The sequence below is a fragment of the Castanea sativa genome, chromosome 1 (genome assembly GCF_040712315.1).
Source record: "Castanea sativa cultivar Marrone di Chiusa Pesio chromosome 1, ASM4071231v1".
In the NCBI taxonomy this organism is placed as follows: domain Eukaryota; kingdom Viridiplantae; phylum Streptophyta; class Magnoliopsida; order Fagales; family Fagaceae; genus Castanea; species Castanea sativa.
Genome location: NC_134013.1, coordinates 90,630,788 through 90,702,876, shown reverse-complemented (window position 1 = coordinate 90,702,876; position 72,089 = coordinate 90,630,788). Strand labels below are relative to the sequence as shown.

The 72,089-nt window shown below is 36.1% G+C and overlaps 3 protein-coding genes across 18 annotated transcripts in view; all 3 read right to left on the bottom strand.

Moving 5' to 3' along the window:
* Positions 1–17,161, bottom strand: part of LOC142620332 (mitotic spindle checkpoint protein MAD1) — a 19,660-nt gene extending 2,499 nt beyond the window's left edge. The window contains exons 1-13 of the mRNA XM_075793719.1: positions 16,833–17,161; positions 16,648–16,747; positions 14,204–14,364; positions 12,692–12,889; positions 12,511–12,603; positions 11,793–11,909; positions 9,708–9,955; positions 8,474–8,645; positions 4,894–5,004; positions 4,573–4,776; positions 3,660–3,822; positions 2,001–2,091; positions 1,829–1,898 (exon numbers count right to left, since the gene is read on the bottom strand). Coding sequence (XP_075649834.1) covers positions 1,829–1,898; positions 2,001–2,091; positions 3,660–3,822; positions 4,573–4,776; positions 4,894–5,004; positions 8,474–8,645; positions 9,708–9,955; positions 11,793–11,909; positions 12,511–12,603; positions 12,692–12,889; positions 14,204–14,364; positions 16,648–16,747; positions 16,833–17,021 — 1,917 coding nt within the window. The 5' untranslated portion in view covers positions 17,022–17,161. The remainder of the gene's footprint in view (positions 1–1,828; positions 1,899–2,000; positions 2,092–3,659; positions 3,823–4,572; positions 4,777–4,893; positions 5,005–8,473; positions 8,646–9,707; positions 9,956–11,792; positions 11,910–12,510; positions 12,604–12,691; positions 12,890–14,203; positions 14,365–16,647; positions 16,748–16,832) is intronic.
* Positions 17,162–32,492: 15,331 nt separating this feature from the next.
* LOC142622047 (uncharacterized) lies at positions 32,493–33,853 on the bottom strand. Its single transcript, XM_075795459.1, has one exon. It carries the CDS (start codon positions 33,632–33,634, stop codon positions 32,549–32,551), a length of 1,086 nt encoding a protein of 361 aa, XP_075651574.1. The 5' UTR covers positions 33,635–33,853; the 3' UTR covers positions 32,493–32,548.
* Positions 33,854–36,800: 2,947 nt separating this feature from the next.
* On the bottom strand, positions 36,801–71,269 carry LOC142620248 (mitotic spindle checkpoint protein MAD1). 16 transcript variants are annotated; one of them, XM_075793694.1, is made up of 12 exons: positions 70,891–71,269; positions 70,707–70,806; positions 68,265–68,425; positions 66,825–67,022; positions 62,344–62,478; positions 61,974–62,126; positions 61,150–61,289; positions 41,688–42,237; positions 40,709–40,879; positions 40,515–40,578; positions 39,412–39,497; positions 38,219–38,912 (listed from the first exon to the last, which is right to left on the bottom strand). In XM_075793694.1, exons 1-8 carry the CDS (start codon positions 71,077–71,079, stop codon positions 42,216–42,218), a joined length of 1,098 nt encoding a protein of 365 aa, XP_075649809.1. In that variant the 5' UTR covers positions 71,080–71,269; the 3' UTR covers positions 38,219–38,912; positions 39,412–39,497; positions 40,515–40,578; positions 40,709–40,879; positions 41,688–42,215. The 16 variants fall into 16 exon arrangements, with proteins under 16 accessions (XP_075649765.1, XP_075649794.1, XP_075649790.1 ...); XM_075793690.1 differs by lacking the exons at positions 38,219–38,912; positions 39,412–39,497; positions 40,515–40,578; positions 40,709–40,879; positions 41,688–42,237 and adding exons at positions 52,844–54,228; positions 54,885–55,519; positions 56,541–56,604; positions 56,735–57,952; positions 58,175–58,243; XM_075793658.1 differs by lacking the exons at positions 38,219–38,912; positions 39,412–39,497; positions 40,515–40,578; positions 40,709–40,879; positions 41,688–42,237 and adding exons at positions 52,844–54,228; positions 54,885–54,926; positions 55,434–55,519; positions 56,541–56,604; positions 56,735–57,952.
* Positions 71,270–72,089: the final 820 nt, after the last annotated feature.

Here is a 72,089-nt window from a genome sequence, read left to right as displayed (position 1 = left end):
CCAAGGTTTTAGAAAGAAAAAAAAATACATAGTGCCCATTTCTTTGCACTTTCCTCTGGCAAAAAGCACTTTTTGAAACCAAAAAAATAATATAAGCGTTCGGTGAAGTTTCAAACGCAGCTTTTGAAATGTGAAGGGGAATGCGTGTACTCAAAAAGCAGCTCTTCAGAGTCTTTTCCAAAAGCCCACGCGCGTTCATAAATATTACCGTCGGACTCTGTGTTCAGTTACCAAATTGCCCTTCACATTTTATTGAAAACCCAATTTTACCCTTTGATAAATCAAGGCAGATCGTCATTTGCAGCCCCAAAACCCTTTGATAAATTAATTGCTACAAAGACCACAAAAAAATAGCGTCTAGCCCAGGTTCAATTCAATAACAAATTTCCAAATCCAAACACACAAAAAATCTATAACAAATTCCCAAATTAGCTAAGGAAAAAAAAAAATCAATCCCTTGCAATAATAGTTTGAACTCCGTCTCTATTGGCGATTATACGAACCAAAGTAGCGACAATGAAGTCGAAGCTAGCGGAAGAGAGATTGTGAGACAAGAGTAGAGGCACGTCATCATTGAACTCTGTCTCTACGCCGCAGATGCGGGATTCCTTGTCCCCTGACCTTTCACCTAGCGGCATTTTCTTTGGGTTTGCCGAGATCTCTTTATTTTTCATTTTGATCTTTCTCAGTTCTCACTCTCTCCCCTTTGATTAAGTAATATTTTAGAGGATGTGAAACAGAGTTAGAGAGAGAGAGGTGTTGAAACTTGAAAGAAGACAAAATGTGAAGAAGTGTGTGGAGGAAAATAGAGATAAGGGAGAAATAAAGAAGACAAAAGGTGAAGAAGATGTGGCTGAGAAAAAAAGGAAAAAAAAAAAAGGTTTTGTGTTGGTCATATGCGTGGTGAGGGGCACGGGCTTGAACAAATTTTTTTTTTTTTTTTTTTAAGTAAGCTTATGAAAAAAAAATTATATTAGAGAAATGCTATCTTTAAAATATTTGTACAACAAATTTTAGTTAACAATAAATTATTATTATTATTATTATTATTATTATTATTAAGTAATTTTTTTAAAGTATTATTAAGTAGTTGTTTTAAGTATGAAATAAACTCCATTATATATACATTGTCCTTTTTGGTAATTTACAACTCAAACTGCCACTTTTATAAATGCTAGTCAAACACTCAGCTTTTAAAAAAAAGTCCAGTTTCATACCGCACTTTTTGAAACCCCCACTTTTTCAAAAAGCCCAGTTTCAAAAAGCTAAACCAAACTCACCCTTACTATGAAGCTTTGAAAAAGGGAGGTGACAAGAACTTACAATGGATAGCTCCCACCTCATGTGGCTTTCTTTGCTTCAACAGAAGAAGGATTTATACACACACACATATATATATATATTAGGTAACGAATGGCAAAATTTTCAAAATATCAAAGAGCTTGAACAAAGAGGAGACCTCCAAAAGGAAGAAAACCTTGTCAAACAAAGGTGGAGGGGCATGGCAGACAGGGCAGAAATTATTCACAAGTCCTCTCAGTTTCGAAATGTAATTAATAGAATGTGGGGAGGACAAGAAAAGTTAAGAAAATTAAATATGAAGAGGAAATAAAATCTTAACCATGATATGATCTCATTCCATTTCAAGTGAAATGGAGAGGATCTTGTTCCCCATCCCAAAGATAATCCAGTTGGTTTCATTTTTAGGCTAACCAATCCCAAGTCACAACTTACACTCATGGTAACAGCCTATTACAACATGCAATTGAAGGCAATGTCATAACTGTCATAAGAAAATACAAAGCAGAAGGAGAAATATACAATATACCTTGAAACCAAAAAGTTCACAACATGCTCTCCTAAACACTGAAATTCTGTCCGCAAAAACAGTCTTGTATCTGTTCCATTGGCAAGTTCAAATGCTTCAATTTAAAAAAGTTACATAATTAAATATTAATCACACTGCAACAAGTACCAAAATATTTCCATCAAGGACTTACCTCTCTTCACGTTTTTCAAGTGTCGCAATTTGTTCTTTTAACTGCGTTATCTTCCCAGATATGTAGGAATCCACCAGTGTCCCAGCATCACCTGAATAATTAAAGGATGTAACAAATAAAAGAAATGAACTCATTGTGTAATGGTGTAAGGAAAAAGGTTGAGACTTGTCAATAATTGTGACATTATTAAAGTAGCCAATCATGTCAAGCCCTAACTCATCATTTGTATGGTATTGTCCGCTTTGGGTTGCCTCTCATGGTTTTAAAAGACATTATACCAATTAGAGTCCAAGGCCTCCATATAAGGTGCAGGGCCTCCCCTACCAAGGCAATGTGAGATTTAGTCAAGACTTGATTCTCCTATGCCTCACCCCACTTAAAAGGTCTTTTGGACTTTCAGGTCTCCACAATCCACCCCCCTTAAGGGCCACACATCCTAAGGGCATTATTATTGGTGAAGGCAAATTGCTAAAATGCTAAATTTACCAACCAAATATAACAAAACACTCCTGCATCAATGGAGGGAAAGCCAAATTTTTTTGCTGTTGAGCTACAGTGCACAGCTATCTTTGTGTGTGCACTATAGCTCAGATGCTAAAAAAAAAACAATATTTTATTAAAAGATATATTATGTTATTATGTTGGTGGTGGTGGCAGTAGTTGTTGATTGTAGTGGATATATTATTTTATTGTATTGTTTATATTATTTTAATGTACTGAATGCTAAAATAAAACCACTGATGTTGGGTGTTTTACAAAGTGAGGTGATAAACTAGATATAGTAGCTTTTTGTGATGCCAAATTGCTAAATTTTTGGCACCACTCAGCTCTAATGTGGGACCTATCCAACATCCCATTAGGTCCTATCTAATACCATTTGTCACGCCCTAACACACTATTGGCATGATATTGTCCCCTTTGGATTGCCCCTCATGGTTTTAAAAGGTCTCATACCAATTAGAGTACAAGGCCTCCATATAATGCGCAGGGACCTTCCCCTACGCCTAGGGACTTAGTCAAGACTTGGTTCTCCTTCACCTCACCCCAAGAGGTCTTTTGGACTTTTGGGTCCCACAAACTATTACTTATTAAACATCCAAGATTCCTACATCATTCAAGTTGTGTTTCTACAAAGATTAGAAGCAACAAGATAACGTATAGCAGCAAGCTCCACCTCTTGTGCCAAATGGCAAATGCATTTTCAAGATCTCAAAGTGCTTGAACAATCTCAGTAAATGAATTTCATACTCTTTTGGGTCGGAAATTGGGATAGATACTATGTGGCTAAGGATAGAGGAGATTTATTATTACTCTTTTTTTTTGGGGGGGGGGGGGGGGGGGGGAGAGAACAAGTTTTCATTGTTAGACCACAGACAACATGATATGAGAACTAATTTCACCAACTTGGTGGCTTTCTGTTCTCATCCATACCTAAATTCAGTAAAAATCCACAAATGTGGATGTTTTACACCATTAGACTAATCATACAAATATAATTTCCAATGTTAGAAATATTAACCAAAAATTAAAATGAGACAACAATAACAAACAAAAGTTACCTTGCAAAGAAAATTCATAGCAACAAGGGCCTATAAAGGGAAGAAAGTACAAACAGAAGTGGCAAACCAATAGTTAATTCAAGGAACAATGCCTTTATACCTGACTGACTCTTCAATTCTTCAACAGCTTGTAACTTCTCCTTTGTCTTCTGTAACTCAGTCCGCAATGCCTCTATAGTTTGTTTTGCATCATTATCAACCGCAAGGGTATTCACCATTCGCAGAACTTTTGTATTTGCAGCAGAATAATCACCATGGCCCAACTGTGGATGAAAAAGCAATTAAAAAAGTTGACTACTGAGCTAGAATCCAGAGTCATCTTATGAAAGATAAGCAGGAAATGATATTTTCCAGCTCCTAAAGGTGTATATGCAAACTACTCCATTAAGCAAAATTAAAAACAGACTTGCAGTGGAGCCCCTACTTAATGTTGCCATCATTAGGGAGGCAACTAATAAGCTGAACAGATTAAAGGTAAGAAGCTGAGCCAAAACCTTCAATCACGTACAAGGCCAGGCATGACCAATCTCTGTTGAATTGCAATACTTTTTAACATATTTTTAGCAAAAATCTCCCTTGAATTGCCAATAAAAAAAAAAACATAATGTTTACTCCGCAACTCACTTGTTATTTACCAACCATGCATTGCATGAACAAAGAATTGATAGGAAAGCTTATATCGTAGGTCTTTTAAGGAATATTTTTTTTTGGATAGGTAATAGAAATTTATATTGAATAAAAGTACACCATGTTCACGATGGTGAACAAACTGTACTTGAAACAATTACAAACAAATCAAAGAGAAGAAATAAAAGATTGTAGGAAATCAAAAATGGAAATACATTGCGTGAAACCCCAAATTCGAGATCACTCAAACAAAGTCCTAACTAGCAAGGTCTTTTAAGGAATGATTCAAGCCTTAAATCTAGTTCTTCACTGCAGATGTATTAACAACAGAGAAACTGATGAATAACTACAATGTCAGAAATACTCAGAATATCCTTGGCACCTACCTTTGACTCCAATAGAGCAATCTCTGAACGAAGCCGATCACCCTCCCTCTCCAATGACTTTATTTTCCTTGCCTCATTATTCAACTTCTCGTTGAGCAACTTTATCTCCTCATATTGACGAGTATTGACTTCCTTTTGTACATGTAAACTACTCTCCATTTCTTTAATACAGAATTCTTTCTTGGCAAGAGATGATTCAAGCTCCTGGAAACACAAGTCACAGACAAAAATCATTATGAGAGATCGTGTGAATAAAATATAAAAAAATAAAAATAAATAAATAAAAAGAGAGAAGAGATACATGAGTAAAAATATTAAAACCTGAACAAGAGTCCCACTGACTACTTCATCCCCTGCTTCATCATTCTTCATCCTCTTGAATTCATTGAGAAGATTTCTTAATTTATCTCTTTCTTCGGTAACCATAGAAAGCTAAAACACAATCAATATTTTAGTATTCAAATTATTGAAATAAATGAACAGATGAGACATTATGGCTACAGCAACCCAAGATTACATATAGATACATCCATTCACAGCAATGCTCATAAAGCAGAATTCACAACATGAGTGCAATTCCCAGTCAATATTCATCTCAAAGAAATAAGCATGTCACGTACAGTGCCATACAGGAACAGGAAAATCACAGCTGTAATTATCCTGGTAGAATAACCAGTATTTCCAAGAACAATATTAGGCAACAGAACAGAAGAGGCGTCCATTAGATTGATATTTTTACATGCCAAAAGCATCTCCTTTACCTTTGGGGCGCAACACAAGTACACACGAGTTTACAATGGCCATCATAGAAAAAAGAAAGACAAAGTCAAAACTTTTAAGCAAAGACAAAAATAATATCTACAACAAATAGAACCAGCCATTCCCATATATAAATAGCACACAAAAGCAGCTGCAAGGTTGATAGGATACTGATGGGGAACATAAGTGGCAGCCCACTTTGAAGACCTATAAGAGGCGAAAACTGGTTCTAATGCTAAAGCCTTAATTTGGGATGTTTCGGATGATGGGACGCTCTCGTGGGACCTTGCTTAGTCTTATTTTATTGTTTAGTTGCTGCTGGATCAGTTTTAATTAAGTTCTATTAGAAGAAGAGCAATTTGGTAATTTCTAGAAATCTGGAAAGAGCTCTCCTTGGCCATACAAAAGACCCAGGAGTCTTATTTTATGTTTACGTATTATTAAGTCTTTTATTTAATTATTATTAGTATTTCTATTCATTCTAGGAATAGGTTATTTAGAATCCAAGTCCTACTAGGAAAATGATAACTATAGCCTCTATATAAAGGCTCTTTTGTAGTCATGTTATTTCAAAATATTTTGATTAAAAAAATTCAGCAGCTTATTTTACGCTTTGTTTGTGTGATGCAAACTTTTCCGAGGTGTGATGCCAAGAAACCCTAGGTGTGATGCTTAGGAAGACCTAGGAGTGATTGCTTAGTGTTTTATTTATGTCATTTTCTGTTTATCCCCTGTTTCAGCCCCAAACAGCCATCAACATTCATTCTCTTCTTCTTTTTATAGGTTATAACAGCTTTATTAATAATAAAAGCACAATGAATTTACGATAGTAAACTCATTGCATTGAAAAGAATACAAACCAATCAAAAAGAAAGACTAACAGAATTAAGAAAGTCAAACAAAGAATGACAATGCTTAAACCCCCAAATCTGGAACCACTCAAACAAAGTCCTAAGTAGCAAAGACTTTACACAGTCTACAAGTCTCTTAGTTTTCTCAAAAGTACGGGCATTGCGCTCCTTCCAAATTAACCACATAAGACATGCTAGAACCATATTCCACACTTTTGAAGTGTGACTCCCCAACCAATTCCACCATGCTATAAGAAGAGAAATAACATTCTTCGGCATCACCCACTGAACCCCAAACAAATGAAAGACTTCACCCCACAAGGTATAAGCATACTTACAATGGATCAATAAATGATCCACAGATTACTCTTCACATCGACAAAGGCAGAACCAATTCACGAGAGGTAACTTCTTAACAAGGTTGTCTATAGTAAGAAGCCCACCCCTTACAGTTGTCCATAAGAAGAAAGCCACCATTTTAGGTACCTTAACACACCAAATGCTCTTCCAAGGAAAAGACACCAACGGGGCTGCTAGCAATGAAGTATAGAAAGAGAACACATCAAAAACACCATTATGATTCAATTGACATATCATGGTATCATCACCCCCCCCCCCTAGGTAACTTGGAGGAGATATACGCAAAGAAATCATAAAAGATCTCAGTCTCCCAGTCTTGAAATGCACGACGGAAATGCACAACGGAAACATAAGTTCCAGCTTCTACCACCCCCATCCGGAGCATAATCAACCATTTCAAAAATCATAGCTTCCTTGTTCACAGCAATAGCAAACAGTGCCGGATATAAATCTTTCAAGGCAGTAAGGCTACTCCAAGGGTCATGCCCGAATCTGATACGAAAACCCTCACACACCGCATACAACACATGACCAAAGAAACTCTCAGCCCCCTTCCTAATGTTCTTCCACATACCACATTCATGTGTCCCTCTAACAACTCTAGTACACCATCCCCCACCGGCCTTCCCATATTTGGAAGCTATAACCTGCCTCCATAAACGTGTGACCTCATTCCCAAATCGCCAGTGCCACTTGCCAAGCAAAGCTTGGTTAAACAGCCCAATTTTCCGGATCCCCAAGCCACCAGACTCCACTAGCCACACAACTTTCTCCCAAGCAACAAGTGAGAATTTAAAGACATCATTAGATCTCCCCCAAAGGAAATTCCTCTGAATTTTCTCTAATTTGTCCGCCACATGTTGTGGAATAGTGAACAAAGATAAATAATAAGTAGGGAGACTTGATAAAGTACTCTTCAATAAAGTAAGTCTACCTCCTTTTGACAAATATAACTGCTTCCAACCTGCAAGCTTTTTCTAACCTAAATTCTTAAACATCACTCCTTATTCAAGAATTCATCAAGAAACCTAGTATAGTGCTGAACTTTCTTAATGGTACTGCATCAGATACTCTGTTCCTTCAACTGCTGGATGTTCAAAAAAAAACCCGAAGGTGCAGGCCTCCAAACTTGCTGAGTAGTCTTACTGCAAATCTACAACGCCAGGTAGAAGCACCAATAGAACCGACCATGGCAAAACCCATGTCACTCCAAACAGGGATTACACAAACCACCCAATGTCCAAAGGTATTGACCAAGGCAGCAACAAAAAAGTTACCCACTCACCATCTTATTCTCAAATGCAACACCAATTAACCAAAACACGCTTTCTAGCCAATAGTTCAATGAAGAATGGCTGTCCATGTGCAAAAAGTTACTTCTGGAGCTTGCCAGGTTGACAGCTTTAAAAGCAGTTAAAGGGTTAAGATGATGCCACTTTGTGTCTGCACATGCATGTCAGAGTGTTTGGTGTGTTTGCAAGTGTAGCAAGTAGAAGCAGTCAACTTCAGGCTGAGTGTATTGCAAGGTCAACCATAACTATGAAGGTTGAAAACTAAACCGTAAATCTTGTAATGAAGAAATATGTATTGCCAATCTCTTTGGCCAAAAAACAGTTCAGAAGTTCAAGAGCCTTGGACATTCTACCTTTATTATCACCATCTCCTTATCTACAACTTTAACCAGTTTATATACACTTGTTCTATTATTTTTTATTACTATGATATTTACCATCCTTTTTCTTGTTTATAGTTGACTCTTGAGTCTTGAATGAATACACATATGCCTTCTAGCACCTGAACGCAACTCAAATGAGTACTGTAAGAATCAGGCAGGAGGATTGGTACAAAACACCATTTCCCCTAGTTTTTAACCTTGCATCCTCTTTATGGTCCTATGATATAAGCATAAAATTACCTAATCAAACACTTACCATCAATTCAATCCGCTTAACCTCTGATTTTGATACTGCTGCCTTCTCTTTGACCAATGCAGCCTCAGTTTCCACATTTTGTTTTTCACTTAGAGCAGCATCAAGAGCTACCTCCAATTGTTTCAAGCGGGCACTTGCATCTCCTACCTTCATAGTGCTATCAATCACCTCTCTGCATCAAATTGAATATCTCAACAACAAAAAACAAGAATACATGCTTTCTCAAAATTAGTAGAGATCAAAAATATGTACTAGCTTCATTAAGGGAAAAAAAACCAGCACTGTGCTCACACACACACACATGCGAGAAGTGAGGACACTAAAAGGATAAATTCACATTCTCTGTCTTCAATCATCTACATGACTGTATTTACTGTACCAGAAAGTATAATAACAAAAATCAGTGCAGCATTACTGCCACAGGGTGTATAGGCAACTCGGAAAATTAAAATAAAAAAGACAACAAAGGAACCACTTTATTCAAAATAAAAACTTTAATAAACTCTAAGAGCTAGATTGGATACCTGTATGGACAGGAGCTAAATTAGACATCAGTAAAATGAAAATCCTTGGTAATAACTTAGGCACAACTAGAACCAAAAGCAAAAGCAACAGAAGAGCAAAGCACTCAAGGCCCCAAACCCAAAAAATAGTTAACCATAAAATAAGGGTCCAAATCCAGTTTCTAATCCTGATTTTCAGTTTGTAAAATAATCACATGCCAGTGGTGAACTACTTGTAAGCCATGTATAATGCACATGTGCATACAAAAATTAGTTTTACAAATATTTAAAGAAAGAAATTTCAATTTAAAACATTAAAAAAAAAAAATTTGATAGGTGTCTATATATATATAAGTGGCTTTCTTTTAATTCAGAAAAAAAAAAAAAAAAAAAAAAGGTGCAGCTGCTAAGGCTTGAAACTTGATAGGTTTACAACATGAATACAAAACATTCAATGTTTTTGTCTCAATTGATTCAAATCCTAGCCGAAGAGTAATTACACAATGGACTATGCAAAGAGCCAATGAACTTTGATATTGTAGCAACTGTTCATTTTCAATTGCCAAAAGTTGTTTTAATAGCACAAAGGCTATAGGAGTTAACCCCATCCCAATACCCCAAACTTAGAAAATAAAATAATGTTTGTGTTTTTGCTTCTATTTCCTCTGACCGTGAAGAAGTGATCTCATAGTTATAAAGCCAAAAGTAGTGATATAAATGTACTCACTTACTTTTGTAAAGCTGCAAATTTAACAGGTATATCCTCAGAACATGACACCCCAGGAATTTCACTAATCATCAACTTCCAAGATGACAATTCATCCTCCAGCTTCTTCATACTCATCTGGAATTCTTGCAATTTAGGTAACTCTGCCTCTGCCCTCTCTCTGCGACCCTTTTCCTCCAATAATTTTTCCTTCAATAACTCAATATTTTCATGAGATGACCTCAACTTTCTCGCTTCTCTCACTTCAGCCTCCTAATAAAAAGACAACACAAATAAACCAATACCTATAAGAAAAAAGAGCTGATAAAATAGTAAAAGGCGTTTTATATAAGTAAAAAATAATGCATGTAATAGCCCATGAGGAAAATCACAATCTCAATTTTAGCTAGCTAAGTAACAATAAGAAGGGCATCGAACATAACTCATCAAATGTGTGTGTGTGTGTGTGTGTAAATATGAATTAAGTGAGCTACGTTAAAAGCATGTATTTGTTTCAATATCAAAGCAACTGAACCCCCATATTACCTATGGCTAACAGACCATCAATATTTAATATTACAAGCAATATACTAGTGTAATAACAAGTGGAGTTATAACTAGTGTGAGAACATATGGAACACCATATATGAATATCCTATCACTATAGGTTATCAACAGTAAGTCCATATCTCTTTACACTAGTAATGGTTGAACTCACTAAATCAATGAGCGATTCAAGAGTAAGTCTCTTGGTGTATGCTTTTTGCAAATGATATAGTTTTATGGATGAGACTAGTCGTCAAGTTAGAAATTTGGCAAGATGCTTTAGAATCAATAGGTTTTCGTTTAAGTAGGACTAAAACAAAGTCCATGGAATGTAAGTTGAGTGCAAGTAGAAACAAAGATGGAGGGGGTATAAGACTTGATGGTCAAGAGATACCAAGAGAGATTGAAGAGGATGTGAATCGTAACATAAAAGCATGATTGCTAAAATGAGGAAGTGCATAAGAAGTATTGTGTGCACATAGAATACTTAAGTTAAAGGAAAATTTTATAAGATTGCTATACGATCTATTATGCTCTATTCTATTGAATATTCGTTTGGAAAGAAGCAACATATCTATTAAACAAGTGTGGCTAAAATGAGAATGTTAAAGATGGGGGGAGCCCCCTATTCATGAAAAGATGAGTGAGGGTCACTTAAAAAGTTTGGTCACGTTTACATGAGAGTGATTAATGCACCCGTGAGGAACAAGAAGTTGATTAGTGTTGAGGGAACGAAAAAAGGTAGAGGAATACCAAAAATAACATTAATAAAAGTGGTGAAAAATGATATGTTGATTAAGGAAGTGACAAAGAAAATGACTTCAAATATAATAGAACGGAAGAAAAGAATACATGTAAATATGTTGATTAAGGAAGTAATAGAGAGTATGACTTCAAAAATTAGAACGAAAGAAAAGAATATATGTAACTAACCCTGACTAATCTATTTAGGATACATAGCCAACCCCAAAAATTTAGGACTAAGACTTGGTTGTAGAAGAATACTATGACAATTGGATTATGACTTGAAATACTATGCAGAACTTCATACATGGTTTTTATTTCTTGGTTATCACTTGATACCAAGAATGCTTGCAACGTCACCTTGTGATGTATTTAAGATGTGTATAGTCCAAGTAACAGCATAACTTTATATGGATGATTAGGCCTTCTTGAATATTTTCCAACAGCAAAAAAGTATATAATCACTATCGACAACAATTTTGACACTGACACCAAGATATTGTAAGAACAATACTTAAAACACTAGTTACAAGAGACCAACTCAACAGTCAACTGCTGGCCAAATGCACGAAAAGTACCCTTCACAAACTACATTACAGATAATGCCCTTCTTACATCAATGAAATCATGTCAAATTTAAATAGTAGATAACAACAAGAGACTTATTTTTTATATGACTGTATATACAAGTACTTGAATGAGGCAAATCATCACAAGGACCAATTTTTTTATGGCTGGTGACCCTACAAGGAATACTCATTATAAAATGAAAGACCAAGAGGGTTAGATATAAACAGCAAGCATGAGCAACCAAACTTACATAGTTTCTTAGCTCTTCTTGAAGATGTTTAACCAAAATATTACTATCTGTAGAAGAGTCTTCTTGAAGTGTGAAACTTGATAATTTCTGCTCCACTTCATTCTTCTGGTGCAAGCACTGGAAAAATAAATGTGATAAGGCAGTTAAAAAAAATTGATCTAGTCATGGTATCAATAATCAATAAGTCTAGAGAGTTTTTTTTACCAAGTAAGATGAATATTTTTTGAAAGAAAGGATTGCTTGCATTCTTAAAGAGTCTACTAACAAACACTCATGTGATCCAAAAAAATCAACAATGGAGTTACATGACACCCCACCCCCAATCAAAGTACAAAATTCAAAAAAAAAATCTCAAAAACTATTCTTAATCTCTTGCATAGAATGCTCTACATTCTAAAAAGTCCGAAAATTCCTCTCTCTCCATTTAGAAATAATAAGTCTAAACACTTGTAATGCAGATGTCTTTATATTAATTGTGAGTCCGATACAAGCACCCATTCAATATAAGCACCAAGCAGAACAGTTATGTGACTTTAACCAGAAGGCATCGAAAGGGCAAAGGCAATCCACAACACAAAGGTAATCAGAACGAAAGACTAAGATTTTTGAGTTTTGACATCATTAGGGGATATGACGTAGTCAGCACAAGAAATATATAGTTGGACATACAATTTGTATGTAAAATCCAAGAACAAACAAATGAATAAGAGCTACAAACCTCAGTAAGTTGCTTCTTAAGATTGTCCAGCTGCTCTTTCAGTAGGTCAGATTCTTTCTCAGCATTTTTAGCTCTGCATTCCATTCTTTCCAGCTTCAAACAAGAGAATTAGGCAAGTTAAACAATAATAGATATTCATACACAGTCCCTGAAAATTGGATGAAAACTTATTTCTACTCACATCCGCACTTATTCTAGATACAGAAAGCTTTGATTCTCTTTTCAGCTGTTCAATCTCATTATGGAGACGCTTTTTCTCCCTCTCAATGCTTTCAGAAATATGGTTTAGTTTTCGCTCTAAAACACTTGTTTTCTCTTCAGCTGAAGCTACTGAAGACTCGGCTTTCATGCGAAGATTCATTTCATTGTGGAGCTTTACCTAAGATCCAAAATTGAGGGAAGACCTTATCATTTCACATACCAGATATAAATAAATCACTTCATCAAATATTTCAACAACTAAAGATCACAAAATCAAAAAAATTCACAGAGATGCAACACATGATAAAAATCAACCACCAATTACTAAAGAGGGAGAGGGGGGAGGGCAAAGAGAGAGAGATCTTAAGTTAACACTTGTACAATAAATAAAAAATTTCCTTCAATCCATGAAGGGTTTGTTACACTGGAAATAAATAAATTCTCTTTGATAAATGCCCCATAAAGGGTTTTTCTTAGGGCTAGTTTGGTATGACTGCTTAAACTGTGAAAATAGGGATTCTGGAAGAGCAATACAAGCACCATGCTGCTAGGCGAAGCAATGGGTGCTGCAGAGCACAACTTCTCAGAATATGAGTTCTTTTTTATATATAATTATTAAAGCTTTTGGAAGCAACAATTAAATTGCTTCTGCCTTAAATTCCCCAGCTGCTATACAAAAGCAGAGAAAAGCCCATTATTACATGTGTTGCAAGGTTTCTGCTTAAAAAGCTGCTAAAAGCCCTAACAACTTGGGCCTTTCTTGGTTTTGCCTCCGGTTTAAGAAGGGACTCTAAGCCTCTAACAACCAAATCATTGATAAACATAAAAGCAGTTCAACAAACAAAAGGCTCTTTTCTGGGACATTGTATTCAAAAAACTAAAAGTTAGTGCATCACCAATAAGGGGACATTGTCATAACTTCAATTTGGCCCTGAACTTATCAACACAGTCTTGTTTTTTTCATATCGTAATATAGAAAAGAGTTAATTCACACATGGCAAACAGGAGAGAAGCCTTGTATGATTAAATGACAGGTGGTACTCATATTATGCATCACAAAAGCATAATGAAATTGGATATCTTCCAAACGTTATTCCTTCAAGTATAATGAATCTTCCCCCACAATATTGTTGGTTTTCATGCTAAGGAGTTTCCTCATGAAGGTAGATCACACCAAAATATAAACAGAGTTGCAGAGATAGCACCACCAATAAGAACATTAAAGAACACATGAGAGAATGGAATCATTCAAAGGAATATTTGGGGCATGGAATTAATGAAACAAACAATTGACGTGGTTAAATTTTCATTGGGTGGACCAGAACTTTCATTCTTTTTACTCTCTCTCTTCCCTTTGTATTTTTATCTCTGCCTTATGTTTTTCTGCATAAGTTAGTGTTCCTAAATATATATATATTTATTACCTATAAAAAAAAAGTAGATTCATCAATCCATCCCACAGAAATTACATTAAGAAAAGTGATAAGCATACCTCAAGATCGCTTTGTGATTGTATTTGTTTTCTAAATCGCTCCTGATAATCATTCACCTCTTTCAAAAGCTGCTCTTGTAGTGCCTGTTCACGCCCTTTTGCAGCAGCAAGTTCTTGTTCTGCATATAAGAATTGATCTAGAAATTTCTTCCTCTCAGCTTCTGTAAGGATCAAAAACTGAATTAGGGGATATAAACTTAAAGCAATTCTTTCCTCTTCTTTTTCTTTTCTAAAGTGTACACCACCTCACAGATTTTCAAAATTGGATATCTTTAAAATAAAAATCTCTCTAGAGAAACACGAGGCCATACCATTCACTTATATATATATATATATATAGATAATGTTTGATGATGTTTGTCAAGTTTACCAACATACTTTTTATCATTGTTTACCATCAACACATACGTGGTGAACAGATTAGTTAGAGTAGTTGCAGCAAGATATCCCATGGGGTGGAATAGGAGATGAAATCAAGTGCTCATCTCATGGATTGGAATACAGTGTGTTCTCCAATCAAGAATGGGGATTGGGAGTGAGAAAGCTAGGTACTCTTGATTAGGATTTATTAGGTAAGTGGCTGTGGAGGCTTAGGAATGAAAGAAACCATGTTAGGGGGACAGTTATTGGCATAATGTATGGGGAGGTTTGGGGACAGTGGACAACAAATGCTGCAAGAAATGCCTATGGTTGCAGCTTATAGTGCACAAGTATTTAGAGTTGACAAATGGTGAAGACTCAAGTGCATTGGAATCCTATATTTCTATAAGGACTGGAAAATTGAGTCTTTTACAATTTTCTTCAAAGTTTTCTATTCCCACAGATTAATATGGAAATGGAGGACAAGGTGTTTTGGAGGTTAAGGCTAAGCGGAAACAAACAGGTGTTTCAGTGTCACCTTGTTTTATGAGGCATTAAGAGGGAGTGTTGGTTTAACCATTTCATGGCAGGCAATATAGTGGATAAATGCTTCAGGTTTGTTTTTTTTTGCTGCTTGGCATGACTTGCTTGATCAATGTACTTTTAGTGTTTAATTTTGCGTGCATGTTGTACACATCCTATGTACTTGGGTGGCGCCTTCTAAGCTTCTTTAATGAAATTTTATTACATTGTGGAAAGGCTTCTCGACTGTGGAGTTTGGTTTTTAGATCTTTTGGGTTTTCTTGGGTCTTGCCTAGATCGATTGCGGATACTCTATTCAGTTGGTGGAATTGGCCTGGAAAGCATTCGTCTAGCATTTGGAATTTAGCTCCTTTATGCTTGATGTGGTGTCTCTGGAAGGAACGCAATAGGAGGACGTTCGAGGACATGGAAAGCTCAAATGACCAGCTTTTGGCCTCTCTTAGTGGCACTTTGTTTGATTGGTCTAGGGCTTGGGGACTCACCTCTAGTGATTCTCTCCCTATGTTTCTTAGTTCTCTCCTGTGTACTTAGTTTATTTTCCTCTTTTCTCTTTTTTCTCTTTCTCTTCCATGTGTACTTATCTCTCTGCCTTATGTCTTTTGCATAAGGTAGTGTTCTTGAATGCATATATTTTTACCTATCAAAAAAAAAAAAAAGGGCTCCTTTTAAGGTGGCTCACTTCATGCGGATGGCTTCTTTAGGGTACTTTTTGTATTTTGTTAAAGCCATTTTTAAACTTAAAAACTGAAATCCAAGTCTTTCTTTTCCAATACTTCCACCCAAATGAACACAAAGGAGTTTTGTACAAAACCACCATCAATGATCTCCTCTAATTCGTTTTTTTGATTTCTTTCAAGGGTGCTTTTTGAGATCACTTGTCTCTTGAGCATTACATGATTACTAACTATAATTGAAATAAATAAGGAGTTTCAATCACAAGGAACTCTACAAAACTACATAAATAAATATCGAACGCATAATCATGTATTTAATTTGGAATGCAACCCTATTTGCTTAAACCGGAGTATATGGAGGGAGAGGAATAATCGCATCATCAACAATTGGAGCTTTCGGGAGAAAGAGATCCCCCGTTTAAATCCTAAAAGTTCCTCTAATTTTAATTGAGATGTACAACACGCAGCATTTAAAAAATTCAACAGTCTTAAAAAACCCATGCAAACCACACAAAATCGAATAAATGCCAATTGAAGGGAATTGAAGGATTTAAATGGGAGGAGATCTTATCCCGAGCTATCACTTATACAGTTGAAATTTGAGAGTATTCGATATCGTTGTTTCAGTGGTCCCTAACCCTAGGCACAAACAGTTGTAGATTTTATTGATTCCCTTTCCTTTTATAAGTAAATTTGTGTAAATGAGCTTAGCTATCTCCTCCATTCTAACAAAAATCCATCACAGTTCCAATAATCTTGAACTGTGAAAGCATATACAGCAAAATCTTAATCCATTGAAATGCAAATTCAAAATCAATAATGTAAAAAAGCAAACACAAGTGGAAACCAATTTTCTTCTTAACTCACCAACTTTGCTGAAATTCTCATTCATTGTCTCGAATCTGGATTGGTAATCACAGACTTGCTTCTCTGCACTGCTTAAAGCATCTAGAAACTCCGATTTAACCTAAAAACAAACATAGCAAAAAAAAACGCTTCAAAAAATTCGGTCCAAATTTCAGCGAAGAAAAAGCAAAATGTGGAACCCGTACCATTTGGCGGCATTGGTAGGTGCAGAGGAGATGATCGGAGTGCTGCTGTTGCGGCGACTCGTGGAGCGGCGCCGCCAAAGGAGAGTCCTCGTAGATGACCATACGACGGTCCGACCCGGCCGCCGATGGGCTCTCTGGAGGCATCGTTTCTGATCGCGGCCTCTTCGGTGGCGGAGTCCGAACTATCATCGTCGTCTTCGCTCTCTCTCTCTCTCTCTCTCACAATCGCAGATTCCAAGGGATTTTAGGCTCTGTGTGCGTGTGTGTGTTTTGAAAAGAGGGGTTTTGAAATGAAAGTGAAGAGCGCCACTTTTCAAAAGGGTGCCTGTGAAGCAACAATGGCCGACAATGCCACCTCTATAGTGTGTAAAGTGTGCTAGTGCACTGCTCGCTTCACTTAATTTTTTTTTTTTTCCTTTTTAGTTTGAAATAGACAAATTGTTAAAAATTTTAAAATTAATTTTAGTATTATTGAAAAGTGTTTTATTAGAATTATAGAAATTTTAGAACAATAAAAAAAAAATAGTTAGGGAGTGTTTGGTACATGCACCTAAAAACATGTGTTTTGTTATTTGAAAACATATGTAAAAATATGTGTGGGTGAAAAAGTGTGTAGAAATATGTGTAATAGGTGAAAAAGTGTATAGAAATACGTGTAATGTTATTTAAAAACTGAAAATTGTTGTTTGAAATTGTGTACCAAACACCCCTTTAAATTCTGGTTCAAATACAAGTTTAAAAACTTTTCATAACATTAATAATGCAGTTTTAATCATAACAAATTATACATTATATGATAAATATTTTGACAATTCGATGCAAAAAATCTTCATATTAAGTTAGTTTTGACTTTTTTTTTTCCTCATGCCTTAAGGTAGTACCCATTTTTTTAACTTTTATGAACAATTTTTTAAAACCCCACCTTTTTTTTTTCTTACATTTTGTCGCTTCTTTCTTAAATTTGGGGGTAATAACCCAATTTTGGTCTATCCATTTAGATTCTTGGTCTTTTGTAAATGTTTGGATGGCCAACATCTAGCTACCATGTAATATGCACATGTTTAATGTGCATCAATAGTTATGGACCTTGGATGGACACCAATCTAGTACTCCCACTAGGACCTAGGAGATGTCAAGTGGTATTTGACTACTTTCTTGGAGCTTCTCTTAAGGTTTTGCATGGATACAAAGAGCTACAGAGACACCCAGAAAAAAAAAGTGCATCAAGTTGGCTAAACACACATACTTCCTCTCGGCATTTACACGTGTTTAGTTTGTGTAACAACCAATTTGTGTATTAGCAAATTTTAATGAGAGACTTATGGCAGGAATGTAACACATGGTCTTTTCAAATATAACCTATTATAATGCATTATCTCAATAACAAGCAGGAGGGGAAGGAGAGTTTTATGGCTATAAAATTGGACATGAGCAAAGCTTTTGATCGTGTTGAGTGGGGTTTCATTGAAGCGGTAATGGAAAAGCTTGGGTTTCATGAGCGGTGGATCAGCCTAATCATGCACTGTATTACCACGGTCTCGTACTCTGTTCTCATTAATGGCAAGGCTTACGGCTGCATCAGCCCCACAAAAGGCCTAAGGCAGGGGGACCCTATTTCCCCTTACCTGTTTATTCTCTGTGCCGAAGGCCTCTCCTCTCTCATTAATCGGGTTGTTCGAAATAGGGAGCTAAATGGCATTTCCATCAGCCGGGGGTGTCCTCAAGTGAGCCATTTGTTTTTCTCCGACGATAGCCTGCTTTTTTGCCGTGCAACTAGCCAAGAATGCCACAAGCTCACTGATATCCTTGTTATTTACGAAGTTGCATCAGGCCAAAAATTAACACAGACAAGTCTTCCATGTTTTTCAGCCTTAATGCAACCCAGGAAACTAAGGATATAGTTTTTGACATTCTCGGCCCAATGCAAGATTCTAGGCACTCCAAGTACCTTGGTCTCCCATCCATCATTGGAAAGTCTAAAAATGAGGTTTTTGCGGAAACAAAGGAGAAAGTGGGCAGGAAATTATTCAGATGAAAGGAATCAATGCTTTCAATGGGTGGTAAAGAAATTCTTATCAAGGCCGTTGCACAAGCTGTGCCCACATACACTATGAGTTATTTTCTCCTTCCAAAAGGACTATGTGACGACCTTGAAAGCATGACGCGTAATTTTTGGTGGGGACAACGGCACCAAGAGAAAAAAATTGCTTGGGTTGCGTGGAAAAAAATGTGCAAGTCCAAAAGCCATGGGGGTATGGGCTTCCGAAACCTCCATGCTTTCAACTTGGCCATGCTAGCTAAGTAAGCATGGAGACTCCTCACTAGGCCAGATTCGTTGATCTCAAGAATATACAAGGCAAGATATTTTCCATCCTTAGACGTTTTTAGTGCTAATTTGGGCTGCAATCCTTCGTATGCTTGGCGGAGTATCCATAGTAGCCTTGAAGTAATTAGGAAGGGCACAAGATGGCGAGTTGGAAATGGTAAAACTATCCACATTTGGGAGGACAAATGGCTACCGACTCCCACTACTTACAAGGCAATCAGCCCACCCCGTTGCATTGACGATTTCCCCATGGTCTCCGCTCTTATTGATCATGATACAAAGCGTTGGAAAGTAGGCCTGGTCAAGGACACCTTCCTCCCTTTTGAAGCTGACACTATTCTTAACATTCCCCTTAGTTATTCTCTCCCGGATGGCAAGCTTATATGGTTGGGGAACAAGAGAGGGGAATTCACAGTTAGGAGTGCTTATTATGTAGCCCTCCACTAGTTGAGACAAACAATGAAGGGGAATGTTCAGCTAGGGACCCTCGGACTCTATTATGGAAGAAGGTGTGGCATCTCCAACTTCTTGAAAAAATTAGAATCTTTGCTTGGCGGGCTTGCTTGAATGCTCTTCCTACAATGCAGAACCTTAAGGTTACGGGGGTCAATACTGAAGGTAGGTGTCCGTTATGCGACCATTGTTCTGAAAACATCATGCATGCCCTCTTTACTTGCGACATTCCTAAGCTGGTATGGAGTTCTTGGATTGGCAAACCTGTTATCTTGGATGGTCAGGCATTGGATATTATTGAGGTGGCCTTTGAAGTAATCAGAAATGGTTCTCAAAAAAACTTTGAATGGCTCTTTGTCATTGCTTGGTATATTTGGTATAATCGAAATCAGGTTGTGCATGAATCTTTTTCCCTTCCCCATAGTCAGATATGGGACTCAACCATGAGGCTTGTTAAGGACTACAAGGGCGCTCTATCTCCTATTAGCATCCAGCCAGGCTGCCATGCCTCTCATTGGTCTTCTCCCCCACCTAGGTTCCACAAGGTTAATGTTGATGGTGCTGCCAGTCCCGATGGTGCTAATTCATGTATTGGAGCAATTATCCGCGACTCAAGCGGACAGGTTACAGCAGCAATAAGTAAACCTCTGCCTGGCCACTACTCCCCTGAAGCTGTTGAAGCTCTTGCCTTGGAATGTGGTGTTATGTTGGCTCATGAGATGAACATTGCCCGAGCCATCTTTGAATCGAACTCCCTTACAACGGTGCAATCTATGAATGCATATGTCTCTGGTGGTCCACTCAGCTATATTCTCTGCGGAATTCGTAGCTCCCTGCTCCTCTTCTGCACCTGGAATCTCCAACACCTGAAACAGGAACACAACAGAGCAGCTCATGAGCTTGCCCAGCTAGCAAAATCAGTTGTCATTGCTCAAGTCTGGAAAGGAACTACTCCCCCATTGCCTCACTCTCTTCTCTTCCCAGAGCCCCCTTAGTCTCTGTAACTTTGAGCCTTGTTGCTCTTCTCTGTTGTTCTTGCTTTTCTGGTTTCTGATTGAATGAAAGTTACAATCTATTTTCAAAAAAAAAAAACTATTATAATGCTTGCATGCTAAAAACAATTCAGCGACTTCAACTTTTACTTGCTTTCCTTAAGAACTCAAAACCTCCCATAATTCCTTTATGCAACCAGGCTACTCTATTAAGCTTGGGACTAAGATCTGTGTAGTTTAAAATTATCGGATGCTTTGATCACTGTCTATCATTGTAGATGGTAGAATTTTATTTTTGAGGATATTGAAGAAAGTTAAATAATAGAGGCAATCATTCAGTACCATTAATTATCAAATGGAAAAGCTTTTCAATATGGGCATTTTGTGGTGGCTTGGCTGGTTTTATAGCTTTCACATATAAATGCTCTTTGACATTGATGGTCCTCTTCCTTCTTTGTGGGAGTTCCCCCATCGGTGAGTGGTCTCATACAGGGACGTTGCTAGCTTTGGACTAGGGGGGCAATGCCCCCCCCCATTTAAAAAAAAAATTATTATATATATATGTGTGTATATTAATTTTAGCAATTTTATTCTATAAAATTACTTTTTTTTTTCCCTTAAACAATATTATTGATTCTTTTAAGAGTAATATTATACTCACAAACTTTTTTACAACATTTTTATAAACAGTTTTGGTAGCAAACTTTTACTAGTTCGCATATGGACCCACCACTCTCATCATTTTTTCACTTGCTAGTAACCACTTATTACATCAAATAATTTATAAAAAAAAATTTAGCACTAGTATTTTCCTCATTTTAGTGACTATAAAAAAAAAATTATAGATCTAAAATCTAAAACAAAATATACAAGCCCCAAAAAATAGCTCAACAACAAAAATTACCAATAGTAAAACTTTAAAAAAAAATTAAGCTCAATTAACCAATTCTATTTAAAATAAACAACCTTGTCATTTAAAAAATTCTAAACAAAAATAATTTTGTTCTTACCAAAAAAAAAAAAAAAACTCAGCAACAAAGGTGTAGCAGAGTCAAAGGTTGAAACCACTGCACACAGCCAACAATAAAACCGTCCCCCTTAACTCAAAACTCTGGCTCCGTCCCTGGTCTCATATTCCATTGCCTTGTGGAGCAGCACTGCTGCCTTTACCTCTTGGGACTGGCCATGAGACATACATCTCTATTACTATGATTTTGTTTTACTTATATAAAAAAAAAAAAATGTTGCACTATAATTTTTAGATATCCAAATATCCAAGCTGCTCTATTAAGCTTTTCAACCAAGAGTTATCTTAGCAGTAACACTTGTAATCTCAGTATCTCTTGTTCTTGTGAGTTGCAACTTAAAAGCTGTGCATTTTAAATTTCTGGATTATTTTATTTCTAGACTTCCTCTTGCCCTTGACTCTACCTTTGTCAAGGGTTTAATTTTGTTGTTTAAAATTATAAGTGATAAATTATAATCATACCAACTTTTCTTGGTTTGGGTTTTAGGCGGACCCTTAAACTATCTGGTTGCAATGGTCTAAATTCAACTTTCTAGGTTCATGTTTCTAAAAAATGATGGTATACATATCTCTCACCTTCTTTTTGATGATGATACTATTTTGTTTTGTGATACTTCTAGGGAACAGTTATTATACTTGCAGATGGTGCTGATCTTCTTTGAAGCTATTACAGGCTTGAAAGCTAATGTAGGCAAGAGTGAGATTGTTCCTGTTGGTGATGTTGGAAATTTGAATGGTTTGGCTTGTATCCTTTGCTGCAAGGTGGGCACACTGCCTATGAGATATTTGGGCATGCCCCTTGGGGCACATTATAAGGATTCATCAATTTGGAATCCTATTATAGAAAAGATGGAGAAACGGCTGGCTGGATGGAAAAGACTCTATTTGTCAAAAGGTGGTAGACTTACTTTGTTAAAGAGTACCCTATTGAGTCTTCCCACCTACTTTTTATCGTTGTTTACTATCCCTCAAGCTGTGGCAGCAAGAATAGAAAGGATTCAAAGGAATTTCCTTTGAGGGGCCTCAAAGGATGTGTTTAAGTATCCTTTAGTTGCTTAAGACAAGGTATGCTTGCCAATTGAATGTGGTGGTTTGGGAATCCGAAGGGTTGGGCTATTTAACAAGGCTTTGCTTGGGAAGTGGGTTGGGAAAGAAAAACATAGACTATGGCGTTAGGTTATATAGTAGATAAATATGGGGAGGCAAGAGGAGGTTGGTGTACTAGAGGGGTAAGTGGTGCCCACGGGTGTGGGATGTGGAGGAGTATTAAATTAAGAACAGAGAAGTTCTTTAGCCAAATTCTGTATAATGTGGGGGAGGGTAGTTGTGTTAGTTTTTGGCATAACCCATGGTATGGGCCTACTCCTTTGAAGGAACTATTTCCTTCTATGTATGATTGCTCTATCTCTAAAGAAGCATGGGTCTCTGACTTGGTTGTATCAAATTCAAAAGGAGAGAGGAGCTAGAATTTATTGTTCCGTCATGGTCCTCAAGATTGGCAAGCAACTACTGTCTATTCATTCTTTGAGTTTATTTATTCCTCTATGCCGAGGGGTGAGGGGGATGAACAACTGGTCTGGAGATTGACTACATCAGGTGTTTTTGATGTGCGCTCTTTTTATAAGCTATTATCTAGTCCTACCACTGATGCCTTTTTCCTTGGGAGTGTAAATGGCATATTAAGGTGCCTAAATGAGTGTCTTTCTTCTTATGGACACCAGCTAATGATGAGATACTCACCATTGACAACCTTATTAGGAAAGGTCAGATTTTGGGTAATAGGTGTTGCTTATGTTGCTGCGATGGGGAATCAGTGAATCACCTTATTCTTCATTGTAAGTTCTCTCATGCCTAATGGTGTGAAGCTTTTACAATGTTTGGGATTCAATGGGTAATGCCAAGGTCAGTGAACTCTTTTTTCTTTATTTGGAGAAACTGGTTTGGAAAGCATCGTTCAACCATTTGGAATATGGTCCCAGCATGTGTAATGTGGTTAGTCTGGCAAGAACGTAATGCTCGGATTTTTGAAGATAAGGCGAGAACTTTGGAACATCTAAAAAGTCTACTTTTTCGTACTTTGTTTCTTTGGGCTTATGTTTGGGGGTGTACGAACTATACTGCTTTATCTGATTTTTTTAGTTTCTATTTCCTTTAGTTCTTGATTTTCTTGTATTTGGTTCATTGTTCAAAGTGTTCACTATCATGACCATGATGTTCAATTCTTTTCAATAAAAGTCTTATTACTTATCAAAAAAAATAGTTGGAGTTTAATTTCTCTTAAGGTGAACTTTGTGATGCAGATCTGATGAATTTGCCCATTGCTACTTTTAATGTGGCATTTTTTCTTCATGAAGTCTTTTATGTGTGCACACCTAGAAACCATTGACTAGCTTATTTGTTTTCTATTGTTGTGACCCCACTTATGCTTGCTTTTAGCAGAGGGGAAAAAAATCCTCTCCCACTTAAGTCCTCAAATCCTCTCTAATTTTAAGTTAGATGTGAGACGCGGTATTTAAAAAATTCAATGGTCTTGGAAAACCCATGTAAACCACTAAATGACCACTAGATTTTTAAATGCCATGCGTATCACATCAAGCTAAAAATTGGAGAGAATTGGAGAATCTAAATGGGAGGGGAGTTTCTCCCCAGTGGGATATCGACTTGTTGACTAGTGATTTATTTTTGGGGTGTCTTTTAGTTTTGGTTTAATTGAGTGGTTCTTCTTATCTTCATATTTGCTGTAATTTATCTCACTGTGAATGGTATTGTATTTCAGGTTCAGTGGGTTGAGCATTCACCAATTGTGCGTCCAGATAAAGTTTCACCATGGGAATTGGAGCCACTTGTGGCAAACTCTCCACCAAGCTAACAACCCACACCACGGAACAAAATGGCACGGCCTGCTGTTTTAACTTCACAAACACCAAATTTTCCTGTACTTGGTTCGAAAGTTTTCTAGTGGGAAATTATTTATGCCAATTATGCTTGTTGGTTTGTGATTAACACTTTCTTGCTTTTGTGTATTAGGTGTGTGAAAATCCCTAGTTGAGCCCTCTGCTTTCTCATATTGTGAGCCACAACGTGGGCGAGACTTATATCCATTGCCTAAGTTCAGCACTGCTGCAAAAGGAAACTCTTTCAGCTTTAGTGGTAACAACTCTTTGCCTGCTATTTCCAACAACTCAACATATTGGTCTAATAGAGGGGAAGCTGTAACAGTCTTTTTCATCGGTTGTTAACAAAGAATGGTGAAAAGAGACAGGGAACTGGGAATGGCTGCAGGCTCTTTGGGATTCAGCTACTGGACAATTCCAATGTAAAGGAAACTTCTCAGGTGGTTATGTCCAGAGCAGTCGGGGATGAACTGCCAGTTCCATATTTAGATGCAGATTCTGTCCAGCATTCTGAACCAAATCGTTCTAATGTTCCTTCTATTAGTTGTGGTGCTGAGAAATTGTGTTTGAGATCTCCTCAGGAGTCACAAAGCAGGCAAATTCGGAGTTGCACAAAGGTATTTTGGCTCCTGTGCTTTTTCTACTTCTCCTCTAGTTAAGAGGTTTTGTCAGTTCTTTGATCAATAACTGGTGCAGTTATGGTTTTATAGATTATTGGGCTGATGATCTGTCTCAAAAATTTGGTTCTAGATCTCTTTCATGCCTTTTGCTGCCTGAATCAAGCCCAAGGCAGGCTGATGTTAGATTTTTAAATGCTCACGTTGTGAATGGAATGTTTAAAACAATTTTTATAGAATGCTTTGTGGTTTGGATACTTTCTCTAGGCAATTAGAGCTTTTACATTAATTTCTGCTTGGGGTTTCATGTCTTGTTTGAAGTTTATGTAAATTTTTAAGTTCAGATTAACTCTTCTCTTTATCTCTGTTAAATTATCGACTATCCCAAAAGCTTAAGCTATTAGGATATGGTGAGTTTAATCACTTAACCATAATTCTAATACTTCCACTCTCTTGTGGGCCTAAACTTCTCCATAATAAGTAGGGGCTTAACAAGTGGGAATTAACATTTTAAATGGGAGGTAGAGAGATGACATAGATCAAACTCAGGATCTCCTGCTTTGATACTATGTTAAATTACCGATTGTCCCGAATGCATAAGTTATTAGGAAATGGTGAGTTTAATTACTTAACCATAATTCTAACAATCTCTATGCATGTGCGTATACACTATACAGTCTTCCAGACAATAATAATAGATCGTGTTATGAATAGGAATATTCAGTTTTGTGTTCTTCAGCTGGGTCTGCTGCATGCTATTTGGGAATATCTTAATAGTATTTGTAATTTTCCAGGTCCACATGCAAGGGATTGCTGTTGGGAGGGCTGTTGATTTGACGCGGTTTGACCAGTATGAGGATCTGCTCAGGAAACTGGAGTATTAATAAGTGTAATTCATTCTTGATATAAGTGGTGAATTCAAAATAATGCATTTTACGTCAAGTAATTTGTTGCATGACTTTCTAAATGGCAAATACATGTTTTTTAAAATTTCTTGTGAAAAATACGGGTCAACTTGACCCGCAACCCAATTAACCCAAACCCGTTTTTAACCTGCTTAAAATGACCTATTTTTGACCCGCAACCTGATTGACCTTACCTGACCCGCCCATTTTGCCATGTAATAGCATTCGAAAATCTACTGCAAAACCTTTTCTAGTAGTAGCATTTTTCTAGCAGATGCTAAAAGGGAAATTATTGAGCAGTCCGGGGCTATAAGGTCAGCTTGCTGACCTTGTAGTCCCAGCCAATAGATTAGAACCATGTCATTAAACATAGCTGAGATCAGCTTACTTGCCCCATCTTCTCAACACAGCTCCATATTTAATAGCCGTTAGCTCTGCTGCGTTAACCCTCCATGCAAATTCAAATTTTAATTTGAAAATTGGGCGGGTTGGTGAAGGTAAAACTAAAAACTGAATAAGCTTTTCATTTTCCTCAATCTTTTATCTCTTTCTGTTCATCATCACCACCATGTTGGCAACATTTCTGCACTTGCAAGGTACCAACTTTATTTCCTCTTTTAGTGGTGCAGAAAGTGTTTGTTGAAATGCTTCATAGAGATCCCTTTTTTTCCAAACTTCTTATGGCTTTGTGTTCTGATTATTAGGGGTTATGGGTCCATGTTAGTGTGGTGTTAACAGACTCATTCAAAGTAAGTCTATTCTCCATGCCTATTAGTGTTTTGTATTGGGTGCAAGTTGTCATCTATGAAGCACAGGTGCGTTTCTGGACTCAGGTGTGGATGCGGAACTCGGCAATTTTTGCAAAAGGTGGGTGCAGGTGCGGCGGGACTCGGCAATTAAAAAATTATTAAAAATATTTTTATTTATATTTTTAATATATTGCTAAGCATAATTTTTCACATTATATAAACATATACTAAATTTAAGAGAAATAGTAGATAATAACTAAAACATGATGTTCATAAATTAAATACAACCCACAAGATTGAAACTAAAACATTCCATGATGTTCAGAAATTAGAATACAACTCATAAGTTTGAAACTAAAACTAAATAAAAGGCAATCAACAAGACAATCAAACACCAACATCATCATCATCAAGATCAATAGCTTCACTTCGAACTTCACTTTCACTAGTAGTAGCATTAGTGCTAGCATTCCTAATAACCATGGCCTTCAACTCTAGCTCATCTAGTGTAAGGGCTGCACTCTCAAGAATTCTAGCTCCTCCATGTATGTTGCTCTCATTTTAAGAGCCTCCTACAATATCCCACATCTTTGTTGCTGTATGTGCGTACTCCTCATTGCGCCTTGACAAGAGTTGAAGATTAGAATGCAAATATACCAAATCCTCAGCGTGTGCCGGAGCCATTTTGTTTCTTTTTAAGGAATGAATGAATTTGTATGTGCTCCAATTCCTCTCAACACATGAGGATGAATAAGGTTGTCCAAGAAGTTTAAGGGCAAGGGTTTGAAGAGTTGGAAATGCGGAGCCATGGTATTGCTACCAAACCAAGAGTTGTAAGACCCACCTATCTGTTAAGGCAACTGGTGAAGAAAACCTCCCTCCTGAAAATGCTACAAACTCAAACTTCACCACACTTAATTCATTCACATCTTCAAAGTATCGATCCAAACACTTGCTCCTTTCCATAGAAATTTCATGATCTCGATGTAGAGGGATGCGTTTTGGATTCTCCGAAAGCAATGTAGTGGTGTACAATTTTTAGTCCATCGATCAATGAGTATATCATACACCACACTCCAAAATGAGTTATACTGATCATCTTCCAAGGCTTCGTGCCGATATATTACTGCCTTCACCTTCTCTATCATTGAATCTCATATCTCATACACAAGATGAAGACAAGACTAATCTATGTCGGCTATTCGTAGCATATCATAAATAGATGCTGTGAATTCAAGGATATAATTAATATTATCCCACCAAAGATCACTTAGAATCATATCTTTCACTTTTTTAAGCTTTTCCAACATCATCCTCCCTATAAGAAGCCCATTGGTCACTAATAGTCATGGCTTGAAGGCATCTTTTTATCAACTTCAACCTTTTTAGCATTACAACAACCGAAGCAAATCTAGTATCAGCAACTTGGAGCAGTTTTAATGGACAAAATTCATTAAACATTGCCAATCTCATTGAATGGTTCATGATAAAAACACGTATGAAGGATGCATCATCAGCAATACGTGTAATTCAACTACATTCCTCATATGTAACTTCATTCTTTTCAGAGTTTTTTGCTGCACAAATATTCTTCAAAGCTAAATTGAGAGTGTGGACAACACATGGTATCCAAAATATTTTAGGATACTCACCTTCAATAAGAGATCCAGCAGACTTCATCACACTAGCACTATCATTGATGACTTGGACAACTTTTTCATGTCCAATTGCTTTTACAGTATCCTTCAACACCTCAGCAATATAATGTTTGTCTTTGAACTCACCTGGCCCATCAATTGCCTTTATAAACACTGGACCCCTATCTAATACAGCCATAATATTAATAAGAGGCCTCCTTTGTGAATTTGACCATCCATTAGAAACTATACTTACACCATTTTCAAGCCAAAAGTCCTTAATTGGTTTCAAAAGTCTTTCAACATGAGCTCTTTCTTTTTGCAAAAGTGTTGTTCTCAAGGCATTGTATCCAGGAGGAATATGGGTTCCTTGCAAAGTTAAATGGAAGCCCACCGGTGTAAAACATCCTAGCAATTCTGCTATCCAATTCATGTCTAGCATTATTCTGGAATGCTTTCTCCAAAGTAGTATTCACAGTCACCTTACTCCTCTTACCATCAATCGAATTTGTACTATCACTCCCTTCATGTCTTCGAAATGGGGAAATAGGTATAGGCCCACAGCCTGGGGGAGGTGGGGGTAAGGGAATTTGACTTCTCCGTTCTCTCTCTAACTTATCATTCTCAACTTGATCATGCATTTGCTACATTTCCAGCCTATGACTCGGTGTCACCTTAGGGCCTTAACCCTAGAATAAGATCCCATATAAACTACACCACAATAATTGCACTTAAAGTATGTGTTTCTCCCTGATTTAACAGATGCACCAGGTGGGTTTTCTATTTTATTCACATACTGCCAAAGAGGAGATTCATCATTTGGCACTTCTTGATTAGATGAAGGTGAAGTTTTTGTGCTAGTAACTTCGTCCATTGCAAATTCAATAGATTCAATTTAACCTACAAATAATAACTATTAACTAAATAAATTAATAATAAATCAAACCAAGTTCACAGATTCACAAATAATAACTATTAACTAAATAAAACTAAGATTGAAAAGAAACTAAGATTCACAACTCACATTCACAGATTCAAAAATCACAAATCAAACTAAGATTGAAAGCTTTATATCAATACTTGAGTTGAGAATGCGTGAGAGAGAGTTGAAGTTTGAATGAAGTGACTGAGTGCCGAATGGCTGTGTCTCACAGGGGAGACGGAGAGCAGAGACAGAGAGGCAGAGAGAGACCGCAGTGAGCACACCATAGAGAGCACAGAGAGACGAGCGACACGGCGTGAGAGAGAGCTAAAGTGCAGGTGTTTGATGAAGTGAGAATGCGGCGTGAGAGAGACCGCAAAGAGCACAGAGAGAAGAGTGACGCGGCGTGAGAGAGAGCTAAAGTTTGGTTTGATGAAGTGAGAATGCGTGAGAGAGTTTCAGCCCTTTAGGGTTTGTTATTAAGTTCAAATGGTGTGTTTTGCACCTTCTTCTTTTTTTTTGAATTTCGGCCTGAATGGGCCATTTCGGCGGTTTTGCCGGTATTGCCCGATACGGCCGATACGGCCCGAGTCAGCGCAAATCAGCCCAATTTAGCGTGAATTGTGCCGAGTTTGAGCTGCGTCGGCGCGAGTCGTGAGAAAAAAAAAACACGTGGCAGACGCGGCCCAACGTGCGAGCAGCAGCGTCCCTAGCGCATCCCCGCGTTGCGTCGCGTCGGATGCGGGTGCGGCACCTCTGGCGCCGTGTCTGTGCATCCCAGGTTGTAATTATGAGTGGTTAAGGGAAAATTTTAGTTTCAAAGCGTTTTGTGTTGGGTGCAAGTTGTAATTATGAGTGGCTAGGAGGAAAATTTTAGTTTGGAAGCAAAAGAGGCATATGGGTAGCTCTATAATTAGGTGGAAGGACTTTAATAAAGAAGAAAATTAATTTCTAGCGTGGCATAAGGACATCACGACCTAGGTCGTGGGTTCAGAGTTGCTATTGCTCTAGGCCACCTTTCGGCATATTTTGGTATATCCAATGTCACTATGAAACCTGCTTATTGGTATTGGCCAAAGTTTAAATTTTTTACTTTGTGTTTCTGTTCTTACAAAGAAACTAGTTCTTATACTAATTTCTGTTTTTTTAAAAAGAAAAGGGAGCTAGTTATCTAACTTATTTTTGTCATATGTGGCATTAAATTGCAGAATTATGTTCCCTAACTATAATGCTTAAGTGTGAACCATTGTTCATTATGCAGGAGAGGTAAGTTTGATATTTTATTCTGCTGTGTTGTTTATTTTTTGTGTGAGCTGTTGTTAAAGTATCTTAACTTTATGCATTTCTTTTTCAGGTTCAATATCAGTCGGATCAATTTCTAGGCAAAAACAAACACTATGTTGTTGCTGAACATCAAAATTTGTTGATGGTTGGAGTGGTTCCTTTATCCAAGGGAGCTGTTAGTAATCGATTAGTGTTAGAATTCAGCAAATAAATTCCTAGTTTTTTGGCAGAGATATCTGATTGAGTTTTTAGATTATTTTATGTTCAATTATCCTGTCATTGTAATTCGGTTGATAATCAACTTTGTAACAACACTGTTATTTAAACAATGAGATTTTAATAATAAAGCAGGTAGATTAATTCTAGAAATTCTCCTCTTGCTGGCAGGTTTGATGTACACATTATTTTGTAATTGGTCTATGTATATCTCGTACTCTCGTAATTGATATTATTTTGGCTAAATGGCACTTAAATAAATCACATTTGTGAATTATAAGGTCATTTATTTGGATCATTAACAAGCAATTTAGAATTTATTATTTTACAATCTATCTGAACAAAAGATATTTGTTTTTTTTTTTTTCTCTTTTATGCAAACTTATTTTACAAGTTATTGGAAAACTGTTCTAAGAGCTCAATAAATCTTTTAACAATAAAATACCATAAACTATCTCATATGAGCGATCTAGTATGAAACTAATAATTGGCCTTGACTCTACCTATGACAATAAACTCTCGATACCAATACCAACAACGAAACACATTTTTGCATGACTTTGGATAGGCCTCTTTGATTATCAGGTGTGTTGAAACAATGGCACAACTAAATAGCAATTTTTTTTTACAAATTAAATTTTTGTTTTTACAAATTTAAAGATAATCAAAAAAATATTCCACCAAATGCCTTCAAGAACTTGAATTAGAATTAGGTCCTAATACATTACAAGACCGTTTAAACTATCCTTTCAGAGTTTAAGCACATAAAATTAGTACATAACTTTCAATTGGCCCCAACTCAAAATGATTACAAAGAAAACAAATGTAATAGTCACATGACAATATTATGCAGGCTTTAAGTCTCAACTCTCATGTAATAATAATTTTTGCTTGTCCTGGGAACTTCTTGGGATTCTTGGTTCTTGAATAGACCATGGACGGTAGCATGATATCTAGGAGAAGTTGGGGTTCAAGGGTTTTCTTGTGGGTTCTATAAATGGGTTTTAACGCATCCGTGAGAAGTTTGATAGATCTGAAAGAGATGATGAACCAGAAAAAGAAAAAAAAGAAAATAGAAAAGAGACGGTGTTAATGTCTGTTAGTTGACTTATTTAATTAGACAGATGTCAAAAAATTAAAAAGGATACCTAAGAAATAGCACCTAAAGTATTGTATCTAAGTTTTGTCTTTATTGATATATATTAATTTCCTACTTATTAAAAAAAAGGGAGAATAATCAGATATGAATATTAGATTGATCAATCGATGTTATATTATGTGTATTCTAAGAATTGTAGTAGTCTATATGATGGCTAGACATGTAATAAAATCCTAGAGTTGCATAGAGTTGTAGTACAAACCAGCCAATTAATAGATAATGAGAATATGCAAAATAGAACAAGCTGATCAAAGACTGAAAATGAATTGGACATTTAAGTGAATAAATAGAGAATTTGGGAACTTCTTGGGATTCGTAGCATGATATCTATTCTCTACAAACATTTAAAACATCACATTAGCATTTAAAAATAGAATAAAAATGATGGTATTAAGCCTCACGACAGTCATTCAAATATATTGCAATGATTCAGAACAGCGAAAATACAGCACTATTTATTCAACGAATTGTAAAGATACAAGAAAATAATAATAGCAATAGAGGAAAGCCATATTTCACGGAGATCGAGGGTTGTTCATGGAATGAATGAAGCCGAAAAAGCCATAGCTATAAACGAGATGAAGCCCAGAAGAGTTGCAAAAGATCCTATCCAGCTCAGAATGCTGGCAAGTCTTGGGCTCGTACGGCGTTGGCCGATAGAAGCCGACAAAACAACAAGAGCCACTGAGTTAAAAGCCAACGAAGCAACTCGGAAGATCCTGGCTCTAGCAGGTAGGTCGTGGATTTCGAAGGACTCGAGAGTACCAATCATTTGGGCATTGAGAACAAGTTGTATCTCTTCCCTTCTGCGCGGTCCAGGGCCCATTGGTCCCCTTTCACCTCCTATGTAACCAACCCAGCCTCCGCGGTCATCACCGTCGTCATCTCCGCCACCGTTAGCCCCTCCATGATTACGTCCACTGTTGCCTCTCCGTTCATTTCCAATACCCTCTCTTTGCCCACCTCCTCCTACACCCTGATTTCCACCGTTTCTTCCTTCCCCGGCTCCACCTCCCGAACCCGAACCCGAACCCGAACCCGAGCTCTCCCCTTGATTTGATAGTATGCGTATGGCACAAAGGGCTTTGTATGTCCGAAGCCGAACTCTCTGAGTATGGGCATCAGGAAGGAATGGTTCCGCACAGGAATGCCTCGACCACAACAAGTGTGGAAAATTAAGCATAGCCTTAGAGCCACGCATTTTGAAAGCAGCTTCATCATAGGCCAAAGCTGCATCCTTAGGCGTCTTGTATGTCCCAAGCCGAACTCTCGCTCCGTTCTTCTTCGGGTCCCTTATCTCCGCCGCGTACTTCCCCCAAGGCCTCCTCCTCACCCCCCTTAAATACGGCGCGGAAGCCTCACGCGCCGCCGCCGCCAACACTCCCTCCTTGCTCGCTGCTTCTAGCGGCTCTACTTTAACTGGGTTGACCACGTTACTCGACGGAACCGAATAATCCCAGCTCTCCACTAGAAAAACGTTTTCGGCAAAGCTCGGACTCTGAGAAAACATCATCGTCGTCGGCGGTTCGAAATCACTTAAGAGATGTTGCCTAATCAAATCGAGAGCACTAAGAGCACTAGGTGCTGTTTCGGAAATTTCCGCGAGCTCCAAATCCGCCATGACTCGTAGTACTTCGGTTGTTTTTCCTCACAGAACGAAAACGATATAGAAAAAAACTAACAAAAACCAGAGTAATTCACTATCAGGGGTGGGGTGGGCCCATAAAAAGATGACTTTTTTTTTCAAATCTCTCTCTCTTTCTTTTTCTTTCTCTTTCTCTCTCACTGTGAAATTTCAGAAAACCCTCAATCTCTGATCCAGCTGCTGCTGAGAGTCTGAGAGAACAGAAAAAAGATGACTCTTTTTGTCTCTTGCTTTTCTTTATTACTAAATAATTGACTGAGTGTCAATTTGTCCAATTGGTAAAGTTTTTTAAGGTAGTATAAAATTTATTATCTTTTGGCTCATAAAATTAATACTTTGAATATGTATTTTGTTTTAAAATTGAGGGAAAAAAAGATATTTTTTATTTTAATTTTATTCTATAATATTTTTTTTAAAATTTATTTATTTTTTAATTTTTTATTATTTTGATTGAATAATTATAATGAATATAAGTGTACAATTTATCATTATTACTTTTTATAATGAACATATTTATAATAAAGTTCTATAACAATTATATATGTTATATTTTTTTTGAGAAACTATATGTTATATTAATATATATATATATATGTAAAAGATTCTCCAAAATTATTTTACATTAAAAATTATAACATTAAATTTTTAATTGAAAATTTTAATTTGAAATTTTTTTTGTAAAATTTAAAAATTAACCGCAACATATAAAAAAATTGATTGAAATTTTGAAATTTTTTTTGTAAAATTTAAAAATTAATAGCAACATATAAAAAAAATTGATGAAAAAGTTTTAATTGAATAAACGTGAAAGTTAGAGAACTTAAATCAAATTTTAATAAAAATGTTACGGGTCAGTTTCGTATGTTAATTTTTAATTTTTTTTTTTGAAAGTTTCAACTTATAGAGTCCGCTCCTGATGATAGGTCTTTATCATCAGACCAAAACACCAATCAGTTTTTGGTGTAGGTAGGGATTGAACCTCAGATCTCTTATACAACTATCCGAGATTTTACCAGTTGAGCTAACTGAAACCCACACTTTTAATTATTTTTTTTATATTAATCTTTTCTTTTCTTTTCTTTGTTGGGAAGTAATGGACCGATGATTTGTCGCACTTACACTGTCAACACATTGTTTGATTTGATGGGTTGGTGGTGGATGGGCCATACCTTAATGGACAGATCACGTTGTTTAGCTTTAGTGTGCGTTTGGGAAGCGCGTTTTGCGCATCCCAAACGCACGTTTTGCGTTTCCTTTTTTTTTTTTTTTTTTTTGAGCCGAAAAGTTTGACTTTTCGTGTGAACAGTGCACATCGTGCATTGTTTATAGACCCATAAATTTCACTTTTTATCAATTTTTTCATTAAAAATAGGTTCTACGGTACTATTTACACATTAAAAAATTATTTTACTATAATATTTTTCAGTTTTCAATTTTCAATTTCAGTTACATTCAAACGAATCCTTAACTTTACTTTCAACATCTTCATAGCAACGAATTGAACAAACGTGAAAGTCAGAAAACTTAAATCAAATTTTAATAAAAATGTTACAGGTCAATTTCGTAGGTTAACTTTTAATCTTTTTTATATATTAATATTTTCTTTTCTTTTCTTCGCAATGGACCAATGATTTGTCGCGTTTACACTGTCATCACATTGTTTGATTTGATGGGTTGGTGGTGGGTGGGCCATACCTAAATGGACGGATTTAACCTTACTTTCAACATCTTCATAGGGACGAAATTTCAAGGAATTATCATCTTATTAAAAATATAGCCATTGTCACAAACGAACCGCAGTTCTGTTCCTAACCCCTCCGAGCAAAAGAAAAGCGATGAGGTCAATTTTTCCTAATCCATCGCTTCAAGAAAGCCTTCTTACCTGTTCGAACAAAGTTGGGCCTCCAAAATCCATTACCTTATGGCTCATGATATTAATCCTTTACGGCTCCTGCACTACAGCTACAATTTCAATTGTTCTTCCGCAAGTAAACGTCGACGGAAATCGAGTTCCAGTCTTCTTCAGAGACCGGCCTACATACTACCGTAAGTTTCTAGTCTCCACCCTGTTCGCTTTTTTGGGTGCCTTTATTGCCTTGATAATACAAGACAAGCCAAGAGTTGAAAGATTTTGCAGGATTACTGCTGTGGGTTTCATGTTGTCATCACTAGCAATAGTTTCAATTCCCCTCCTTTCGTTAATGTAGAAAGAAAATAATTCCGATGAGGCTGAAGACTCTTTGTTGTAACGAAGATTTCAGCCTAATTTCCGGAAGCTATGTTTGCTTTTTTCTTTTTTCAATTTGCTGTTGGATTTGAATGTCAATAATTAACGAATTTCAAAGTTGTGTTGTGCTCTCTATTGCTCTCTCCTCTACCAAGCTCCTTTATCAACTCCGTACTAAGAATCTGATCAAATTGGGGGTGGTGCAGGATTATTAAATTCTAGGGCAATAGATTTATTGAGTACTAATTAAATTATAGTTAATTTGTTGAATTTAAGCACAACTTTTATTATTTAGCAAAAGAAGAAATAAAATATTTTGAGAAAAATATATGATGAGGTTTATTTTATCTTGTATACAAGGTGGTGCATGCTTATAATTGTAATCTAATTTTCAGCAGTTCTGATTTCGGTGGCGAGAGAATTAAGATTGTCTGTTGTGTGAAAGATTAGGTAAAGAAATGCTTTTGTTGTTTGGAAGATTTCGTAAGAAATGCCGATAATTCATCGCATTTACAATTTCAAGTGCAATTTGAGTCATTGACAACACTTAAATAATTATGCAAATTATTTGAAGCCTTGTTGGGAATTATTATATTAGTTTTATATATATGTCATATCAAAATTTTGGATCGGATAAACAAATATGATACATGATCCAACAAGCACCATGCAATTGACAAAGTCGAAAAACTGAAACAAAGAAACAGTAACTAGTTCTTGAATCTAACTGGTTGCTAGATTAATTCCAAATGCTTCTCCAACATAAGGACCAACAGGTTTCTTGATCTCCTGCACCTGCCTGATCTGCCTATTCAATTTTTTCTTGTGTTGTTCCTTGCAAAAGAGAGATTATTTACTAAGAGTACTCACATCAATTTTTTCTTGTGTTGTTCCTCGCAAAGGAGAGATTTTTTTTATTTTTTTTGGTCAACAGGGGAGAATAATTAGATTAACTAGCCACAAAGGGCGAAGTATTGGCTATAAGCCTTAAAGAGTACAAGCCATTAGCATCAGAGTTCACAATTACATTAAGATTAGGGGTAGGGGGAACATCTAGAACAACAAAATCAGAAGTTGGCTATAAGCCTTTAAGAGTACAAGCCATTAGCATCAGAGTTCACAATTACATTAAGATTAGGGGTAGGGGGAACATCTAGAACAACAAAATCAGAAGTTAAGGAACAAGCGCCTTTAGCAAGGCTGTCCGCTCCTCTGTTGGCCTCCCTGAACACATGCTTGACCGTGGTCTGCTGAAACTGCCCGAGAAAGTACCTGCAGTCATTAAGAAGGGATGTATATGAGTTGTTAGAGGTTTTCCTTGAGAGAACAAGGTCCCCAATCACCTTGGCATCCAATTCCACTGCCAAATGTGTGATTCCAAGCTGTGAGGCAAGCGTGAGACCATCCCTAAGAGCCCAAAATTCAGCAATGATGCTTGTACTAATACCAATATATCTCATAAATCCCTTAATCCATTTGCCGTGAAAGTCATGTATGAGCCCTTCCCCCCCTGCCTTTCTTGGGTTACCTAGGGAAGCTCCATCAGAGTTGAGTGTAAACCAACCCTCTTGTGGCTTGCACCAGTAAACCGGTATGACAAAGTGTCTTTTGAAGGCCTGTCCTTTTCCCACACAATAAAAGTATTCAGTGGCAGCTTTCATACATAGGGAGTGGAGGTTAATATTGATAGGTGAGTTTTGGAAGACCATGTTGTTCCTATGCTTCCACAGGTTCCACACAGCCAAGGGAAAGACAATTTTTATAGACCAGGGAATACCATTTATTTGGTTCAGTTTGCTGTCTAGGCAGTTTGTGCTCAGCCAATCTGCCAAGCTCAAGTGCATGAAGCTGGACATGCTTTGGGGGGTTCCAAACTTTTGCCAAAAATTCATTGCAACTGGGCAGTCCCTTAGAGTGTGTAAAATAGTTTCCTCATGATTTCTGCACAAGGGGCAGCAAGCATCATGAATAATACCCCTCGATTCAAGGACTTTCTTGACTGGGACGCTGTTGTGGCAACATAACCAAAGGAAGTGTTTTATCTTTGGCAGCGTATCTAGTTTCCAAATCCAGTTGCCGTGGAAGGTTTGGACATCAGTTGTCTCAAGTCTAGCCAACTTATAAGCAGATGCCAAGTGAAAATCCCCATCTTGAGACCCTTTCCAGACCAGATTGTCTTGTTTCTCCCCATAGATTTGTAAGGGGACTGCTCTGATCATGTCTTTAACATCTAAAGGCAGCTCAAAAGATAACTTTCCCCAAGTAGTCACATCAGTCTTTATATAATAGAAAAATGCTTATAATTTGCACAATTTTACCTAAAAATAACTCACATCAGCCCATGTATAATTATATAAATTTGCATATTAGCTATACAATAGCCACGTAAATTTACTTAAAAGATTTTTTTTTTTTTTCCCAAACTCTAATTCAACGTTAAAATCTAAGAAAGGCTTTTTTTTTCTAAGGTGAGGGAAAAAAGGGGGGTAGGTTACTGTGTTTTGGGAGGTTTCTATTTCAGTATTTTGTAGGAGTGGAGTGGTTTTTACAGTTTGGTGGATGATGAGTATTTTTTTTTTTTTTTTTTGAAGAGAGAGCGAAGAAAAAACAGGCAAGTCTTGTAAAAAAAATCTCCGATTTGATGGGATTGCACGTTTATTTGTTGTAGGGATGAGGCTGGTAGTTTTCTTTCGGAAAAACTAAAATTTAGGACCAAATGGTTGGAAAAAAAAAATTTACGTATTACAAATGTAGGTGTAATTCTTTTTTTCTTTTATTTTGGAGGAGGGGTGTTAAGCAAGAATTTCCTATAATTCAACTTCACATTTATTCAATGAGAGCATCTCTCTTTATGTAGATGTAGCTATGCAGTTGTTTTTGGTCAAAAAAAGAAAACAAAAATCAAAACAAACAGGCATGAGATTTACTTTCAAAGAACTAAACTGATTAAATGCAATGCACGAAATTGCAAGCCAATTTTCTTACTTTTTGCAATTCATCATCTTCATCCTCGTCATCATTAATACCCTGTAAACAACATTAGGACTACCAAGTGGGAAAGAATAAAGATGCAAACAAAAATGCCACTGCTTGCTACATGCTAATACAGAAGAGAACAAACTTACAAAATAAGAATTCTGCCTTATGTTTGTTTCAGTTATGCAGAAGAGATCTATATGGTTTTTTTTTTTTGATAGGTAAAAACAATATAGAAGAGATTTGCATAGTTTTCACCTATAGAATGCTCTCTTAAAGTTTACAATTCTTTTTATCATTCCTTTCCAGGATCCTTTTAATGTTTAAAACAGTTATATGCTTTCACAAAACTAAACAAAATGTAAACTTAACCCTAATGCACACATGACAAGGATTTTTATTCAACTAAAGTTTTAAAAAAAATATAAGTAACAACATTTAATTGAAAAAAAAAATTAAAGTAAATCCTAAATTACTCTCAACCAGAAGAATCTATTTAAAATTTCAAAGCAACTATTACAACTTGATATAAAAGGGGGAGAAAAAAAACCTTGAGAACAAAGACAGGTATCTCATCATCCGACTCCACAATATTACCATTCGCATCTAGCAGAATAATACCACTCTGCTTGTGAACTGCAAACACAAATAAACATTAGAAAACCATCAATGTTTCCCAAAAAGTAAAACAATAGCAAGAATACAAAATAAGTTTGTCACTAACTCCATAACATTGAAACAATAAGCAACAGAAAAACAATAAATCAGAGAGCTTAAAAAAAAAAAAAAATCAAGCTTGGTGTACATGCCCTGAGTCACATTGAAAAAATATAGGCCAAAATATATTGTTTGACTCTAAAAATTAACCCTTGAACTTTAACGTGATCACATTAGTCCCCAACAAACTGAAAGTGATCGCTTTAGTCGACAACAAACTAAAAGTAATGGCTTTTAATCCCTAAAAAGCTAAAGTGATCAATTTTAGTCCTTGAAAACATAGAATGGTCACTTTTAGTCCCCAAAAAACATAAAGTAACCGCTTTTAGTTCCTATGAATTGATGGTGAATCATTTTTAGTTTGGCCAGGGACTAAATGCAATCACAAGACTAAAATTGCTAGTGAATTAAGGATACCCTCTTGTTTCAATCTTTCTTCAAGGCAGCTCTTACTTTTAACATTTCCATGCTTTGAACAATATATTTTCAATAGTTTAGGGCTTTATCAGACATAAATAAAATATTTTCAAAAGTTTAGGGCTTTATCAAACTTTGAAGCTCTGGAACTAAGGATACCCTCTTGTTTCAATCTTTCTTCAAGGGCAACTCTTACTATTAACATTTCCATGCTTTGAACACCAACTTGAGCACTGCCATATTTTAACAGTTGCACATCAGCCAATTTGCAGCAACAAAAATTTATGTTAAAAGAAAAGGTAAATAGGGACATGGCCTAGATAAGGCGAAGTAGCCTAAAAAGAACCATGTAGCAGACTCGAAATAGTTAGGATTTATCTTAGTTGTGTCGAATTGAGTTAAAAAAGAAAAAGAAAAAATTAAGCTTAACAAAAATGATTGATATGAGTAAAGAAACATGAAAAGCATCAAACTTAGAATCTCAAATTTGTGATCACATCTCCATCAAGAATATTTCACCTGCCATTGCGTTTTCCTGCTTTGTTCTCATTACCCTTCAAAGGTTCCAGGTTTTCCAACTCAGCTGTTTCATGAGACTGCAGTATTAAAAGAAAACTAAGACATGAACTAAAAAGAGAACCACTTGAAAACAAAGCATGCATTGCTAAGTTAAAGAAGTAAAAACAAGCATATTTTGTGGTGAAATAAATTACCACTGTTGTTTCTCGGGTTTCAGCTGAAGGATAAGGCCCCTGATCTTTTGTGAAAGAATCACTTGATAATGTAGTAATCTCTCTACCCAACTTTACTACCATTTCAACCCCTTGATTGTTGTTCAGGAACTCCTCAAGTTCGGATGGAAGATTCCCATCAAGTTGTTTTGTCTGTTAGTGGAGCAAACATTAAAAAGAAGCAAGTTGTCAGGGAAACAATCCACCTCTGAAATAACAAACCACTATACCTCAATGACAGGAACTGCAATAATCATCTTTGTGTACAAAATGTGAGGAAAAATATGGGTAGAACACAGGTACTCGTATGATCACAAAGGTTAAACATTGTCACATATAAAGCAATTTGATAGACAAATAATTCATTTTTTTCCCAATTATTAACAAACTAGACCGGACCAATTTTAAATGATAAGCTTAGATCCCATCCACATCTTTTTGAAATTTACCAAAAATATATGGTGCATACCATATCAGATATGAAAGTACTTAGTTTTAACTTGTACAACCATCTACTGCAGTTATGTTGGCATTGTTTTTTTTCTTTTTCTTTTTAAAATGTGGTATTCATCAAGAGCAATAGATAGGCAAACTTAGAGACAACTTGAAGGCCAACATTCAGCAATTGTCCTCATCTGGAAATACACACACACACACACATTAACATAGCAATTATAGCATGAAAGTTTTAGATACATATCTACATGTAAGTTTCAGAAGCAACGGCCATCTATATAACGTTAGAATAAATCCTAGCAATGACTAAGATTAGCAACATGTTTTTAAAATTCCATTATACCTGGACACTTATTTCAAATTCATCAAAGATGAATTAGTTTTAGAATCTTTCTAGCAGCACTGATAGAAGTTAACCTATCGAAGTGCCAGTCTATCAGAAACTGCAGCCTTACACTTTTTAGTTAAAAGGAATGAAATGAACCCAAGAAAAAAGACATGTTACCCCTCATTTTGCTAAACCATTTTAAGTGGGCTGCTGGGTTCTTAAGGCATTCTCTGGCCCAACAAGTAACAGCTCTCCCAGCAAAGAGGTGGTCCAGCTCTTATACTCCAGGTTGCAAGAATTCCATAGATCACTCAAGGACTAAGTTATGAATGTAACTTCCAAGGGATTGACTATTATTCTAAACATGGTAAGACAGACAATAATAGTCACAGTCACAGTGCACCAATTTAAGTACTTTGAGAGGGGAACCCGATTCCTGAAAGAGACACAGAAATACAAAACATGTATAAAAATATTATTGTACCATCAATAGAGAAACATAAGCCACATTGCGTACACATTATGCATGTACCAACTTTTTTAACAGATTAATAAAAATAAATGATTGCTTTAGGACCACAACACTTAATTGTTCTAGTAAATAACTACCTACTTATCAAATAATAATAATTTAGCATTTTGATGGAGAAGAGAAGACCTTATCCAATAAGCTCTTCACCTCCAAATAACGCACTCCTCCTTCCATCATGATTTCCTCCATTTTAACCTTCTTACAACATGAAAGCATTTACAATGCTGAATGCTAAGAAACCAATCAACAGAATTTATACATGCTGTGACCTTTTGGGTGTGGGTGTGTGTGTGTGAGAGAGAGAGAGAGAGGAGGGGGAGGAGAAACCGTAAATGAAAATTGGTGTGAGGACTCTGGCAGGATGTGCTGTGCTCTCTATTGCTCTCTCCTCTACCAAGTTCCTTATCAACTCCGTACTAAGAACCTGATCAAATTGGAGATGGTGCAGGATTATTAAATTCTAGGGCAATAGATTTATTAGGTACTAATCAAATTATAGTTAATTTGTTGAATTTAAGCACAACTTTTATTATTTAGCAAAAGAAGAAATAAAATATTTTGGGAAAAATATATGATGAGGTTTATTTTATCTTGTATACAAGGTGGTGCATACTTATAATTGTAATCTAATCTTCAGCAGTTTTAATTTTGGTTGCGAGAGAATTAAGATCGTCTGTTGTGTGAAAGATTAGGTATAGAAATGCTTTTGTTGTTTGGAAGATTACCTAAGAAATGCCGATAATTCATCGCATTTACAATTTTAAGTGCAATTTGAGTCATTGGCAACACTTAAATAGTTATGCAAATTATTTGAAGCCTTGTTGGGAATTATTATATTAGTTTTATACATGTCATATCAAAATTTTGGATCGGATAAACAAATATGATACATGATCTAACAAGCACCATGCAATTGACAAAGTCGAAAAACTGAAACAAAGAAACAGTAACTAGTTCTTGAATCTAACTGGTTGCTAGATTAATTCCAAATGCTTCTCCAACATAAGGACCAACAAGTTTCTTGATCTCCTGCACCTGCCTGATCCGCCTATTCAATTTTTTCTTGTGTTGTTCCTTGCAAAAGAGAGATTATTTACTAAGAGTACTCACATCAATTTTTTCTTGTGTTGTTCCTCGCAAAGGAGAGAGATTTTTTTATTTTTTTTGGTCAACAGGGGAGAATAATTAGATTAACTAGCCACAACGGGCGAAGTATTGGCTATAAGCCTTAAAGAGTACAAGCCATTAGCATCAGAGTTCACAATTACATTAAGATTAGGGGTAGGGGGAACATCTAGAACAACAAAATCAGAAGTTAAGGAACAAGCGCCTTTAGCAAGGCTGTCCGCTCCTCTGTCGGCCTCCCTGAACGCATGCTTGACTGTGGTCTGCTGAAACTGCCCGAGTAAGTACCTGCAGTCATTAAGAAGGGATGTATATGAGTTGTTAGGGGTTTTCCTTGAGAGAACAAGGTCCACAATCACCTTGGCATCCAATTCCACTGCCAAATGTGTGATTCCAAGCTGTGAGGCAAGTGTGAGACCATCCCTAAGAGCCCAAAATTCAGCAATGATGCTTGTACTAATACCGATATATCTCATAAATCCCTTAATCCATTTGCCGTGAAAGTCATGTATGAGCCCTCCCCCCCCTGCCTTTCTTGGGTTATTTAGGGAAGCTCCATCAGAGTTGAGTGTAAACCAACCCTCTTGTGGCTTGCACCAGTAAACCGGTATGACAAAGTGTCTTTTGAAGGCCTGTCCTTTTCCCACACAATAAAAGTATTCAGTGGCAGCTTTCATACATAGGGAGTGGAGGTTAATATTGATAGGTGAGTTTTGGAAGACCATGTTGTTCCCATGCTTCCACAGGTTCCACACAGCCAAGGGAAAGAAAATAGACCAGGGAATACCATTTATTTGGTTCAGTTTGCTGTCTAGGCAGTTTGTGCTCAGCCAATCTGCCAAGCTCAAGTGCATGAAGCTGGACATGCTTTGGGGGGTTCGAAACTTTTGCCAAAAATTCATTGCAACTGGGCAGTCCCTTAGAGTGTGTAAAATAGTTTCCTCATGATTTCTGCACTAGGGGCAACAAGCATCATGAATAATACCCCTCGATTCAAGGACTTTCTTGACTGGGATGCTGTTGTGGCAACATAACCAAAGGAAGTGTTTTATCTTTGGCAGCGTATCTAGTTTCCAAATCCAGTTGCCGTGGAAGGTTTGGACATCAGTTGTCTCAAGTCTAGCCAACTTATAAGCAGATGCCAAGTGAAAATCCCCATCTTGAGACCCTTTCCAGATCAGATTGTCTTGTTTCTCCCCATAGATTTGTAAGGGGACTGCTCTGATCGTGTCTTTAACATCTAAGGGCAGCTCAAAAGATACCTTTCCCCAAGTAGTCACATCAGTCTTTATATAATAGAAAAATGTTTATAATTTGCACAATTTTACCTAAAAATAACTCACATCAGCCCATGTATAATTATATAAATTTGCATATTAGCTACAATAACCATGTAAATTTACTTAAAAGATTTTTTTTTTCCAAACTCTAATTCAACGTTAAAATCTAAGAAAGGCTTTTTTTTTTCTAAGGTGAGGGAAAAAAGGGGGTAGGTTACTGTGTTTTGGGAGGTTTCTATTTCAGTATTTTGTAGGAGTGGAGTGGTTTTTACAGATTGGTGGATGATGAGTTTTTTTTTTTTTGAAGAGAGAGCGAAGAAAAAACAGGCAAGTCTTGTAAAAAAAAATCTCCGATTTGATGGGATTGCACGTTTATTTGTTGTCGGGATGAGGCTGGTAGTTTTCTTTCCGAAAAACTAAAATTTAGGACCAAATGGTTGGAAAAAAAAAATTTACATATTACAAATGTAGGTGTAATTCTTTTTTTCTTTTATTTTGGAGGAGGGGTGTTAAGCAAGAATTTTCTATAATTCAACTTCACATTTATTCAATTAGAGCATCTCTCTTATGTAGATGTACCTATGCAGTTGTTTTTGGTCAAAGAAAGAAAACCAAAATCAAAACAAACAGGCTTGAGATTTACTTTCAAAGAACTAAACTGATTAAATGCAATGCACAAAATTGCAAATCAATTTTCTTACTTTTTGCAATTCATCATCTTCATCCTCGTTATCATTAATACCCTGTAAGCAACATTAGGACTACCAAGTGGGAAAGACTAAAGATGCAAACAAAAATGCCACTGCTTGCTACATGCTTATACAGAAGAGAACAAACTTACAAAATAAGAATTCTGCCTTATGTTTGTTTCAGTTATGCAGAAGAGATCTATATGGTTTTTTTTTTTTTTTTTGATAGGTAAAAACAATATAGAAGAGATTTGCATAGTTTACACCTATAGAATGCTCTCTTAAAGTTTACAATTCTTTTTATCATTCCTTTCCAGGATCCTTTTAATGTTTAAAACAGTTATAAGCTTTCACAAAACTAAACAAAATGTAAACTTAACCCTAATGCACACATGACAAGGATTTTTATTCAACTAAAGTTTTTTTTAAAAAAATGTAAGTAACAACATTTAATTGAAATAAAAAATTAAAGTAAATCCTAAATTACTCTCAACTAGAAGAATCTATTTAAAATTTCAAAGCAACTAGTACAACTTGATATAAAAGGGGGAGAAAAAAAACCTTGAGAACAAAGACAGGTATCTCATCATCCGACTCCACAATATTACCATTCGCATCTAGCAGAATAATATCACTCTACTTGTGAACTGCAAACACAAATAAACATTAGAAAACCCATCAATGTTTTCCAAAAACTAAAACAATCGCAAGAATACAAAATAAGTTTGTCACTAACTCCATAACATTGAAACAGTAAGCAACAGAAAAACAATAAATCAGAGAGCTTAAAAAATAAAAAATAAAAATCAAGCTTGGCGTACATGCACTGAGTCACATTGAAAAAATATAGGCCAAAATATATTGTAACTTGTTTGACTCTAAACATTAACCCTTGAACTTTAAAGTGATCGCATTAGTCCCCAACAAACTGAAAGTGATCGCTTTAGTCCACAACAAACTGAAAGTAATGGCTTTTAATCCCTAAAAAGCTAAAAGTGATCAATTTTAGTCCTTGAAAACATAGAATGGTCACTTTTAGTCTTCAAAAAACATAAAGTAACCGCTATTAGTTCCTATGAATTGATGGTGAATCACTTTTAGTTTGGCCAGGGACTAAATGCGATCCCGAGACTAAAATTGCTAGTGAATTAAGGATACCCACTTGTTTCAATCTTTCTTCAAGGCAGCTCTTACTTTTAACATTTCCATGCTTTGAATAATCTATTTTCAATAGTTTAGGGCTTTATCAGACATAAATAAAATATTTTCAAAAGTTTAGAGCTTTATCAGACTTTGAAGCTCTGGAATTAAGGATACACTCTTGTTTCAATCTTTCTTCAAGGGCAACTCTTACTATTAACATTTCCATGCTTTGAACACCAACTTGATCACTCTGCCATATTTAACAGTTGCACATCAGCCTAATTGCAGCAACAAAAATTTATGTTAAAAGAAAAGGTAAATAGGGACATGGCCTAGATAAGGCGAAGTAGCATAAAAAGAACCATGTAGCAGACTCCAAATAGTTAGGATTTATCTTAGTTGTGTTGAATTGAGTTAAAAAAGAAAAAGAAAAAGAAAAAATTAAGCTTAACAAAAATGATTGATATGAGTAAAGAAACATGAAAAGCATCAAACTTAGAATCTCAAATTTGTGATCACATCTCCATCAAGAATATTTCACCTGCCATTGCGTTTTCCTGCTTTGTTCTCATTACCCTTCAAAGGTTCCACGTTTTCCAACTCAGCTGTTTCATGAGACTGCGATATTAAAAGAAAACTAAGACATGAACTAAAAAGAGAACCACTCGAAAACAAAGCATGCATTACTAAGTTAAAGAAGTAAAAACAAGCATATTATGTGGTGAAAAAAATTACCACTGTTGTTTCTCGGGTTTCAGCTGAAGGATAGGGCCCCTGATCTTTTGTGAAAGAATCACTTGATAATGTAGTAATCTCTCTACCCAACTTTACTACCATTTCAACCCCTTGATTGTTGTTCAGGAACTCCTCAAGTTCAGATGGAAGATTCCCCATCAAGTTGTTTTGTCTGTTAGTGGAGCAAACATTAAAAAGAAGCAAGTTGTCAGGGAAACCAATCCACCTCTGAAATAACAAACCACTATACCTCAATGACAGGAACTGCGATAATCATCTTTGTGCACAAAATGTGAGGAAAAATATGGGTAGAACACAGGTACTCGTATGATCACAGAGGTTAAACATTGTCACATATAAAGCAATTTGACAGATAAATAATTCATTTTTTTCCCAATTATTAACCAACTAGACCGGACCAATTTTAAATGATAAGCTTAGATCCCATCTACATCTTTTTGAAATTTACCAAAAATATATGGTGCATACCATATCAGATATGAAAGTACTTAGTTTGAACTTGTACTTAGTTTTAACTTGTACAACCATCTACTGCAGTTATGTTGGCATCGTTTTTTTTTTTTTCTTTTTTAAATGTGGTAGTCATCAAGAGCAATAGATAGGCAAACTTAGAGACAACTTGAAGGCCAACATTCAGCAATTGTCCTCATCTGGAAATACACACACACACATTAACATAGCAATTATAGCATGAAAGTTTTAGATACATATCTACATGTAAGTTTCAGAAGCAACGGCCATCTATATAACGTTAGAATAAATCCTAACAATGACTAAGATTAGCAACATGTTTTTAAAATTCCATTATACCTGGACACTTATTTCAAATTCATCAAAGATGAATTAGTTTTAGAATCTTTCTAGCAGCACTGATAGAAGTTAACCTATCGAAGTGCCAGTCTATCAGAAACTGCAGCCTTACACTTTTTAGTTAAAAGGAATGAAATGAACCCAAGAAAAAAGACATGTTACCCCTCATTTTGCTAAACCATTTTAAGTGGGCTGCTGGGTTCTTAAGGCATTCTCTGGCCCAACAAGTAACAGCTCTCCCAGCAAAGAGGTGGTCCAGCTCTTATACTCCAGGTTGCAAGAATTCCATAGATCACTCAAGGACTAAGTTATGAATGTAACTTCCAAGGGATTGACTATTATTCTAAACATGGTAAGACAGACAATAATAGTCACAATCACAGTGCACCAATTTAAGTACTTTGAGAGGGGAACCCGATTCCTGAAAGAGACACAGAAATACAAAACATGTATAAAAATATTATTGTACCATCAATAGAGAAACATAAGCCACATTGTGTACACATTATGCGTGCACCAACTTTTTTAACAGATTAATAAAAATAAATGATTGCTTTAGGACCACAACACTTAATTGTTCTAGTAAATAACTACCTACTTATCAGATAATAATAATTTAGCATTTTGATGGAGAAGAGAAGACCTTATCCAATAAGCTCTTCATCTCCAAATAACGCACTCCTCCTTCCATCATGATTTCCTTCATTTTAACCTTCTTACAACATGAAAGCATTTACAATGCTGAATGCTAAGAAACCAATCAACAGAATTTATACACGTTATGACCTTTTGGGTGTGTGTGTGTGTGTGTGTGTGTGAGAGAGAGAGAGAGAGGGAGAGAGAGAGGAGGGGGAGGAGAAACCGTAAATGAAAATTGGTGTGAGGACCCTGGCAGGATGTACAACATGAAGCAACAACTTCTCGGAATATGAGTTCTTTTTATATATAATATTACATCTTTTAGAAGCAACAATTGAGTTGCTTCTGCCTTAAAATTCCCTGGCTGCTTTACAAAAGCAGAGAAAAGCCCGTTATTACATGGATTGCAAGGTTTCTGCTTAAAAAGCTGCAAAAAGCCCAAACAATTGGGGCTTTCTTGGTTTTGCCTCCGGTTTAAGAAGGGGCTCTAAGCCTCTAACAACCAAATCATTGAGAAACCATAAAAGCAGTTCAACAACAAAAGGCTCCTTTCTTGGACATTGCATTCAAAAAACTAAAAGTTAGTGCATCGCCAATAAGGGGACACTGTCATAACTTCAATTTGGCCCTGAACTTATCAACACAGTCTTGCTTTTTTCATATCGTAATATAGAAAAGAGTTCATTCATACGCGACAAACAGAAGAGAAGCCTTGTACAATTAAATGACAGGTAGTACTCATATTATGGCATCACAAAAGTATAATGAAATTGGATATCTTCCCCACATTATTCCTTCAAGTATAATGAATGTTCCCCACAATATTATTGATTTTCATGCTAAGGAGTTTCCTCGTGAAGGTAGATCGCACCAAAATATAAACAGAGTTGCAGAGATAGCACCACCAAGATTGAAAGCTTTATATCGATACCTGAGTTGAGAATGCGTGAGAGAGAGTTGAAGTTTGAATGAAGTGGCTGAGTGCCGAGTGGCTGTGTCTCACAACAGTCATTCTAATTATTTTGTAATGATTCATAACAGCGAAAAACAATTATCAAGCAGCGAAAAACAAATATCAAGCAAATTACAAATGGCTGTAATATATCAAGGAGATATGTCTCCTCGAGTAAAGCCACATTTCACGGAGAACGATAGTTGTTCATGGAATGAATGAAGCCGAAAAAGCCATAGCTATCATTGAGATGAACCCGAGAAGAGTTGCAAAAGATCCTATCCAGCTCAGAATGCTGGCAAGTCTTGGGCTCGTACGGCGTTGCCCGATAGAAGCCGACAAAACAACAAACGCCACTGAGTGAAAAGCCAACGAAACAACTCGGAAGATCTTGGCTCTAGCAGGTAGGTCGCGGATATCCAAGGACTCGAGAGTACCAATCATTTGGACATTGAGACCAAGTTGTATCTCTTCCCTTCTGAGCGGTCCAGGGCCCATTGGACCCCTTTCACCTCCTATGTAACCAACCCAGCCTCCGCGGTCATCACCGTCGTCATCTCCGCCACCGTTAGCCCCTCCATGATTACGTCCACGGTTGCCTCTCCGTTCATTTCCAATACCCTCTCTTTGCCCACCACCTCCTCCTACATCGCCTCCTATTCCCTGATTTCCACCGTTTCTTTCTTCCCCGGCTCCACCTCCCGAACCCGAACCCGAACCCGAACCCGAGCTCTCCCCTTGATTTGATAGTATGCATATGCCCCCCAGAAAGGCATAGGCTTCGTCCCACCGATCACGTGAGACCCGCAGAGAGTCACTATGGACATCAGGAAGCAATGGATCCTTATAGGGATGCAATATGGACTTTGGCTTGCAAACTAAGGAATGTGACCGGCGGATGGCCATCGTGGAAGAAACAACTTTTGGCAGCTGGGTGACCAAAAAGTGAAATTTTGACAGCGGAGCAAAAGGGACTCGAAGGGAAGTAATAAGAGCACTAGGTGCTGTTTCGTCAGCGAGCTCCAAATCCGCCATGACTCGTAGTACTTCGGTTGTTTTCCCTCACAGAACGAAAACGATAAAGAAAAAAACTAACAAAAACCAGAGTAATTCACTATCAGGGGTGGGGTGGGCCCATAAAAAGACGACTTTTTGTTTCAAATCTCTCTCTCTTTCTTTCTCTTTCTCTCTCTCTCTCTCGCACTGTGAAATTTCAGAAAACCCTAAATCTCTGGTCAAAATTTCCAGCCGCTGCTGAGAGTGAGAGAACAGAAAAAAGATGACTCTTTTTCTCTCTTGCTTTTCTTTATTACTAAATAATTGACTGAGTTATAATTTGTCCAATTGGTTAAATTTGTTTTAGGTAGTATAAAATTTATTACCTTTTGGCTCATGAAATTAATCCTTTTGTTTTAAAATTAAGGAAAAAAAAAACCTTTTATATTAATTTTATTCTATAATATTTTTTTAAAATTGTTTATTTTTTTTTTATTTTGATTGAATAATTATAATGAATATAAGTGTACAATTTACTATTATTATTTTTTATGATGAACATATTTATAATAAAATTTAATAACAATTATATATGTTATATTTTTTTTGAGAAACTATAGGTTATATTAATATATATATATATATGTAAAAGATTCTCAAAAATTATTTTACATTAAATATTATAACATTAAATATTTAATTTAAAAAAAATTTTGTAAAATTTAATAATTAACTGCAACATATAAAAGAATTGATTAAAAATTTGAAATTTTTTTAGTATAATTTAAAAATTAACCACAACATATAAAAGAATTGATAAAAAAATTTAATTGAATAAGCGTGACAGTTAGGAAACTTAAATCAAATTTTAATAAAAATGTTACAGGTCAGTTTGGTATGGTAACTTTTGAATTTTTTTTTTTTATATTAATCTTTTCTTTTCTTTTCTTCGTAATGGACGGATGTTTTGTCGCATTTACCCTGTCATCACATTGTTTGATTTGATGGGTTGGTGGTTGGTGGGCCATACCTTAATGGACGGATTTAACCTTACTTTCAACATCTTCATAGCGACGAAATTTCAAGGAATTATCATCTTATTAAAAATATAGCCATTCTCACAAACGAGCCGCACTTCTGTTCCTAACCCTTCCGAGCAAAAGAAAAGCGATGAGGTCAATTTTTGCTGAACCATCGCTTCAAGAAAGTCTTCTTACCTGTTCGAACAAAGCTGGGCCTCCAAAATCCATTACCTTATGGCTCATGATATTAATCCTTTACAGCTCCAGCACTACAGCTACAATTTCAATTGTTCTTCCGCAAGTAAACGTCGACGGAAATCGAGTTCCAGTCTTCTTCAGAGACCGACCGACATACTACCGTAAGTTTCTAGTCTCCACCCTGTTCGCTTTTATGGGTGCCTTTATTGCCTTGATAATCCAAGACAAGCCAAGAGTTGAAAGATTTTGCAGGATTACTGCTGTGGGTTTCATGTTGTCATCACTAGCAATAGTTTCAATTCCCCTCCTCTCGTTAATGTAGAAAAAAAAAACAAATTCCGATGAGGCTGAAGAATCTTTGTTGTAACGAAGATTTCAGCCTAATTTCTGGAAGCTATGTTTGCTTTTTTCTTTTTTCAATTTGCTGTTGGATTTGAATGCCAATAATTAACGAATTTCAGAGTTGTGTTGTGCTCTCTATTGCTCTCTCCTCTACCAAGCTCCTTATCAAATTGGGGATGGTGCAGGATTGTTAAATTCTAGGGCAATAGATTTATTAAGTACTAATCAAATTATAGTTAATTTGTTGAATTTAAGCACAACTTTTATTATTTAGCAAAAGAAGAAATAAAATATTTTGAGAAAAATATATGATGAGGTTTATTTTATCTTGTATACAAGGTGGTGCATGCTTATAATTGTAATCTAATCTTCAGCAGTTTTGATTTCGGTGGCGAGAGAATTAAGATCGTCTGTTGTGTGAAAGATTAGGAAAAGAAATGCTTTTGTTGTTTGGAAGATTTCGTAAGAAATGCCGATAATTCATCGCATTTACAATTTTAAGTGCAATTTGAGTCATTGACAACATTTAAATAATTATGCAAATTATTTGAAGCCTTGTTGGGAATTATTATATTAGTTTGATATATATGTCATATCAAAATTTGGATCGGATAAACAAATATGATACATGATCTAACAAGCACCATGCAATTGACAAAGTCGAAAAACTGAAACAAAGAAACAGTAACTAGTTCTTGAATCTAACTGGTTGCTAGATTAATTCCAAATGCTTCTCCAACATAAGGACCAACAGGTTTCTTGATCTCCTGCACCTGCCTGATCCGCCTATTCAATTTTTTCTTGTGTTGTTCCTCGCAAAGGAGAGAGATTTTTTTTATTTTTTTTGGTCAACAGGGGAGAATAATTAGATTAACTAGCCACAAAGGGCGAAGTATTGGCTATAAACCTTAAAGAGTACAAGCCATTAGCATCAGAGTTCACAATTACATTAAGATTAGGGGTAGGGGGAACATCTAGAACAACAAAATCAGAAGTTGGCTATAAGCCTTAAAGAGTACAAGCCATTAGCATCAGAGTTCACAATTACATTAAGATTAGGGGTAGGGGGAACATCTAGAACAACAAAATCAGAAGTTAAGGAACAAGCGCCTTTAGCAAGGCTGTCCGCTCCTCTGTCGGCCTCCCTGAACGCATGCTTGACCGTGGTCTGCTGAAACTGCCCAAGTAAGTACCTGCAGTCATTAAGAAGGGATGTATATGAGTTGTTAGAGGTTTTCCTTGAGAGAACAAGGTCCCCAATCACCTTGGCATCCAATTCCACTGCCAAATGTGTGATTCCAAGCTGTGAGGCAAGCGTGAGACCATCCCTAAGAGCCCAAAATTCAGCAATGATGCTTGTACTAATACCAATATATCTCATATATCCCTTAATCCATCTGCCGTGAAAGTCACGTATGAGCCCTCCCCCCCCCTGCCTTTCCTGGGTTACCTAGGGAAGCTCCATCAGAGTTGAGTGTAAACCAACCCTCTTGTGGCTTGCACCAGTAAACCGGTATGACAAAGTGTCTTTTGAAGGCCTGTCCTTTTCCCAGACAATAAAAGTATTCAGTGGCAGCTTTCATACATAGGGAGTGGAGGTTAATATTGATAGGTGAGTTTTGGAAGACCATGTTGTTCCTATGCTTCCACAGGTTCCACACAGCCAAGGGAAAGACAATAGACCAGGGAATACCATTTATTTGGTTCAGTTTGCTGTCTAGGCAGTTTGTGCTCAGCCAATCTGCCAAGCTCAAGTGCATGAAGCTGGACATGCTTTGGGGGGTTCGAAACTTTTGCCAAAAATTCATTGCAACTGGGCAGTCCCTTAGAGTGTGTAAAATAGTTTCCTCATGAATTCTGCACAAGGGGCAGCAAGCATCATGAATAATACCCCTCGATTCAAGGACTTTCTTGACTGGGACGCTGTTGTGGCAACATAACCAAAGGAAGTGTTTTATCTTTGGCAGCGTATCTAGTTTCCAAATCCAGTTGCCGTGGAAGGTTTGGACATCAGTTGTCTCAAGTCTAGCCAACTTATAAGCAGATGCCAAGTGAAAATCCCCATCTTGAGACCCTTTCCAAACCAGATTGTCTTGTTTCTCCCCATAGATTTGTAAGGGGACTGCTCTGATCATGTCTTTAACATCTAAGGGCAGCTCAAAAGATAACTTTCCCCAAGTAGTCACATCAGTCTTTATATAATAGAAAAATGCTTATAATTTGCACAATTTTACCTAAAAATAACTCACATCAGCCCATGTATAATTATATAAATTTGCATATTAGCTACAATAGCCATGTAAATTTACTTAAAAGTTTTTTTTTTTTCCCAAACTCTAATTCAACGTTAAAATCTAAGAAAGGCTTTTTTTTTCTAAGGTGAGGGAAAAAAGGGGGTAGGTTACTGTGTTTTGGGAGGTTTCTATTTCAGTATTTTGTAGGAGTGGAGTGGTTTTTACAGTTTGGTGGATGATGAGTTTTTTTTTTTTAAGAGAGAGCGAAGAAAAAACAGGCAAGTCTTGTAAAAAAAATCTCCGATTTGATGGGATTGCACGTTTATTTGTTGTCGGGATGAGGCTGGTAGTTTTCTTTCCGAAAAACTAAAATTTAGGACCAAATGGTTGGAAAAAAAAAATTTACATATTACAAATGTAGGTGTAATTCTTTTTTTCTTTTATTTTGGAGGAGGGGTGTTAAGCAAGAATTTCCTATAATTCAACTTCACATTTATTCAATTAGAGCATCTCTCTTATGTAGATGTACCTATGCAGTTGTTTTTGGTCAAAGAAAGAAAACCAAAATCAAAACAAACAGGCTTGAGATTTACTTTCAAAGAACTAAACTGATTAAATGCAATGCACGAAATTGCAAATCAAATCAATTTTCTTACTTTTTGCAATTCATCATCTTCATCCTCGTCATCATTAATACCCTGTAAGCAACATTAGGACTACCAAGTGGGAAAGAATAAAGATGCAAACAAAAATGCCACTGCTTGCTACATGCTTATACAGAAGAGAACAAACTTACAAAATAAGAATTCTGCCTTATGTTTGTTTCAGTTATGCAGAAGAGATCTATATGGTTTTTTATTTTTATTTTTGATAGGTAAAAACAATATAGAAGAGATTTGCATAGTTTTCACCTATAGAATGCTCTCTTAAAGTTTACAATTCTTTTATCATTCTTTTCCAGGATCCTTTTAATGTTTAAAACAGTTATATGCTTTCACAAAACTAAACAAAATGTAAACTTAACCCTAATGCACACATGACAAGGATTTTTATTCAACTAAAGTTTAAAAAAAAAAAATGTAAGTAACAACATTTAATTGAAAAAAAAATTTTAAGTAAATCCTAAATTACTCTCAACTAGAAGAATCTATTTAAAATTTCAAAGCAACTAGTACAACTTGACATAAAAGGGGGAGAAAAAAAACCTTGAGAACAAAGACAGATATCTCATCATCCGACTCCACAATATTACCATTCGCATCTAGCAGAATAATATCACTCTGCTTGTGAACTGCAAACACAAATAAACATTAGAAAACCCATCAATGTTTCCCAAAAACTAAAACAATAGCAAGAATACAAAATAAGTTTGTCACTAACTCCATAACATTGAAACAGTAAGCAACAGAAAAACAATAAATCAGAGAGCTTAAAAAAAAAAAAAAAATCAAGCTTCGCATACATGCACTGAGTCACATTGAAAAAATATAGGCCAAAATATATTGTAATTTGTTTGACTCTAAACATTAACCCTTGAACTTTAAAGTGATCACATTAGTCCCCAACAAACTGAAAGTGATCGCTTTAGTCCACAACAAACTGAAAGTAATGGCTTTTAATCCCTAAAAAGCTAAAAGTGATCAATTTTAGTCCTTGAAAACATAGAATGGTCACTTTTAGTCTTCAAAAAACATAAAGTAACCGCTATTAGTTCTATTAGTTCCTATGAATTGATGGTGAATCACTTTTAGTTTGGCCAGGGACTAAATGCGATCACAAGACTAAAATTGCTAGTGAATTAAGGATACCCTCTTGTTTCAATCTTTCTTCAAGGCAGCTCTTACTTTTAACATTTCCATGCTTTGAACAATATATTTTCAATAGTTTAGGGCTTTATCAGACATAAATAAAATATTTTCAAAAGTTTAGGGCTTTATCAGACTTTGAAGCTCTGGAACTAAGGATACCCTCTTGTTTCAATCTTTCTTCAAGGGCAACTTCCATGCTTTGAACACCAACTTGAGCACTGCCATATTTTAACAGTTGCACATCAGCCAAATTGCAGCAACAAAAATTTATGTTAAAAGAAAAGGTAAATAGGGACATGGCCTAGATAAGGCGAAGTAGCCTAAAAAGAACCATGTAGCAGACTCGAAATAGTTAGGATTTATCTTAGTTGTGTTGAATTGAGTTAAAAAAGAAAAAGAAAAAATTAAGCTTAACAAAAATGATTGATATCAGTAAAGAAACATGAAAAGCATCAAACTTAGAATCTCAAATTTGTGATCACATCTCCATCAAGAATATTTCACCTGCAATTGCGTTTTCCTGCTTTGTTCTCATTACCCTTCAAAGGTTCCACGTTTGCCAACTCAGCTGTTTCATGAGACTGCAGTATTAAAAGAAAACTAAGACATGAACTAAAAAGAGAACCACTTGAAAACAAAGCATGCATTGCTAAGTTAAAGAAGTAAAAACAAGCATATTCTGTGGTGAAAAAAATTACCACTGTTGTTTCTCGGGTTTCAGCTGAAGGATAGGGCCCCTGATCTTTTGTGAAAGAATCACTTGATAATGTAGTAATCTCTCTACCCAACTTTACTACCATTTCAACCCCTTGATTGTTGTTCAGGAACTCCTCAAGTTCGGATGGAAGATTCCCATCAAGTTGTTTTGTCTGTTAGTGGAGCAAACATTAAAAAGAAGCAAGTTGTCAGGGAAACAATCCACCTCTGAAATAACAAACCACTATACCTCAATGACAGGAACTGCAATAATCATCTTTGTGCACAAAATGTGAGGAAAAATATGGGTAGAACACAGGTACTCGTATGATCACAGAGGTTAAACATTGTCACATATAAAGCAATTTGATAGACAAATAATTCATTTTTTTCCCAATTATTAACCAACTAGACCGGACCAATTTTAAATGATAAGCTTAGATCCCATCCACATCTTTTTGAAATTTACCAAAAATATATGGTGCATACCATATCAGATATGAAAGTACTTAGTTTTAACTTGTACAACCATCTACTGCAGTTATGTTGGCATCGTTTTTTTTTTTTTTTCTTTTTTAAATGTGGTATTCATCAAGAGCAATAGATAGGCCAACATTCAGCAATTGTCCTCATCTGGAAATACACACACACACACACACATTAACATAGCAATTATAGCATGAAAGTTTTAGATACATATCTACATGTAAGTTTCAGAAGCAACGGCCATCTATATAACGTTAGAATAAATCCTAACAATGACTAAGATTAGCAACATGTTTTTAAAATTCCATTATACCTGGACACTTATTTCAAATTCATCAAAGATGAATTAGTTTTAGAATCTTTCTAGCAGCACTGATAGAAGTTAACCTATCGAAGTGCCAGTCTATCAGAAACTGCAGCCTTACACTTTTTAGTTAAAAGGAATGAAATGAACCCAAGAAAAAAGACATGTTACCCCTCATTTTGCTAAACCATTTTAAGTGGGCTGCTGGGTTCTTAAGGCATTCTCTGGCCCAACAAGTAACAGCTCTCCCAGCAAAGAGGTGGTCCAGCTCTTATACTCCAGGTTGCAAGAATTCCATAGATCACTCAAGGACTAAGTTATGAATGTAACTTCCAAGGGATTGACTATTATTCTAAACATGGTAAGACAGACAATAATAGTCACAGTCACAGTGCACCAATTTAAGTACTTTGAGAGGGGAACCCGATTCCTGAAAGAGACACAGAAATACAAAACATGTATAAAAATATTATTGTACCATCAATAGAGAAACATAAGCCACATTGCGTACACATTATGCATGTACCAACTTTTTTAACAGATTAATAAAAATAAATGATTGCTTTAGGACCACAACACTTAATTGTTCTAGTAAATAACTACCTACTTATCAAATAATAATAATTTAGCATTTTGATGGAGAAGAGAAGACCTTATCCAATAAGCTCTTCACCTCCAAATAACGCACTCCTCCTTCCATCACGATTTCCTCCATTTTAACCTTCTTACAACATGAAAGCATTTACAATGCTGAATGCTAAGAAACCAATCAACAGAATTTATACATGTTGTGACCTTTTGGGTGTGTGTGTGTGTGTGAGAGAGAGAGAGACAGAGGGAGAGAGAGAGGAGGGGGAGGAGAAACCATAAATGAAAATTGGTGTGAGGACTCTGGCAGGATGTACAACATGAAGATTAGGAACCACATATATATGAAACCAGTTGGGACAACATAATGAGCATCACATATCAAAGAGAAACCTATTACCAACCCCCTACAGATATCCAGCAGCAAGCCAACTAATTCTGGAGCAGATATGTGGGATAAAAACATTATTAACCAAGCATGCAGAAACAAAACCTATCACTGCTAATGATGAAAACAGGGACAGACATTTATAGCAAGAAGCAGTGATTAGAGGAACCCCCCCCCCCCCCCCCAAAAAAAAAAAAACTCAGCAAAATAGCTTATGAGCATTTTTTTTTTTTGATAAGTAATAAAGAAATTTTATAAAAACACACAGCCCAGTACATAGGAAATGTACAAAACGGCAAAACATCAAGAAACCAAATTACAATAATCTAACAACACAGGAAGGGAAATACATGAAAAATATCATAATCAATACGTAGATCAAGATCTAAATAATAGAAAATCTAAAATTATCATAATCAAGCATGTATTTGATATATACAACAACTTATGCAAGTGGCAATGAGAAGACGGATTTATTATATTTATTTGATTTTATGTATTAAGGGCAATTTTGTAATTTCGAAATATTCTGGAATAGGGTGTACTAATAGGCCATTAGATCTTCTTTTGGGTTTTATTTTAAGTTTGGCTATTTAGTTGGGCTTAGTAGTAAAAGCCTAAGGAGTCCAAGTCCAAGCCTTATTAGGGTTTTAAGAAATCCTAGTTCAACTAGGATTAGGTATTAGTTTTCTATTTAGAGAGTTGTGGTACTTTCTATAAAGATAGTTAATGATTAATGTTTTCAGAATTTAAGAGCTATGAAGCTTCCTTTATGGTTTGTGTGATGCAACCTTCTCCAAGGTGTGATGCCAAGGAACCCTAGGTGTGATGCATAGGAAGCCTAGGTGTGATTCCTAGATATTTATCTTTTAATTTATTTTACTATTCACGGATCACTGTTCACAGCACAGGAACAGCCACCCAAACCTTGATTGTTCTCCTTTGTTTCATCCCCAAACTCTCCTAATCCTTGTCCCCTTTGGAAACCCTATTATACCTCTTATTTTCTAGCCTATTTCCCACCAAAACCTAACCCTCAACCCTCAAAACAGAAGTATTACCAGATCTGCCCCCAACAGTTCTAAATCAGATTTTGTTCGTTCCCCCTTGTCCTAAGTCAACAACCTATGTAAGAAATTCAATGCCTTCGTAACAAAACAACCACATTATAAACACATCCAATTAACAGTTAACAAGGCTCAAAATTGCAAACAACGTGGAGCAGGGGCAAGATGAGGAGCTCAATAGAAAGAGCCTAACAGAAGAGGATGTGGGTGGAGGAGCTCTTAACAACCACCACAAATACTAAACATCTTTAGATTTTGCAGCACCAGATGATTTCACAGAACAAAAGCCAAATGTAATATGATAACATCTTAGGGAGCCACCGAGTAAGTAGTTAATATAACATATAGGGGCATTACTTATCCCGAAAGACTTAAACCTATGAGTTTGGCCCCAACTATGTTATATCAATCACTCCCTCTTGACATTCTTATTCAATATGGAACTTCACTCACACGTGTATTCCCAACACACATTCTATTAAATGTAAGCCCTGCCTCTAGTAACTAGATGGAACAACTTTTTTTTACGACTTTTTTACTACTTCTATTGGTGTTATTTTTTGTCTTCCTCTACCTTTTTTGTTCCCTTAACTTGAATCAACTTATTCTTTCTCACCGGTGCATTGTTTGCTGTCTTTTGAATGACCAAACCATCTCAAGCAAATCTCCCTCATCTTTTCATCAATATGGGCCACTCCTATCTTTAAAGGGGATTTCCTCATTTTGAATCTTATCTTTCCATGTATTTCCACTTATCCAAGCTACAAAGATCCATTAATCTAAAAAAATTGTCAACCCAACTATCTCAACACCTTCAGCTTCACTATGTATAGTGAATAATGATTGCTCACTTAACATCAAGCAACAATCGCTATAATCCAACGGTATTTCAAATCAACTTTTAAAAACTTCATTGCAAGTACAAGGCCCACTAATAAATCCCCTAGACACCCTTATTTCCATTCTTAGAAAACCCCTCCCCTTCCCCACCCCTCAAAAATAGATTCAATTTCTTCAAATAGTTGAACCAAGTTTTTTCTATAGGTAATATAATTGCAAACATAATTTTTCCACACAATTTGGAGCTAGAACAGCATAAGAAAAGGGGAACCTCCCTAGTTGAAGGAAGCAAAATAATACTGCAGAGCCATCAGCAAAAATTCTTGTGGCATGTCATATATTGTTAATTTGAAGTAAGAAGAATGGATAGGCCAATATGGTTACACCATCATATTGAAAGACACAATGAATCTATTGTGCATCTTGTATTAGTTCCCTTCATCAGATTTCTACAAATTCTTACTCAACCTTTGGTTTTCTCTAAGAGAGCTAGACTAGCTCAACAAGATAAATTTCTATGTAAAAGCACCACAAACTAGATTTCATCTCTAATCATAAACTTATTAAATTTCTTAGACCACCACCTTTTTGAGCTCTGGAATGGCTATTACTTATGAAGCTACAAAACCTTTCTCCTCATCATTCTTTTCCAAGTATTACATTTTAACCAAAAATATAAGTTATATAACACACAAAAAAGAGCAGAAATATAACAACTATACAAATAAAAATTGAAAAACTTACCTATATAAAACATCCATTTGTTCCTCTTCTGATAGAGCACTCGAATCTTTCTTAACCTCCTCATAAGCTGCTCCCGTGTTATCTAAGGCTTCTTTTATCCCTGGAGATTTTTCCCTGCTTTTTCTTTTGGCTGACATTTCCTGTGCAAGCAGTGATATTGGGCTATGTGTCATTCAAAAGAATTAACAGTTCATATGTCCATTTCAAAGTAACAAACAATAAAATATGGATAAGAAATGTATACTGGTAACATATTGGTGTTATACACACAAAGGGAGTGAACAATCTATGGATCACTTATTGCTTCATTGACCTATAGCTTCTGAATTGTGGTGTATGGTATTCAAGTTGCTTGGAGCTTCTTGGGTGATACCAAAGTCAGTTGTGGATTTGATAGCCTCTTAGAAAGGTTATATTCGTAGACATCAGGATATTGTTATTTGGAGAGTCATTCCTCATTGTTTGAAGTGGTGAATTCGGCAGGAGCAGAATGCTCAGTGTTTTGAGGACAGTGAAAGATATTTGCCTGATATTAAGCTGTTTTTCTTTAAAATGTTGTTTGAGTAGTGGATGTTAGTTGTGGGTTCTCCTTCTTTATGTTCATTATCTAATTTTGTAGATATTTGTAATCTGCGAGATTGAATGTATTGCTCCCTTTGTATATTTCTTGTATACTTGGGTATTAGCTTTCTATCAACAAAATTTACTTATCAAAAAAACACAAAAGAGGATAACCCAAGCTTGAAAATAAAGGACCAAAGGTTTAACTTACTTATCTTTATAGTTCCTTTTTCATTAACAAGGAGAGAATATTGAACCCTCACCTCTAGAGTTAATTCCCTATCACTCGGATCACTCCAATCTTCATTAATATCATGACCAAAGTCTTCATTTGTATAAGATTCTGCTTTTTGCATCTGTAATTTCAAAACCGCTTCCCCCTTTCTCAAAAGTCCCTCATCATCACTTGATTGTGCCTTCATCGGAAACAAAAAGGTTAGAGCAACTACAATGATAACCTCAATTATATACATATGATTGCCTTAAGAAATTAGTTTGTGAATAAGATAGTTTCCAAAAAGGCAGAAAGTGATTGCCACTGAAAAATATATATTAAATACAAAGGGGAGAAAGGTGAGAAGGGGTGTGGAGCATGATTGGACAAATAGCAAATACTAATATTTAAATCATCACCTCATAATCAGCATTATCAGCATCATAATATCCCTTCTTTTTTCCACCCCATAGAGGCTCTTGTTCTTCCTCATCTTCATGCATAGCATCTTCAACCCCACCAAATTTTTCCTGTAAATATCTGTGTCCTAGCCACTACAGACAATATGCATAATTAATCAAACGAAACATTACAACAATTGCTGTAAGAACCAAAGGGAATAACGATTGAGAGTTTTTTATGGAAGAAAATTTGTAGAGAACGATTTAGAACCCATCACCCCCCCCCCCCCCCCCCCCCCCAAAAAAAAAAATAGAGATTCTCATCAAAGTCTGTGCTCTCATTTCAGCCAAGAGAATACCAAGTAATGTTTGGAGGAGGACCAAGATTGCGTTTGACATTGGCTTAAAAAGCCGCTTTTTCACCATTTAGCTTATTTTTTCTACTATTCAGCTTATTTTTGCTACTATTCATGGGCTTCATTACACTTTTTGTACTATTCATGAGTCTTACTGTACTGTTTCAGTTACTTTTTAACTTTATCTACAGTATTTTTAGCAAAAAAATTTCAGTTTCAGCTAAATAAGCTATTCTCAAGCAGACTCCAATAGATGAGTAATTCCACCATTTCTCATCTCTCTCCTTTCAACCAAACACACCTATGTATTTTGTGCCTTCTTTTGTTTTGTGGGAGGGTTTTCTTCTCTTTCAGTTTCATATGTCAAGTGCTTGAAACACTCTAAATATTTTAATGATTTTTAATGAACTGATTAGCAGCAGACTTTCAGCTGTAACTACAAATTCTTGGGAAATTGTGTAGTTAATTTAACGAATTTGGTGCTTTTAAGCACCAAAATCGAAGTAAAAATAATAGACAATTTTTAAAAAAGGCACTATCAAAAGCAGAAAATAGCAGAATAAAATTGCTCAATCTGAGAGCCTATAGCTTTGATGCAACACATATTACTGTCTTCTTCTATGGTATTGCTTTGGCTTGAAAACTCTTAAAGTGAAATTACTACAGCAAATTGAAGTTGGCAAATGAGACTTTTTTTGCCCTACTGCCAATTGGTACCTCTGTAGAAGGAACACAAGAAGTGTTATGAGCCACTCAGCTCAGCTGGACTCAACTCATTAACAATCCTATCAGTATCTACTGCAAGCCTACCTCCAAAATCACTAATGTTATGTTTGGAGGAAGAGAAGAGTAGAGGGCAATGATTATCCTCCACCTTATTCGGATGTTTTTAATTTAAGTAAGGGGAATAATTAGCATTTTCATAGTTTGTAATTTTGTTAATATGACGAGGGTAAATTTAGTTATTTATTTGGTCAAGCATTTCTATGCTCTACTCTCCCTCCAAATCTCTCAAAAATTTGGAGAAATTAAAAATGAGGGGTTAGAAGTAGTTAAAACCCCTCTAAACCCCTCCAAGTCCCTCTCTCTCCTCCCTTAAAAAACATTCAAACAAGGTAATTTAGCATACTCTTCCTCCCTCTACTCTACTCCCCTCTACTCCCCCTTCATCCAAACAAACTATAATATACACACCAACTTCCCTTCCCCAATTCCCCTCTAACCTCACCATCCACCAAATCTTGTAATATGAGAAAGTGCTAATGAGAAAGCCCATTTGTTATATTAAACTGAGGCTTTTAAGACAACATTAAAATAGCAGCAATTAAGTTAATTATTTGAAGCCTTGGAAGCCTCAAATACATGTGTATAAATGCTATATGAAAATTTGGTTCAGACAAAAACATTTTTTTTTTCAAAAAAAGAAGTTTTAGACACCTACATTATGCATGATCCAACAAGCACTATGCAATTGAAAAGGTAGAAAATTGGAAACAAAGAAACAGTATCAAGTGCTTGAATCAAGCAGTCTGACTCGTTGCTACATTTTAAATAAAAAAAAAAAGATAATTTAAATTAAATTAAATTATTTTGTATTAAACCACAATATATTTTCAATAATTTTTCACAATACCAAGTTTTATAATAATTTATGTTGTGTTTACAAAATGAATGTTCTAATGGATGTTCAAAATGACTATGGGTTTACAATATATTTTTTAGAAGAATTATTTACATATATATATATATATGTGTGTGTGTGTGTGTGTGTGTGAAAAATTAAGAGGTGTTCAACTTTTTTAGGCTAGATTAATGTTTTCTTTTAAAGTTGAATAATGTGACCCAAGAGTTTCATAATTCAATTGGTTGGTACATCCTGAGATTTTTAATTGAGACATTCATTCTAGGAGAAAAAATATTTTAAATCAAATAATATCATGTTATTTGTATCAAAATCCAATAAGCGAGAGGTATATGTACAAAAATAATTACTCAATAACACATTTCTTACATTTGTTAGTGGGTAATAATTTTTTGCAACAAATATCTCATTTATTGAATTTGATACCGCTAACCTGATATCATTTGTTACCAAATAAGAAAATTCCTTATCGGTTATAATTATCAAATTATAAAAAAAATAAATTTGAATGATTTGACCTCATAATTAATTAATCCAATAATTAAATCAAATATAATGATTTACAAAAGTTAGAAATATTAAATAAAATTAGCAACATCATTTTACAAAAGACATAAGGGGCTGTTTGGTTTTTTTTTTTTTTTTTTTGATAGGTAACAAAGATATATATTCAAGAACACTACCTTATGCAGAAAAACATAAGGCAGAGAGAAAAATACAAAGGGAAAAGAAAGAGTAAAAAGAGTAACTAAGTACACAGGAGAGAGCTAAGGAACACAAGGAGAGAATCACTAGAGGTGAGTCCCCAAGCCCTAGACCAGTCAAATAGAGTGCCACTGAAAGAGGCCAATAGCTGGTCACCCTATTACGCTCCCTCCCTGAACACCACATCAAGCATAAAGGAGCTAAATTCCAAATGCTAGACAAATACTTCCCAGCCAAATTCTACCAACCGAATAAAGTATCCGCAACCGATCCAGGCAAGACCCAAGATAACCCAAAAAAACTAAACACCAAACTCCACAGCCGATAAGGCTTTCCACAAAGTAGTAATAAATGATCCTCCATCTACCGATAACTACGGCACATGATACACCAGTCGACAAAATCCAACCCTCTACCCCCTCAAATTATCACCTGTAAGGATTCTATCCCATACAGCAATCCACACAAAGAAGGAAACACGCCAAGGAGCCTTAACCTTCCAAACACCTTTCCAAGGAAAAATAATGGGCAAGGGGCTTCTCAACTTATTGTAGAAGGAACGAATATCAAAGTCCCCATTCTTTGTCAACTTCCATCACATACGATCTCCGTTCTCAGAAGGAGAAAGATTAAAGCCCAAGGTACGAAGAAAATCATCCATACCACCAATTTCTCAATCATTTGGTCTCCGAATAAAATGAGCATCCCAGCTTCTCCGCTCCTCTGTCCCCAGCCGCTCCAGAGAAGAGGCCACCGATGCCTCTTTATTGGATGCAATCCCATACACACTCGGAAAAGTCAATTGAAGTGGAGAATCCCCACACCATTGATCTGTCCAAAGCTTCACTCTATCCCCCACCTCTACCTCAAAGCAAATATTCTTGCTAAAATCCTCCCATCCCATGCGGATACTTCTTCACAAGCAACACCCGTGCACCCCTCTACTTAGCTTGGACGTCCATCCCCCCCATTCTTCCCCAAACTTATGGGCTACCACCCTTCTCTAGAGCCTTGTCTCCTCAATCACAAACCGCCATAACCACTTCCCTAGTAAGGCTTTATTAAGGGTAGTTAATTTCCTTACTCCTAACCCGCCATTTTTCAAAGATGCACACACCTTGTCCCATCCCACCAAATGAAACTTGGAGTCCCCCCACAAGAAATCCCTTTGCAACGTCTCAATTTTATTGGCCACATGCATAGGGACAGTAAAAAGAGACAAATAATAAGTGAGGAGGCTAAATTTGGTTTTTAAAAAACCATCACTCATCACCCCTCACTCAATTTTTGTCACTCATCACTTAAAATACCCCAATTCCCTAAACCCCACACGTTTGGCACCCATCACTCAGTTAAGTTTTCAACCAAAAACTAAAAAAACTAGGACCCACACACTGACCCAATGTCATAAGACTTTTCTCACTCCTTTTTTTTTTTTCTTTTTCCCTTGACTCTCATCTTTCTCTGCCTCTCATCTTTCTCAGCCCCTTCATTCTGCCAAAACCCTCGACGAACCCAGCCATTGTTAGCAAATATGATGCAGTCAGCACAAGAAAAATGTAGTTGGACATACAATTTGTATGTAAAATCCAAGAACAAACAAATGAATAAGAGCTAAAAAGCTCAGTAAGTTGCTTCTTAAGATTGTCCAGCTGCTCTTTCAGTAGGTCAGATTCTCTCAGCATTTTTAGCATTCCATTCTTTCCAGCTTCAAACAAGAGAATTAGGCAAGTTAAACAATAATAGATGTTCATACACGGTCCCTGAAAATTGGATGAAAAATTATTTCTACTCACATCCGCACTTGTTCTAGATACAGAAAGCTTTGATTTTCTTTTTAGCTGTTCAATCTCATTATGGAGACGCTTTTTCTCCCTCTCGGTGCTTTCAGAAATATGGTTTAATTTTCGCTCTAAAACACTTGCTTTCTCTTCAGCTGAAGCTACTGAAGATTCACCTTTCATGCGAAGATTCATTTCATTGTGGAGCTTTACCTAAGATCCAAAATTGGGGGAAGACCTTATCATTTCACATACCAGATAGCAATAAATCTCTTCATCAAATATTTTAACAACTAAAGATCACTAAATCAAAAAAATTCACAGAGACGCAACACATGATAAACCATCAATTACTAAAGAGGGAGAGGGGGGAGGGCAAAGAGAGAGAGAAAGAGATCTTAAGTTAACACTTGTTCAATAGATAAAAAATTTCCTTCAATCCATGAGGGGTTTGTTACACCGGAAATAAATAAATTCTCTTGCTGGATGCCCCATAAAGGGTTTTTCTTAGGGCTAGTTTGGTATGACTGCTTAAACTATGAAAACAGGGATTCTGGGAGAGCAATACAAGCACCATGCTGCTAGGCGAAGCAATGGGTGCTGCACAGAACAACTTCTCGGAATATGAGTTCTTTTTTATATATAATATTACATCTTTTAGAAGCAACAATTGAGCTGCTTCTGCCTTAAAATTCCCTGGCTGCTTTACAAAAGCAGAGAAAAGCCCGTTATTACATGGATTGCAAGGTTTCTGCTTAAAAACTTGCAAAAAGCCCAAACAACTGGGGCTTTCTTGGTTTTGCCTCCGGTTTAAGAAGGGGCTCTAAGCCTCTAACAACCAAATCATTGATAAACCATAAAAGCAGTTCAACAACAAAAGGCTCCTTTCTGGGACATTGCATTCAAAAAACTAAAAGTTAGTGCATCGCCAATAAGGGGACATTGTCATAACTTCAATTTGGCCCTGAACTTATCAACACAGTCTTGCTTTTTTCATATCGTAATATAGAAAATAGTTCATTCATACGCGACAAACAGAAGAGAAGCCTTGTACAATTAAATGACAGGTAGTACTCATATTATGGCGTCACAAAAGTATAATGAAATTGGATATCTTCCCCACATTATTCCTTCAAGTATAATGAATGTTCCCCGCAATATTATTGATTTTCATGCTAAGGAGTTTCCTCATGAAGGTAGATCGCACCAAAATATAAATAGAGTTGCAGAGATAGCACCACCAATAAATACATTAAAGAACACATGAGAGAATGGAGCCATTCAAAGGAATATTTGGGGCATGGAATTAATGAAAAAAACAATTGTCGTGGTTAAATTTTCATTGGGTGGACCAGAACTTTCATTCTCTATGCTAAGAACAGAAAATGGTATGGAACCAAATAGATTTATCAATCCATCCCACAGAAATTACATTAAGAGAAGTGATAAGCATACCTCAAGATTGCTTTGTGATTGTATTTGTTTTCTAAATCGTTCCTGAAAATCATTCACCTCTTTCAAAAGCTGCTCTTGCAGTGCCTGTTCACGCCCTGTTGCAGCAGCAAGTTCTTGTTCTGCATATAAGAATTGATCTAGAAATTTCTTCCTCTCAGCTTCTGTAAGGATCAAAAACTGAATTAGGGATATAAACTTCCAGCAATTCTTTCTTCTTTTTCTTTTCTAAAGTGTACACCACTTCACAGATTTCCAAAATTGGATATCTTTAAAATAAAAATCTCTCTAGAGAAACATAAGGCTATACTATATATATATATATATATATATATATATATATATATATATATATATATGTATGTATGTATGTATGTATATAATGTTTGATGATGTTTACTTTTTATCATTGTTTACCATCGACACATACGTGGTGAACAGATTAGTTAGAGAAGTTGCAGCAAGATATCCCATGGAGTGGAATAGGAGATGAAATCAAGTGCTCATCTCGTGGATAGGAATACGGTGTGTTCTCTAATCAAGAATAGGGATTGGGAGTGAGAAAGCTAGGTACTCTTAATTAGGATTTATTAGGTAAATGGCTGTGGAGGCTTAGGAATGAAAGAAACCATGATAGGGGGACAGTTATTGGCATAATGCACGGGGAGGTTTGGGGAAAGTGGACAACAAATGCTGCAAGAAATGCCTACGGTTGCAGCTTATAGTTCACAAGTTTTTCTTTTTTTTTTAATAAGTAATAAAGATATATATTCAAGAACATTACCTTATGGAGAAAAACATAAGGCTGAGAGAAAAATACAAAGGAAAAGAGAGAAAAAAAAAATGAAAAGATACTAATTACATAGGAGAGAGCTAAGGAACAATGGGAGAGAATCACTACAGGTGAATTCCCAAACCCTAGACCAATCAAATAGAGAGCCACTAAAAAAAGCCAATAGCTGGTCATCCAAACTTTCCATGTCCTCGGACGTCCTCCTATTTCGCTCCCTCCAAAGACACCACATCAAGCATAATGGAGCTAAATTCCAAATGCTAGACACATGTTTTCCAGGCCAATTCCACCAACTAAATAGAGTATCCGCAACCGATCTTGGCAAGAACCAAGAAATTCCAAAAGATCTAAACACCAAACACCACAAATGGTGAGTGAAGGCTAAAGTGCATTGGAATCCTATATTTCTAAGGGTTGCTAAGGACTGGAAAATTGAGTCTTTTACAATTATTTTCAAAGTTTTCTATTCCCACAGATTAATATAGAAGTGGAGGACAAGGCGTTTTGGAGGTTAAGGCCAAGCAGAAACAAACAGGTGTTTCAGTGTCACCTTGTTTTATGAGGCATTAAGAGGGAGTGTTGGTTTCACCGTTTCATGGCAGGCAATATAGTGGATAAATGCTTCAGGTTTGTTTTCTTTTTCTGCTTGGCATGACTTGCTTGATCAATGTACTTTTAGTGTTTGATTTTGTGTACGTGCTGTACACATCCTATGTACTTGGGTGGTGCCTTCAAAGCTTCTTTAATGGAATTTTACTTATTAAAAAAGGGTTCCTTTTAAGGCGGCTCACTTCATGCGGACGGCTTCTTTAGGGTACTTTTTGTATTTTGTTAAAGCCATTTTTAAACTTAAAAACTGAAATCCAAGTCTTTCTTTTCAAATACTTCCACCCAAATGAACACAAAGGAGTTTTGTACAAAACCACCATCAATGATCTCCTCTGATCGTTTTTTGTTTTCTCTCACGGGTGCTTTTTGAGATCACTTGTCTCTTGAGCATTACATGATTACTAACTATAATTAAAATAAATAAGGAGCTTCAATCACAAGGAAGTCTAAAAAACTACATAAATAAATATCGAAAGAATAATCACGTATTTAATTTGGAATGCAAGTTATGCAACCCTATTTGCTTAACCCGGAGTATATGGAGGAGAGGAATAATCGCATCATCAACAAGTGGAGCTTTCGGGAGAAAAAGATCCCCCATTTAAATCCTAAAATTTCCTCTAATTTTTAATTTAGATGTACAATGCGCGGCATTTAAAAAATTCAACAGTCTTAAAAAACCCATGCAAACCACACAAAATCGAATAAATGCCAATTGAAGGATTTATATGGGAGGAGATCTTATCCCAAGCTATCATTTATACAGTTTTTAAATTTGAGAGTATTCGATATCGTTGTTTCAGTGGTCCCCAACCCTAGGCACAAACAGTTGTAGATTTTATTGATTCCCTTTCCTTTTATAAGTAAATTTGTGTACATGAGCTTAGCTATCTCCTCCATTCTAACAAAAATTCATCACAGTTCCAATAATCTTGAACTGTGAAAGCTATACAGCAAAATCTTAATCCATTGAAATGCAAATTCCAAAATCAATAACGTAAAAAAGCAAACACAAGTGGAAACCAATTTTCTTCTTAACTCACCAACTTTGCTGAAATTCTCGTTCATTGTCTCAAATCTGGATTGGTAATCACAAACTTGCTTCTCTGCACTGCTTAAAGCGTCTAGAAACTCCGATTTAACCTAAAAACAACCATAGCAAAAAAAACCGCTTCAAAAAATTTGGTCCAAATTTCAGCGAAGAAAAAGCAGAATGTGGAACCGTACCATTTGGCGGCATTGGTAGGTGCAGAGGAGATGATCGGAGTGCTGCTGTTGCGGCGACTCGTGGAGCGGCGCCGCCAAAGGAGAGTCCTCGTAGATGACCATACGACGGTCCGACCCGGCAGCCGATGGGCTCTCTGGAGGCATCGTTTCTGATCGCGGCCTCTTCGGTGGCGGAGTCCGAACTATCATCGTCGTCTTCTCTCTCTCTCAATCGCAGATTCCAAGGGATTTTAGGCTCTGTGTGCGTGTGTGTGTTTTGAAAAGAGGGGTTTTGAAATGAAAGTGAAGAGCGCCACTTTTCAAAAGGGTGCCTGTGAAGCAACAATGGCCGACAATGCCACCTCTATAGTGTGTAAAGTGTGCTAGTGCACTGCTCGCTTCACTTAATTTTTTTTTTTTTCCTTTTTAGTTTGAAATAGACAAATTGTTAAAAATTTTAAAATTAATTTTAGGATTATTGAAAAGTGTTTTATTAGAATTATAGAAATTTTAGAACAATAAAAAACAAATAGTTAGGGGGTGTTTGATACATGCATCTAAAAACATGTGGTTTGTTATTTAAAAATATACGTAAAAATACGTATGGGTGAAAAAGTGTGTAGAAATACATGTAATATTATTTAAAAACTGAAAATTGTTATTTGAAATTGTGTACCAAACACCCTCTTAAATTCTAGTTCAAATACAAGTTTAAAAACTTTTTATAACATTAATAATGCAGTTTTAACCATAACAAATTATACATAATATGACAAATATTTTGACGAATCGATGCAAAAAATCTTCATATTAAGTTAGTTTTAACTTTTTTTTTTCTCATACCTTAAGGTAGTACCTTTTTTTTAACTTTTATATAGAATTTTTTAAAACCTCACTCTTTTTTTTTCTTACATTTTGTCGCTTCTTTCTTAAATTTGGGGGTAATAACCCAATTTTGCTCTATCCATTTAGATTCTTGGTCTTTTGTAACTGTTTGGATGGCCAACATCTAGCTACCATGTAATATGCACATGTTTAATGTGCATCAATAGTTATGGACCTTGGATGGACACCAATCTAGTACTCTCACTAGGACCCAGGAGATGTCAAGTGGTATTTGACTACTTTCTTGGAGCTTCTCTTAAGGTTTTGCATGGATACAAAGAGCTACAGAGACACCCAAAAAAAAAAAGTGCATCAAGTTGGCTAAACACACATAC

Excerpts from the sequence above, each read along its gene's own strand:
- LOC142622047 (XM_075795459.1), bottom strand. The coding sequence starts at position 33,634 with ATGGCGGATTTGGAGCTCGCGGAAATTTCCGAAACAGCACCTAGTGCT.
- LOC142620248 (XM_075793650.1), bottom strand. The coding sequence starts at position 40,545 with ATGAGAACAAAGCAGGAAAACGCAATGGCAG. Across the intron at positions 39,498-40,514 it reads GCAGGAAAACGCAATGGCAG|TTCACAAGCAGAGTGGTATT; the intron begins GTGAAATATTCT and ends TTGTGTTTGCAG. Across the intron at positions 38,138-38,870 it reads AAGATGATGAATTGCAAAAA|TTATCTTTTGAGCTGCCTTT; the intron begins GTAAGAAAATTG and ends ACTTGGGGAAAG.